This window comes from Lacerta agilis, chromosome 11 (assembly GCF_009819535.1).
Source record: "Lacerta agilis isolate rLacAgi1 chromosome 11, rLacAgi1.pri, whole genome shotgun sequence".
Taxonomy (NCBI): domain Eukaryota; kingdom Metazoa; phylum Chordata; class Lepidosauria; order Squamata; family Lacertidae; genus Lacerta; species Lacerta agilis.
The window spans coordinates 26,421,221-26,483,577 of NC_046322.1; the positions used below are offsets into that span (position 1 = coordinate 26,421,221).

Below are 62,357 nucleotides of genomic sequence, written 5' to 3' on the forward strand. Positions count from 1 at the left end.
CTCTATAGGGGATTTTGCCTGCTCGTCTATCCTTTCCTATCTCTGTGTTGAGAGGCTGTTGCCACGGCCGGCGGAAGCCTCGGGATGGTGCGGGGGGGGGAGCGTCATTTGCCCGCGTGCGTAGCGCATGCGTAGAACGCAGCGGGAAGGCCGGCGGTATACGGGAGAGGGGGAGGAGTCGGAGTCGCGCTGGTTTCCTGGAGGCGCGTAAACTTGACGGTTTTTAAATCGCGCTTGATCGGGATGGACGCCCGCGCGCGTGCGAAGCGCTACGAGAAGTTGGCCTTCCTGGGCGAAGGGCAGGTAAGCCGGGCTCGTCTGAGGGGAGGGCAGCAGCAGCTTCCGTAGGGCTCCGGTGGAGGCGAAGGAGAGGAACCACCTGAGGGAGTTTTTCAGGGTTAGCCGGGGCTGGAGCTGTGGGACGCCCCTCGTTGCTCCTCCGAATAACGGTGTCGCCTTCAATGCCACCCAGTTAAGCCGTCGCCTGCGCAGAGTTCACCTTTTTTGAGATCGATGACACGCCAAAACATTTGTTCTTTGATAATAATAAAACAATATTTCCGTTCGGCACTTCCATCCCAACCCCACTTGCCCTTCGCTATAAGGCCCCAGAGGACAGTGATGCAGTTAAAAATACTGTAAAGTGAAACCGGTGTCTAACCCCTCCCTGCTGTTTCCCAATGCTATAATAAGGGAAATTTTCCGCAAAAAAGGAAAAGGTTGACAGCTATGGCCCAAAATACAGTTTAAATAGGAAAATAAAGGTCTCGGCTATCAAAGGCCAGGTTTAAAAGGTGCAGTTTCAGCATAAAATGAAAGCTGCATTAAGCACCTCTGCAGAGGGGAGGAAATTCCACAGTTTGGAGGCAGTCACAGAGAATCCACTTTTCAGGGCTGCAAAAAAGCTCGAGAACAGAGAAACTATGAAAAAGCCACCCCTCTCCCTCCTAATACATAAAGTTGCAAGTCTAACCACTTACCTGGGAAGAAGCCCCATTTAATTTAAGAGGGGTTACTTGTGAGTATACATGGCTGGGGTAGTGCCATAGGTGTTTTTGTGTTATAGGTTGTGGAAAACATCTGGAGATGGGCAATAGGCATTTTTTTTTCAGAGACTTGAAGGTTGTTTGCTCATTTCCAGTTTCCCAGGTTTATATTTCAGAAACCTAAAGCACCTGCTTGACTGGAGACGGCACTCATTCAAAAGATAAATACCTGTCTCATGAGAAGCCTCTGTCAAAGCATTTTCAATGTGGGGCCAGTGGCTTAACACCTAGAAATTTTGGCTGTTCGCAAAAAATAAAGGAATGGGTTGACTTGCTGCTCACAAAATTGACTTTGATCTGTCCTTTGATGTCATGAAGGCTTAGGGCAGCAGCAAAATGATCCGTTTAAAAAGAACCTGCTAGATATGTTTGTGTAAGCAGTTTGTTGCTCTGATCAAATCTACTTACAGCCAGACCTTTTTCTCATCCAACTTTGGACAGAGAAAAGTGTTTTCCTAGCCACCCAATTGTTATCCAATAGTCCAAACCTGACTTACAATGGAGGATAAATTTTTGAAGGGCGAGGTTTGTACCTTTTCATACTTTAGCCAGAAAATAGCATATGTCTACTGTATCACTGATATCTGTGTTTAAGGCTATTGCTTGACCATCTGGTTAGTAAACTTTTCCAGAATGGAGTTTGAAGGTTGGTGACTAGAGAAACAGTGGACAGTTGCAAATAACCAACAAGGAAGTAGGTCTGCATTTTGCAGCTAGCTAGAGCAAGAAGGTAATGATGGGGAGAGAGACTCAAAGTAGTGTCTGATTTTTTGGGGGTGCTGATGTTACAGGCTGCTGGAGCTGGCTGTCTAGGTCCTGCCTGCTCCTCTATATACAAAATTATATTTAAAATTAATTGGGAAATCAAACCCTGTAGTGCAGCCACTGAACTTCCTTCTTAATAGGGATATAACAATGTAATACTTTCCTGCTTCGTAGAAAGCCTTCCAGTATAGGACACGTTCATTATGTGGGTAGATTGTCATATGTGGCATTCTTACACGTCGCATTCTCACATTTATGTACTTTGAGGTTTGTACTGATGTTTGAAACAGCTTTGCTGGGGGTTGGACCAGATGACTGTTGTGAGTGTTGTGGTCCTTCCAACTCTAGAATTCTAGGATTCTGTAATTATGCTGTATCTCTGGAAATTTATCAATTAATTTCCCTTAGTTGCTAGTACTGACCAGCTGAGAGTGACATTAGAGGGGAAGGCATAGCATTTTATGAGTTAAAGGTGTTCAACATTGTTTAACATTTTTACTGTTTTTATTGTGATCATTTGTATTTATTATAGCATGCCTCAATATATTTATAGAAAAGAAGACTAAACACTTTCTAAACAAAAGCAAGGGTGCTGCTATATAATTAGAAAACTGATTTTAAGATGTGCTCTTTTTCTCTTTAGTTGCTACAGTTTATAAAGCAAGAGACAAGAATACAAATCAAATTGTTGCTATTAAAAGGTGAGTTAGCTTTATTAACCTGACAGCATACCCAAACCATGATTTGTGCTGACCATAGCTTGGAATCCCAGCCACATTGACTAGATTTTATTTCTTTATTAAGCAACTCATAAATTGTTCATTGATATATTCAATTGCACTAACCAGGGCTGGTCTGCCCATGAGGCTGACTGAGGCAGTCACCACAGGCAGTGGAATCCTAAGCAGTAATGCCCCGTGGGTGCTTTGCTTACCCCTGCTGCTACTGGAGAAACAAGAAGGTACAGCAGCAGCTTCCAGTGAAATCTCACAAAATTATTGTGAGCTCCTGGCGCCACTGCTTCTCTTCACCACTCCAGGTGGTGGTGGGCAGCCTGCCTACTCCCACTGGAGAAGTAAGGAGAAACAGCTTCAGGTTCTGGGTTCTAACCATGCATTTTGTCTGACCATGTTTTATGTAATTGTGCAGAGCTGTTGTAACCTAGAGTAAGTAAAAGCTGCAGTCTAAGCACACTTAAATAAACTTCTCAGAAATTACTTCCAAGTTAAAATACATAGACTGAGCTGTCAGTCAGTTTAGATACTTAGAGAACTGCTGTAGCCTTTGATCTGCCTTTGGTAATGAGAAATATTGTCTTAATTAAACCATTTTCTTATTTTAGATCAAACTTGGGCATAGATCAGAAGCTAAAGATGGTAAGTTCTTGAAATACACATATATAAATGAACTACTTTGCATATACTAGAATATTGCTGCCATGCTGGTAAATGACTTGGTGTTCTTTTCAATTTTGAGTGGAAGAGATAACAAATGAGATCCATGTAATTCTTTGTTTTGAAGTAGACCAGTGGCATAATAGCCATACTCCACCGGTCCTTGGTGATTTAGATAGAAAACATTCACATTTTTCCCCTTTAGTGTTCTTGTTTTATATCCTGGACATAATTTTAAGCAGTGACACAACTTTTCTAGAAAATTTTGAATTGAAAAAATTCTGATATCCTAGTGAGTGATCTAATATAATATGCTTATTTTACCTGTAGTTAGTCAACAGATCTAAAGAAAAAAGAAGAAAAACTGCCAAGCTTGCCTAATACTACATTTGTAATTGGCATCTGTTCGTTGTTTCTAATAAACTTATGAAATGGAATTTTTTCAACATAAAATTAAAGCCTGTTCTGTATCACTGATTTTAAGTAGAATGTACTTCTTTATTTGAATTGTACATTCCATCAGTTAAGCAAGCTTATATTATTTATATTCTGTACCTTTATTAAAATAACAACTAAAGTAGTTTACAATTAAAATATTTATGTATTTGTTTAATTTATAGTTTATCCTTCCTCCCAAAAGAGCCCAGTATAGTAAAACAGTACATCATTACAAGAACAGAGCAACCTCCTTCCTTTCCAGACAGTCCCAGTAATGGTTAAAGATGATTGTCTCAAAAATGGCAAAAGGATATTTCCAAGTTTGTCTGGGAGGGCAAACAGCCGAGGATACTTACTTACAGATACAAAAGAAAGAGGAGACTTTGCCCTCCCAGACTTTAAATTGTATTATGAGGCAGCAAGTTTGGTGTGGATTAGGGACTGGATAAAACTGGAAAAGGAGGAAGCGTTAGATTTGGAAGGCTATGATAACAGATTTGGATGGCAACGCGTACCTGTGGTATGGGAAAGAAAAAGGGGGAAATGTTTGGGATTGTATTTTTTGACAATTTTGTGGAATTTAAAAGCCTTATAATAAAAATATATATTTTTAAAAAAATAAGAACAGAGCAACCTCAATATAAAATATCATTTGTAAAACTTTTAGATACCAGTGCTAAGATTTCATGTAGGGCATCTTGGAAACATGTCACTGTTTAAAAGCTAGCCTATTTTTAAGTGCTTATAATCATTTAATAAACAAGAAGAGAATGGCAATGCCAGGAGATAGTTCCACAGTCACAGCACTACTGCTGAAAAGGTCCTTTCTCTTGTTCACATCCACCTGATTTCATGTATGGATGGAGCAGAAAGTGTGGCTTCCAGGACTTATCTCAGAGGCTGGAAAGTTTCACATGTGAGCAAGCGGCTTCTGAAATAACCTGGTACCAAGCTGTTTAGAACTTCGATGGTGACTACCAGCACTTTAAATTGAGCCTGTAAGTAAATGTTGAAATGAAATAAGATTGGAACATGACTACAATCTTCACATGGCAGACAGTAGTATAGCAGCAGCATTCTACACTAGTCCAAGTGTCTAGACATTGTTTAAAGGCAGCCCCATGTAGAGAACATTGAAGTAGTCCTGCCTAGTAGTAAGTAGGGCATCGATAACAGAAGCTTAGTTCCATCTTTTCAGGAAGAGTTGCAGCTGGCAAATCAGCTGCTTCTAGCAAGGCAGTCCTCTTCACTCCTACCACCTGCATATCCAAGGAAATCAAGGGACCAAGGCATACCCCAACCCACACATTGGAAAACAATCTGTTTAGACATACTAAACTGTTAGAGTATATTAAGTTGTTTGGGTGATGCTGGGCGACATAGTGAAGAACAATGACTAAAATACCTTGAACCTAATCCAAAGTAAGTTCTTGCTTATCTATTGTTGAATCAAGAAAGATGTGAATTAGCCTCTCCTTTTGCCCATGCCATTGCTTTCCTCCCTTTATAGAAACACTGACATTTGAGAGAAAGTTTTATGACATCTGAAAAAGTACCTCGATCTTGTTTTAACTACAACAAACTGAACATCTTCTTCATTCAGGATGTGAGGGAATGGGAATTACATTGACCTGAAATACTTTCATTGCCTAGAATATTTGAAGCTGTGTTCTGGAGATTGAATCTTATCAGAAATATTCACCAATTTGAAATAAAACAGTAGCAGTCTTTTGTCCACAAAATGTTATGCTTAGTCTTCATGAACCTGAGCTAGGTGACTTCAGGATTTGAATCTCTAACCTCATAGGCATAAAACTAGCAGGTATGTGGCATGAATAATTGTGGCAAAAGTACCAATCCCTGCTCCCTCTCACCCAGGATTACTTTGAGCCACAAGTACCACCAAATTCATACACTGCTGAGGGTGTACAGTTTTATTATCGTCATGATTCTTATTTCAATGCAGGTATAAACAGAACAGCCCTTAGAGAAATAAAGCTACTGCAGGAGCTTAGCCATCCAAATATTATAGGGGTAAGTACAAAGTGCTGTTTGAAGGGAATATTTCTGTATTAACAATATTTAAATACTATCCAATAACAAAGTCCTCTGGTTGGTTTATAATAGCAGTGAAACAAAACAATAACCAATAAAAGTGAAGCAGAGAATAAAATCAGTATAACAAACTCTCAGCAACACCCAGATATGAAAGATACATAGATGAGAGTTTAAAGGGCCTTGGAAAATAAGTGTTTAAATTTGAGGCCCTCTTTATACCTGAGACCCAGATCAAATTCCCCTTGCCCTTCGAACTTCCCTCTGATTGGCCATGTCTAAAAGTGAAGGCTCATAAACTATCCTTTTCCAGGCATTGGGAGGTTCTGTTGCTATACAAGGCAACACAAAAATGTGCCAGATTCAAGAAGTACTGAAAACTGGCTGCAAGGGAAGAATCAGGAGTACACTTCTGATTTTTCTTGCTTTTCAGGATTGGGTTGAAGTTTCAAGACATGGCTTGAACTTTCCTGAGCATGGTATCATAGGACTTCAGGCCTGGGAAAGATGGGTGTGGTTCGCCCCAAAACAGCCTGGCAGGCGTAGTTAAGGAAATTAAAAGGGTGGTGAGACTCAGTCACTCTGCATTGCCTGGATTGCTGTAAGCCTGCCAGGGCACATTAGAGGAAACTTTGGCCAGTGTGTGCACACACATTGGATTAAGGACATACTATCACATCAATAATTGGAGTGTATTTCTCTTCCAGCTTCTTGATGCATTTGGACACAAATCTAACATTAGTCTAGTATTTGATTTTATGGAAACTGATCTAGAGGTAAGATTGCCATTAACTAGCTACTTACTTAATTTTGTGGTCGATGATCAAGCGTTTGCTTTGTTTATACAGGTGAAACTCGAAAAATTAGAATATCGTGGAAAAGTCCATTTATGTAAGCAATTGCTTTCATTAGCTGCTGGAGTTTAATATATGAGATGGACTCATGACATGCAAAGCGAGATATGTCAAGCCTTTGTTTGTTATAATTGTGATGATTATGGCATACAGATGATGAAAACCTCAAAGTTGAAATTGTTAATTTGGTGTTCTCATCAGCTGTACGCCATAATCATCACAATTATAACAAATAAGGCTTGACATATCTCGCTTTGCATGTCATGAGTCTATCTCATATATTAGTTTCACCTTTTAAGTTGAATTACTGAAAGAAATGAACCTTTCCATGATATTCTAATTTTTCAAGTTTCACCTGTATATTGAAACCAAAAGTCCTGGGGGAAAGTTATAAGAGTTGGAGAAGAGACATGGAGGAAGTGGGTGGTATAAGAGAACAACAGAGAAGGCAGAACAGTATGCCTCTTCTTAAAAATCTGGGGTCATGGGCTCCCATATAAAATACTTGGGAACAGTGTTACGTCTGTAAATGCCTGTCAGAATGTCTCCATGAAGCCATCTCTCTTTGCATCCTAATTCCACCCTCTTCTGTGAAGACTTTAGAACAACCCCTAATTCTGGTAGGAATCTATTATAATAGGCCCAAGCATATGCAACTGGAATAATTGCACACCCTGCCTCCATTTGCCTCCCCTTCCTATATTGCCTCCTTTGCATCTACCTTATTTTTAGACTGTAAGCCCCTTGGGGTTGGGATCATCTCTCATACTTTCCAAAGTGTCGTGCAGATAGGTGGCGCTGTATCAATACTTTTTAACATAAGCAGAGTAACAGGTTTTATGCATAAAGAATAACTCATATGGTAGGTTTTGTGTATCTGCTAGAGAAAGCAGGCATACACACATTTTCAGCAGCTAAAGAGTAATACAGACTTCATTTGAAGGGAAATCATTGTAATTGCTTAGGATGCCACCCACTTAAAGGAATTCTCATTACTAGTGAGAAAACATAAGAATATTAGATTCAAAGTTCACAGAGAATTTGGACAATTTGGTCAGAGTTCAGAACAGGAAGTTGCTATAATCAATACTTTTTTATATATGACGGTCTAACAATGTAGATAGTGAAAATACTGAGAGAGTGATTTATCTAAGGCTTGCTAATTGATGTTTTGTTATTGGGGACATTGTGTACCCCAACAGATACATCTGTGTAATTTTTCTGGTGTTTTTTAAAAGCATTAAGCTTCTGCAATTTGTAAAATGCAATATATATTTTACAGGTTATAATAAAGGATACTAGTCTTGTATTGACACCTTCTCACATCAAAGCGTACATGCTGATGACACTTCAAGGTTTAGAATATTTACACGAACACTGGATCCTTCATAGGGTAAGGAACTCTAGGAACGAAAAGAACAGCCTTTAATACAATGAGAAATGGCTCCCATTAAGGTGTTTGAGATGGAAATGTCATTCTCCATGTAAATTATCTTAACAACAACAACAACAACAAAATGTTTCTTGGTCCCTTTTGATGATTTTTTTTTTTAATGGCCCAAAATCTGAGGTTTCAAACTGGTATATAAAAAAGACAGAATAAGTAGTTGGGATATTTTAGCTTTTAATAGTTATTGGCAATTTGCGTGCAACATTTTTTTTAAAAAAATGAATCCAACTTCCAAAGCCCTGCTGATTCTCGGAGTCACAAATGGATATAAATGGCACAATCTAATTTACCATAGTCTGATCAGCCGTTGTAGTTTCTATCTAGTGCCTCAATTCTATGCAATCCTGTTGTCACTGCTTTCAGAAGCATATTTCTGGTTAAGGTCAACCTTTGATCACAAAGCAAAATATTTAAATATTAATTCTCAGCGATGGCATATTCATGTGTTTCCCCTTTAAGGATCTTAAACCAAATAACCTGTTGCTAGATGAAAATGGAGTTTTGAAACTGGCTGACTTTGGTTTGGCAAAATCTTTTGGAAGTCCTAACAGAGTTTACACCCACCAAGTAGTAACAAGGTAAGAGAAAGATCCCTCAAGGAGCACATCTGGCCTATTGGTATGACAACTTCATCTGCTTGCCCAATCACTATGTGTACATGAAGATAGGAATTAGAATAAGACAGCCAGTGTGTTGCAGTGTTTGTAGTATCAGATGAGGACTGGAAGACCCTGGTTAAAAAACCACACTGTGTCATGAATCTCATTTATTCTAGGCCAGGGGTCAACAAACTTTTTCAGCAGGGGGCCAGTCCACTGTCCCTCAGACCTTGTGGGGAGCTGGACTATATTCTGGAAAGAGAAAAAAAATGAACGAATTCCTATGCCCCACAAATAACCCAGAGATGCATTTCTACAAATTCTACTCATGAAAAAAACGCTGATTCCTGGACTGTCCGTGGTCCGGATTTAGAAGGCGATTGGGCCAGATTCGTCCCCCAGGCCTTAGTTTGCCTACCCATGCTCTAGGCCAGTAAAATAGGTTAGGTAATCCTACCTAACCTATCTCACAGGTTTGTTGTGAAGATAAAGTGGGGAGGGCCATGTACACCCCCTTCAAATAATAATTGCATCCACTTTTCAATGCCAGTAAATGGTGCAGTACTAACTTAAACAGCTATTTTGTCACCTTATTTTGGAGAAAAAACAGATCAGATTTGCACCATTTTCTTACAGAAAGAACAAGATAAGATGTAAATCTTTAGGCACAAAATAGGATAGTGTTTGTACTGAAGGTACTGTGCACACCTCATAAATGGAGGAGGGAAATGCAGCATGTCTTAATTTGTTTTTCAGGTGGTATCGAGCTCCTGAGCTACTGTTTGGTGCTAGAATGTATGGTGTAGGCGTGGATATGTGGGCAGTGGGCTGCATATTGGCTGAATTGCTTCTAAGGGTAAGCTCTTGGTACAGCTGTCAAATGAAATTTTATTCTGCTCTTGCGCAAATGGTTTATCTTCTGGCACTTTTACATGTGGGAGGAGTGCTGGAAATGCAATCTTTGTTCTGGGAATCCTCATTTGCTTTAAACTGAGCCAATGCCATTTGCTTACCAGAAAAGTTCAAAGATTTTAGGGCTGAATTTCTTTTTTGTAGGAGTTCAGAACAAACCAATCTTGAAAGCCACTATTCATCTTTCTATAGGTTCCGTTTTTGCCAGGAGACTCTGACCTGGATCAACTCACAAAGATATTTGAAACCTTGGGTACTCCAACAGAGGAGCAGTGGCCTGTAAGTTTTTGAGTTAACAACCTTGTAACAAAAGCTGGCAGGGAGAATTGATGGAAACTTGATTGTTTTGACTTGCTTGCTTGTTTGACTAAATTTAAACTTAATGTGTGTTTGCAGGTGAGAAGACCATTGATGACTTTTAACTATTCATTATTTGGGTGCTGACTTCTCTGTGCTATATTTCTTTCTCCCCCCCTCCCCCCCACCTCAATAGGGTATGACCAATCTTCCAGATTATGTGACTTTTAAAAGTTTCCCTGGAATGCCACTTCATCACATCTTCAGTGCTGCTGGTGATGATTTGCTAGAACTGCTGCAAGGCTTATTTACATTTAATCCTTCTACTAGGGTCACAGCTACTCAGGTATTTAAATTTAAATTTCCACCCATTAGCTTAAAACTGTTACAGTCAGTATTTAGCAAAAATAAGTTCTGCACAAGTCTCAAGCAGATTTGCTTTATTTAATGGAATTTATAGTTCCTCCAGGGGCCCCTCCACAGATTTTTATTGTGATATTTTAGCAGTGAGTTCCTAAACAGGTTTGTATCTAGACAACCATTTCAGCTCTGTTTCTGATGTCAACTGATCTTTCAGTTTGTGTTCTGATACCTGCTACATAAAGTAGAGAAATGGATTACATAATTTGAGATGAAAAATACACCTGTCAGAGGACTGCTCTGAAAGCCTGAATTCAGACTGGGATGCTCACCAAATAGCTTTACCCAGTTTCGGGGGGGGGAGAAGAGCCACCCTTGGCATTTGACCAGTGTCACCAATCCCATTGCTCCTGTAACAGACTAACCAAAGCAACTGAGCAGTAAAAAGGGGAAGAGAGAGTGAGCAGGGCCTGAATATTTTAGTTGGGGGCAAGAGGCAACAGCATGTTTGACCTGTCAATATTTAGTTGCCAAGAAGTATTTCCTTTTTTAAAAAAAACTTGTTTTTATTGAAGATTTTCTTGGGTTACAAAAGTATATACAGCGTTTCTGCTTTCAGTTCATAAAGTTTTTCTACAGGTCATTTCTATTCAATGTGAGACACTAATGTTATAGTATAAAGTTGGGGGAGAAGAGAGGTGGAGGAAAGTTGTTCCCTATGGCTCAGACAGCAAGCAAAAAAGGAGGAACAGGGTGCCAAGCCAGCAACTTCACCACTTGTGAACCTGAGGCCCACAATGAGAACCAATATGTCAATTTGCCCAATGTGCCTGTGGCAGAATGCACATCTTCCACAGCAGTCTTATCATTCTAGTTGTCCGAACCTATTCAAGTTTACTTCATAGTAAGTTAAGCGGGATTTAATCCCAAGTATATAGTATTGCAATTTGGGGCATGTATTTTTAGCTCTTCGTTGCTTTTTAAAAACTCTTACTGAAACAAAGGGCTGAAGCAGCCCTCTTTCCTGAGCCACTGATTGAGGGCTGCATATGAGAAATGTGTTTCTAATTGCTTGCACCTTTTTATTATTTGAACCTGTAATTATTCATTGTGGATGTTCCTTCTGGTCTTAATTTCCCTGGTTACTTAATTGCAAATGTTTCTTGGTACAGACCAGTGATGTGGAAACTTGTTCAGGCCACATCAAAAAGCAAAGTAAGACTTGGTGGGAAGCTTGCCTGTTAGTTGTGCATAATTACCATAACTTGGCTATAATTTGAAGGAGAAGCACAGCAAAGCAAGAGATGGTGATCCTATTACATTTATGTTACAGTCTACTGCATATCCCATAAAGTTAATCCTTGAATTTTTTTTGCTGCAGTTCAAAAGCTATTTGCAAACAAAAATATTAATTGGGAAACAATGGGAAGAGAGGGAAGTAGCTGGATGAGATGTTAGGACTGCAGAATTTTTATTTAGAATGTACATGCAATCCATATGTTCTAGTGCTATACAATTTGCTTTGTCCAAAAGGAGTTTATTTAAGCATTAACTGCACTATAAAAATGTGTTTTGCCTAGATGCAATACACAGAATTATTTGAGGACAAATGTAGGTGACCAGAAAACTTGTTCCAGTCAGATACAAACCATGCAAATATTGATTATATAGGAGAAAGTTCACAACTGAAAAACATTAAGCCCAGGGCTATGTGTACTCGACTCTGGGGTAGGGAAATTGAGAAATTGCATATGCAATCTAAATTATGTGCCAAAAAACTAAATTATACAACTTGAGCCATTTTGCATTTGCTATTTTGCATAATTCTAGTTTGAGAGAGAGGTCAGTGAATTTCTGCTTTCAGCCACTGTATATCTTATTCAGCAGCCCTCTGACTTTCAGCATGTATTCCTTTCAAAAATAATCAGAATGATAGTATATGCACAGTCCTGGCTGTGCCCGCATATAAGAAAAAGTGTCCTTTGTAAGAACACAACACACACATGCACACAGAATCTTGCAGGGAGAAACCTGCACAGAACTGAAATTGTGAGGAACCATAGACTGCCTCAGTAGACGCTATCCATCACCACCACCACTGCCACCCATCATGCTCCCCCCCCACCACACAAAATATTACTAATTATCCAAGAAAGCTACATATTATAAACATAAGTACAGATTTTATAGAAATAGTGTCATTTCTAAATAGTGTCATTTTTTATTGTTATCTCATTCTGTTGTCTCTAAGGCACTAAAACAGAAGTATTTTAGCAATCGGCCAGCACCAACACCTGGAAGCCAGTTGCCAAGACCCAATTGCCCTGCAGAAGCCTTGAAAGAGCAACAAAACCCAGCTCCAAATTTGAAAAGGAAAAGACTGGATGGACTAGATCAAGGTAGCAACATTTTTAAAATAGTCTCTGTTAAGTGTAGAATTTAAACACTTATCATATATCCAGATATGATTTCTGACTATAACCTTTCCTTTGCCTGCTAAAAACATTTTTAGTCAAGCCTACCCAGAAAAGCTGGTGTGAATTTTAATATTTTTAAGTATTTTAATTTCTTGTATGTTTTAAAGAACTGGTTCCCTCCCACCCGATTTTATGCTTTTATCTTTTGTTTTTTACAGTCAAGTGATATATAAAATTTATATCTATATTTTCACAATGTAACATTTAATTTGCTAGCCTGGACCTATAACATCAATGTGCATACCCTAGCTGACTTAAGCCATTCTAACCAAAGGGTTGCACCATTGTAGGGTTGCTCACACCAACTTTTGCACTTAATAATGCCATAATATTTACCTCTCTCTTCCCAGGGTTACCAAAAAAATTGGTGTTTTGACTACTGTGGAAATGGATGTTGAATATTTCTGCTGCTATGAATTCTGAAAAGATCAAATAATGTGAAAACTCAAAAGTCACAATATGGATTAAAGCGTAATTTGTAAATGTAAACATGTAAAATGTGTGTAGTGTTAAACTCTAAAAACCATGTATTTTTATTGCTTTGCTTTTTTAAAAAATAAAAAAGTTAAAGACTCATTGGTTAATAATATATAATAGTTGGGATATGGGCTTATGGTACTGATGAATGAGGCCTTGTGCTAGAAATGCCCCGGAGGCTGGAATCCCAGATGCAGAGATTGGGAGTCTCGGTATGGAGGAATCTTTGTTTCCCCCGTATCTGCTCTAGAAAGAAAAAACAACCACCACCAAAATGTGTAGTAATCTCATTCCAATTATATATGTCAGTGCAGTTGTGGAAAATAAGGTGATTTAGTAGAAGGGCTTCATTGAGTGTCAGTATGTATTACCAGATATGGCTGTATATAATTGTGCAGTGGAGAAAGTTAGGTGTATCTGTACCTTGGTTCAGCCTAGACTGGTATGGTGGATTTAGGGCAAGGCACACCTCTCAGCCCTAATTCCACATTTATAAAATGAGAGTAGGTTCTACCTAACGGGTATTACTGCCAAGTGTGTATCTGAAGAAGTGTGCATGCACACGAAAGCTCATACCAAGAACAAACTTAGTTGGTCTCTAAGGTGCTAGTGGAAGGAATTTTTTTTATTTTTATTTTGTTTCTACCAAGCACCCTGGTAAGCTATGAGTAAAAATAAGCCATGAATTCCTGCTTGTTGGCTTTCTTGAAACATCTGGTTGGCCACTGTGAGACAGGATGCTGGATTAGATGAATTTGTAACAAAGCTGCTATTGTAAGAGTAAATCCTAAAACATTTATTTTATAATATGGGGTGCCTGAATGATTTTTTCACTGAACCCCCCCCCCCCCCCCGCCAAGCAGACCAAGGCCTCTTTAACCCTGTTATCTTTTTGACTGCCATAAAGATTTAGCATGTTGTTGTTCAGTCGTTCAGTCGTGTCCGACTCTTCGTGACCCCATGGACCAGAGTACGCCAGGCACGCCTATCCTTCACTGCCTCTCGCAGTTTGGCCAAACTCATGTTAGTAGCTTCAAGAACACTGTCCAACCATCTCATCCTCTGTCGTCCCCTTCTCCTTGTGCCCTCCATCTTTCCCAACATCAGGGTCTTTTCTAGGGATTCTTCTCTTCTCATGAGGTGGCCAAAGTACTGGAGCCTCAACTTCAGGATCTGTCCTTCTAGTGAGTACTCAGGGCTGATTTCTTTGAGAATGGATAGGTTTGATCTTCTTGCAGTCCACGGGACTCTCAAGAGTCTCCTCCAGCACCATAATTCAAAAGCATCAATTCTACGGCGATCAGCCTTCTTTATGGTCCAGCTCTCACTTCCATACATTACTACTGGGAAAACCATAGCTTTAACTATACGGACTTTTGTCGGCAAGGTGATGTCTTTGCTTTTTAGATTTAGCATGCGAGTGACTATATCTAGAGATTCCAATGCAGGAGCAATTCCCTTAATTGTGGTGACCAAAGTCGCTGCTTCCAACATCAGTGCCCCTCTGGTTCTCTCAGTACTGTATAAGAATAATTGCGACAAGCTGTGAGGATGGGACAAATTAGTGTGTAAGGGCGGTAGCTCTTCCACCTCATCTCCAGAGCAATCTGCCTCAGACCAGAGGCTGTGGGAGACTATTCCTTTCACGCCCACGTTTGTGGGCTTCCCAGGGGAATCTGGTCGCTCCCTGTGGGAAAGAGGACAATAGACTAGAATAAAAGACTTCTGGTCCAGTAGAGAACTGCTCTGATGACTTGGAAGCAAACGTATCGTGTGAAGCAGCTCGCGTGAGAAGCAAATCGGAAGCGACTTTCATGCAAACGGCTGAAGGATGGATGCAGGTAATGCAACACCTGCAGAAGCAGCCGAAGCTCTTCCCGGGAGAGGCGCCCCTCCTTCACAGACGGCACCAGCCTCGGAGGAGGCGTCTGGCGCGCGGGCGCCTCGCCAACCGGCCGATAGCTCCGCCCTCTCCTCCGGGAACCTCAATCCCAAGTGCCCTCGCGCTGCGTTTCACTTCGGAGCGTGAGAACGAGGACAGGTGGTCTCCGCCGCGCGCCTGCTTCATTCCAGGCTGCTTCCTCTTTTCTCCTGTCTCAGTGGGGCGGGCCGTTCCTAACCTCCCGCACCGGAAAGCCATTTATCTCCTTCCAAGCAAAAAACTGACGACAGCGGAAGCTTCCAGCGCGCTTCGAGCTGGGCTCGGGCAACTTACCCAACAGCGCAGAAGCCGAGCTCGCCAGCGCCGAGCGCGCCAGTCTCCCGTGTTTGTGTCATGAGTCGGGGCGAGCGCGCCGCGCGCCTCAGGCCCGGCCAGCAGCTCTAGGGGGCGCGTGTGCGCTCTCTGCGCGTCTCGGCAACCGAGAGCTCGGCGGCTGAGGAAACCTTCGGCTGCTGCCAGGACGCGAGGCCGCTTGCCTGAGCCAGCGAGCGAGCGGGCAGGTGCGGACGGAGAGGGGATTTGCTCGCGGCCAGCCCGGGGCTCGCAGTCTTAGGGGACGACCATGTCCGCGCGCTGTTGTGCGGGTCAGGTAAGGAGGTTTGTTTTTGAGGAGGGGCGCGGGGGGGGGGGAGCGCGGAAAAAGCCATTCCCTTCTGTGTGGAGGAGGAGAAGGAGCAAGACAAGAGGAAGCCCCTCAGTTTGGAGTCCACCCTTCTCTTCCCAGGCGGATACGGTCGGTGGGAAGCCCCACCCTGGCTGCGTGGCAGGGTCCTTTGGGACTGCGCCAGCGCCTGCTATGCGGCCGCGCTCGCTTTCCTCTTCCCCGGTCAGGATTGCGATTCCTGAGACTCCTCAGCCCGCCGCGCTCGAGGGCTTGTGCCCAGGGCGGATCTGCCCGTGCCAAGTGCTCGGCTTCTGAATTTAGCTGCTGGGGAGCTGGGTCTGGAGAAAGGACTTTCCCTTGTCGATCGAACAGGCAACGCATAGGGTTTGCGGTGCTGCTCATAGGTGCCAACTCGGGGCCAAACGGATGGTGGTGGCAGACCCGTTGGCCTACATTCAGACGCTGCATAAACAGTCAGTCTTGTGGCACATTGAAGATGGACAAATGCATAATGACAGAAGTTCCCCTGCTCTGGAGCCCAGTTGGTCAGATGTCTAGAGTGAAATCTTGGCAGGAGTAGGCTATATGCAGCGTTTAGTTTCTGATGGATTGGTTAGTTCATGTGCCGCTTCGATTTAAGATCAGAAACGATTAAAAGGAGCTTACCAATAAACGCTAATCCACTCCTTTGATGGTGTGCAGATTGCTGTCCTTTTTCTCTTACAATGGCTTACAGTATATGTTTGGTTCAAAGGTATACCCACCATTGAAAGCTTGGGATTTCTCAAGAGGAACTGTTTTTATTACTGCATTAGATTTTATGCACAAAGTGTTATGTAGCACTTTTAAAGTCTAAGAAGTACTGTATATAGCAGATCAAGACAGACCATATCATCACACCTCCTCATTCTTTCTGAGCAGTGCCAGTTTACAAAATAGGCAGAGTAGGTACTGGGTTATGGGGTCCCACACCTTTTGGGGGCCCTGCAACAATAGATCGCAATTAATTTATTAAAATTGTTGGTTTGTAAAATAAAAGATGTACTAGGAGATAATTTGTGAGCCCCCCCCCCCACCAAGATTTCAACTGCCATGGGGCCTCCACAGGGTTTAATCCAACATTGTTTCTGAGTACTGTTGAGAAACTTTAGTTCCTGAAATCTGGATAGTTCATTTAGTTTATGGGTTGATGCTACAGGGACATTTGGAAAAGGGAGGCTAGCATTCAATTGCCACTGTATCCTAGAGTGGAAGAATAAATCAGAATTTCTCTGAGGAAAGAGATACTGCTGCTAATGAATTGTATGCTTTGGTAACAGAAACCATTCGTCAGTTGTGTTCTCACTCATTACTAATATCATACAGCCCCACCCTAAATGTATTTGTTTGGGAGCAATTCCTATTAAGTTCAAAGGAATCCTATTCCTAATTAGATTATGATAGCCATTCCCAATACATTTGCCAATACTTTGTTTAATTATGAAACAACTTTTCAAACATTGGGCTGTGGTTGTAAAATATTGACAAAAGAGCTACAGCTGCTAATTAGTGGGGGAGAAAACATTGTTTCATTCCAGAGTGGCAATGTTTTTGTTCCTTGAACTTGCCCTGCCAAGTAAGTCTAACATATACTTTAAGCATACCGGTAATTCCAAAAGGGCCTTTGAATCCCCCCTTTTGCTTTTTGTATGTGAATGTCACTAATGCAGGGCAGAAGCACACTGAATGTGTCTCCTCTAGCTACTCTAGCTAGATACTTGGTATCTGAAGAAGTGTGCATGCACACGAAAGCTCATACCAAGAACAAACTTAGTTGGTCTCTAAGGTGCTACTGGAAGGAATTTTTTTATTTTTATTTTCCTCTAGCTAGTGTAGAGGTTACAGCAGATGACAGAATGCAAATGCAAAAAGCATATTGCCATATGCAAAGCACATAAGAAAACATAGCTTTATTTAATGGGAGTAAACTCTGCTTAGATCCAGTAAAACATTGCATACAAAGCTTCTGATTACATTCCACCACAAATGTAAAAACATGTGTAGGCAGATGGATGCAGAGATGACTACTTCAGAATGTAGGTAAACTATATCTTGTGCCAGGATACAGTAGTGGTGGCATGTTTTGTGAAGCAGAAGGGTTTCTCCTTTCTTTTCTGTAAAAAACAATACCTTTCCTAACCTGTGAGTATGGGATGGGTGGGCAGGAAAATGGTGGAAGGTGCTGATAACAAGCAGAAAATAAGAGGCTGAGTATCTGAGGAGCAAAATAATAAAACTGGATAAGCACGTTCCCCTGCAGATACCGTTGGATTACATCTCTCATTTGCCAATGCTGGCTTGGGTTGATATGGAGGAGTCAACATATTGGGGGCTTTATGTTGGCATATCAATGCAGCAAAGGTTTAGCAGGCCAGCCCACTTCATAAATGCCTTCCTCAGGGGCACTTACCGGTAAATGTCCTCCTCACTCATCTGTAACCAAATGGCCCTACAAAAGTCATGCATGCATGCATGTACTTGGCTGCTTTGGAAGGGGGAGTGAGACATCTCTGCTTCACTTGCTACTAGAGAGAGGGGGGAAAAACATGGCTGTCATGTTTTTATTAACCAAACATGGTGGACCTCTCCTCAGTTTATCCACACTGGTACAAAAGCTACAAGGTATATAAACTAGAATATTGACATTTTATTCAAGGAAAACTGCTGGAGATTGATAGAACCGAAACAATTTTTTAAAAACCCCTCAAAAGCGTTCTAGTTCCTACACATTCTTAAAAACACCAAAAAAAGAATTAAAGTTTGGACAGTGTGTTTTGGAAATGTTTGGGCAAAACAGGATTTTAGGTGTTCCATTATGACTTAATTAGTTTTAGGTCATTCCAGTTCTTCCTATCCCTAAGAGTGTATAATTTCCCAATAAATTTTTTGGGGGACGAGTCATTGTCATGCACATCTTTTGTTCCTCAAATAACAAATCTTTGCTTTCACTATGCTGCAAGCTCACACAGCGAATCTTAATAGCATGAACAGGGTCGGCTCTGAGTTTTAGAAACCAGTCATCCTTAAATTTCATAAAAGTACTGTGGTTAATCCTGGAGTGTTTTTTATATTAGTCATGGAAATGTTACTTTGGGGGTGGTGCATAGGAAACAGCTGCTTGAATTACATTGAGTAGCTGTCTATATGCAGCATGCTATACATGTTCCATAACTCATCATGTGGATTAAAGAAACATCTTTGCACTATTTATTTCATCAAAAAAATATTTCATTCCATAACATTTATATACTACTTGATTATAACCCCCCTAAAAAAACCAGTTTACTATTTGTTTTCATGATAGTTCAGTTGGTAGAGCGTAAGAGTTGTGTCTTCAATTGAGCCCCACATTGGGTGAAGGATTCTTGCAAGGGGTTGAACTAGATGACCCTCATGGTCCCTTCCAACTCTACAATTCTATATGATTCTATGACTCTAGACATTGTTTACAGCCACTACATATCTAAGTTTGCTGTACAGCAGTTGTGGCTAAATTGTGGTGTCTAGATGTTGCTGTACTACAAATCCCATCACCCCTGATCCTTGGCTGTGCTGCGTGGGCTGACAGGAGTTCGAGTCCACCAATGTCTGGAGGACCATAGGTAGGCTGCTCCTCCTGTACAATATATTGATTCCTTGCTAGGCAGCCAGAACCCTGTAGTTGTGATATGCACAGCAATACAAACTGGAACTATCCTTGCACAAAGCAAAATTAGTTACTGCAAGTTATCTAATGTTAATGAACTTGGCTATATCCTTGGCCATTGGTACCTAACCTCAAAATAGTTGCCTGTCTAGTTTTAGACTCTGCAGCTGCTTCAAAGCACAGGCCTCCCCAGCTGTCTTCTGAAGACACAAAGCAACTTACCGGTAGTCCTAATTGCACTGATTTCTAACTTCTCTTTTTGTGGATACTCAGCCATCATATACCATATTTTTCGCTCCATAAGACACACTTTTTCCCTCCTAAAAAGTAAGGGGAAATGTCTGTGAGTCTTATGGAGCAAATGCATGGTCCCTGGAGCCGAATTACCTAGGGGCCAAAAGCAGATCGTGCTCTTTCTTTTACAAAGAGAGAAGGGGGTGTTGAAAGGAAGCCGCTGAACAGCTGTTCAGCAAGTGATCAGGAGAGAGATAAGGCTCCCTTTCCAGCCCCGCCCCCTTGCCCAGGCCTCCATTGTTGAATGCAGAGGGAGGCTGTTTGTTTCCCCAGCGACATGTGACTGGCTGATTAGATTATCTGTCTGGAAACTGTAGAAATGGCTGTAGGACTAGAAGCTGCAGAACTGTGAGTTGAGCCCCATAACAACGGGGCTTTTCCTCTTTGAAAAAGAAGCTGCACCACTTTCAGCTGATCCTCAAAAAATCAGGGCTTTTCCCTTTGCAAAAAAAGGTGCACCACTTTCAGCTGATCCTCAAAAAAACAGGGCTTTTCCCTTTGCAAAAAAAAGCTGCACCACTTTCAGCTGATCCTCAAAAAACCAGGGCTTTCCCCCTTTCCTCCTCTAAAACCTAGGTGCGTCCTATGTTCGGGTGTGTCTTATGGGGCGAAAAATACAGTAGGTTATATCTTGGTCCGTTGCTAGTCCTGCACAGTTATGATTTGCTTTTGCTTACATAAAAACATCTGCCCTGTTTCACAGGAAACAGGATTTTACATGTGGCTTTTCTGTAGCATTCTCTTGAGACTGAAAAGTTGACCTCTGTTTTAAATAAAGCTGCTGCAGTGGAAAACGTTAGTTATAATTGTTTCTTTTCAGAACACATTGTATATAAATGAAATGCTGACAGCCTTTCACTGTGATGCTAAGACAAGGTTGTTGGTGAGACTGTGCTTCATCTTGTCAGATCTCCTAATATTACGTTTAGCAATGTTTACATTTCATTCTGATTTATATAGCTTTAAAGAGTAAACTTTAAAAGGCCTGTTAGATTTCCTGGGTCCTCTTATTCTGTCATACCTACTCTGTTTATAGAAACAATGCTTTATGATAAAATGTAGCAAGGAAAGTTAAACATCAAAATATTGCAGTAAGTTCTGTGAGGTTTGGGGATGATGACTTGTGAATGCAACTTGAAAATGTTTCCAGAAGGGTAGACATATTGGTCTCTTGCAGCAAACCCAACAGTCTTGTGGCACCTTAAAGACCAACACATATGGCACAAGCATTTGATGAAGTAGATTCTAGTCCAGGCTTCCTCAAACTCGGCCCTCCAGATATTTTTGGCCTACAACTCCCATGATCCCTAGCTAGCAGGACCAGTGGTCAGGGATGGTGGGAATTGTAGTCTTAAAACATCTGGAGGGCCGAGTTTGAGGAAGCCTGAAAGCTATGTGATAATCAATGTGTTGCTGTTGTAAGAGGGTCCCAGAGTGGGTCATAACAATATAAAATACAGCATTAAAAACAGTTCAAAACAAATTATAGTCATGCCTAAAGCGAGTCCTAAACTTACATATATCACAAGTGTCAAAGACCAGGATAAAAATGTGTGTCTTCAGCAAACAACAAAACTGTAGAATGAAGGTGCCAGGTGCACAAATAATCTTCAAGGTGCTAAAAGACACTCTGCAGGGGTTCTTTAAAAAAAAAAACTATGTTGGTTCTGTGTTTATACTACACAAAGACACACAGTCTAGTACTTAAATTTTGAAGACGCATTAGTGTGTAATAGATGTCCTGTGGTTTTAAAGGCCATCTATGCTATCAGCGGGTGGTGCTGTGGGTTAAACCACAGAGCCTAGGGCTTGCCGATCAGAAGGTCAGCGGTTCGAATCCCCATGACGGGGTGAGCTCCCGTTGTTTGGTCCCTGCTCTTGCCAACCTAGCAGTTCGAAAGCATGTCAAAGTGCAAATAGATAAATAGGTACCGCTCCGGCGGGAAGGTAAACGGCGTTTCCGGGCGCTGCTCTGGTTCGCCAGAAGTGGCTTAGTCATGCTGGCCACATGACCCAGAAGCTGTACGCCGGCTCCCTCGGCGAATAAAGCAAGAAGAGCGCTGCAACCCCAGAGTCGTCCGCGACTGGACTTAATGGTCAGGGGTCCCTTTACCTTTACCTTTACCTTTTATGCTGACCCCTTTCCTTGCAAGCAGTTTTTCAGGGGTTCCCTGAATCTGGTAATTCTTCTCATTGTTTACACTCCATAAAATTACTGCATCTTCCTCTGAAGCCCGAGGATGAGCATTTTAAAGTGTGGATAAGGGAACCTTTTGGACTCCATAGGCCAGATCCTTATCTGGATCTGCCTTGTGGGCCAGATGTGAGAGGTGGGCAGAGCCTCCCATTGTTAGTTGCCCAGCATCCATAGCTGTCAACTTCCCCCGTTTTTAAAGGGAAATTCCCTTATTCCGAATAGGATTCCTCACAAGAAAAGGGAAAAGTTGACAGCTATGCCAGGATCACCATTATGTCAGTTGCAAAGTGTTGCTAAAACAGGGTTTCTTTCCCCCCTTCATTTTAACAGGCATGTAAATCCCTTCCTGAATCAGGAAGAGGTTTGCATAGAATCTTGCCAAAATGAGCAGGATTGATTCACCAGTCATATGCATTGAGTGCAGACTTTAACTCCCACCCTCCTACCCCTCAGATGATGTCATTAGTGGCCATGGTTTGAGGGGAAATGGTTTTGCAGGCCAATTTGGATCCCTTGGTGGGGCAAGACTGACCTGCAGGTTAAAGGTTCCCCACTTCTGTTTTAAAAGATTAGTACAGAAAAGCCTGCAGCATAACCTAAACTATTAATAAAAATAATCTAGAAGATGTAGTTATCTTATCTGTGTGCATTATAGTTTAAAAGTTTAGGGCTTGCTGCTCTGTGAAGAGCGAAATGGGTTCTTAAATGGTGCATCTTTTATGTCTCTCATAAAAGGTTAGTATTTGAAATACCTTTGCTTATCTTTACACTCAGTAAACCTTAGGAAAGGGTAAACTTCACCCAGGAAAAATAGTATCAAATAAATTAGAATATCAAACACAAGCAACAGGAACAGAACTTAATAAACACAATTAATTGAAATTACATTACATGCCTCTCCCTAGTGTGCAGGGAACAGGGTTTCAACCAATTCCACGTTAAATGTTGACTGTACTTTTATAGGAACTTGGCTGTAAAATCGATTCAGGAACATAATCTATTTTAGGAATGGTTTTCTGAGTTGTGATATAAGACAGGGAATGGGCTGGGCTTGTCCTAGTTGGTCTCTAAGGTGCTACTGGAAGGAAATTTTTATTTTTTATTTTGTTTTAAAGATCAGTGAGTGAGAACTACAAAAGACTTCATCACTTCAAATTGACAGCAGGTCAGTCCATTCAAATATGGACAAACAATATTAACTTTAGTCTAAAGTTACATTACTAAATCTAGTTGGCAATTGATACATTCCAACTACTTGTGTTAAGGATATTATTTCATAAAAATAAACCCCTTCAGAGATTAAGCTACATCTCTGAAATACAACAGTTTCTAAGGGGAGGTATTGCATGGATAAATGTTTGAATTGTATGCAAATGTAGTCTTAGTATTTAAAAAAAATACTTCATATGCTGTAGGGACAGGATTTAGCCAGCTACAGTTATAACTAGAATTCCTATGATCTCCTAAAACTATCGACCCAAAGGCCACAAAAATCCCCTCTAAATCTTATTTTGAAATCTGGCATTGTCGGGATAAAGAAGATAAATGCTCAGCTGTTGTTCCCCTGGGAACACTTCACAGCTGTGACTGGACCAGCCAATCAATATTACCCCAGCAAGCACTCCAGTAAAAAGCATTGTCTGATGCTGTGGAGTGTTAGCCTTTGCTTACAGAATTGTACTGAGGGGTTAAGGCAGCAAATGCAAGCATGCCTGAAGTCAGTGGGACTTGGAAGCAAATCTGTTTAGGATCAGTGTGCCAGTTTTTACTGTTACTGTTTAGTTGTCTGCTTTTCTTCAACTTTTATGAAACAAATACTAAAAAGAAACTGAGAGAGCAAAGAGTGGGAGAAAAATCTTAATCCTTCAATTGAGATGTTTTTACATTTAAATCCTTATGTGAACATAAAACAGCTATTTTAACTACAGTATGCTTAAAAAGTGCACGCCAGTAACTTACTTGAAGTTCTTTCATGTTTCTGTATTTAATACAGTAAGCCTGCAATTTACACACATTAAACTTGTGCACATTCCACTTTATATGCTTGGCAAAAATAAAAATAAAAAGGGTGGAAGGGGGAGCAGGCATCTGGGGTGGGGGATGGGGAGAGGCTTTGGCAATCCCACCCGCTGTAGCACCCAGTGTGTTTTGACTATACACAATTTTGGCTTTAGGTACTATCCCCAGAAACATAACCCCTACATACGTTGTGGACTTACTGTACATTTCTTAGGGAATATTTGCTGCTATTGCATTTGTATCCACCCTTTCTCCATGGTGTTCAGATAGATTTTTTTCAGATGTGAGCAGAAAGCCGGTAAGTTATATAGTGGTACAGTATCAGAGTAGGACCTGGGAGCTGGGAGACTAGAGTTCAAATCCCCACTCAGCCATGTAGCTCACTAGGTAACTATGGGCCAGTCACCAACTCTCAACCTAACCTACCTCGCAGGGTTGCTGTGAGAATAATATGGAGACCCATGTAAGCCGCCTTGAGCATCTGGGAGGAAAATGGGATATAAATGCAACAACACTCTCTTTTTCTCCTGGAATACTTGGGTTAGTAGGCCTGACTTTAAGCTACAATGCATTGCTTTCCTCTTTAATGGCTTCCAGTTGTAATCAAATAGTTATCTTGCCACTCCTTTTGTCTTTGCATAAATATTCTATATAGTATTCTCTTTCCTTACAGTTTCCCTCTTACTCCTGCAGTCTTCATATGATGAAAAGCAAGCCAGAAGGTTCATTGTGGGTAGAACAGAGTTTAAAAAAAAGCTTATTGGAAGATACTAGCAGAGCATCTTATATTTTGCTCTTGCCTAATAAACTTAGGGAAGTTGGTTCTCATCAGAAAAATAATGGATGCAGTACATAAATAAAACCTGAAAGTATCTGGGCAAATGTAACTGGTTCAACTAGTTATTAAGTGCTTGGAAGTAGTAGGGCAACTTCCTTTGCACCTTAAGGAAGGGACAGCCTTCTCTCACTCTAGATTGCCAGATGTGAGAAATGTTGTTTGCTTTATAGCTTTCCCTGCTTGTATGCCTATTATTATTATTATTATTATTATTATTATTTGCAACCTTGTGGACCTGATAGCACCTCCTGAAAAATGAAGGGCTCATAGACTTTGTTAATAGCTTGCTGCCACATTTGTATATTCTTTCGGTATTTGATTGGTGGAAATATTTCTTTTTTATCTTTCCATATATTTATAACATGTAACCAACTTTTTTTTTGTAAGGACAATAGTGTGAAATGTGTTGCAGCTTTAGTCAACTTTTATTTTTATTACTTAAAAAAAGCAGGTTGGGTTAATGCACCTACCTGCAAGATTACAATTTAATAAACCAAGGAATGAAGGGAATTGCAGTGCCATTTACTAGAAAGCCCTTTTTGGTCTATTAGCATATACGGTTATTCTGAGATGATGGTCAGTTCTTAAGTAGGTGAGAGATGAATTCAACTTCAGCAAACGCAGAAATACCCACCCTGTTGAAATTGTTGATAAGAAGGCTTAAGGCAAAATTCCAGTTGCTGTGTTCACCGAGAAAAAAAATGAAACCACTGGGTGTGACTTCTTCTACTGCAAAGTTTCTTTTTTTCGTAATGTGTTTCTTTATATTCCTCAGAAGAGAGCTCAACACAAAAAAGCCGAATAGAATAAATCTGTTTCTTGCTTAAAAAAAAACACAAAAAAACGTAGCTAAGCCAAATCAGAATACAGTGGTACCTCTAGTTACGAACTTAATTCGTTCCGGAGGTATGTTCTTAACCTGAAACTGTTCTTAACTAGAGGCGTGCTTTCACTAATGGGGCCTCTTGCTGCTACTGCGCAGCCGGCACACAATTTCCGTTCTCATCCTGGGGCAAAGTTCTCAACTCAAGCTAACTCTTCCAGGTTAGCAGAGTTTGTAACCTGAAACGTTTGTAACCTGAGGCGTTTGTAACTCAAGGTACTACTGTATATTTTCCCTTTGATACTGTTCTTCTGAGAATGTTATTTGCTTCTATTGGTCTATAAGAGGGAAAGAGGGGGGGGGACCTTCCCAAGTCCACTGCTTGGTAATATTTTTATTAGGATTAACCAAAAAGTCACAACAATGTGGCAAGCTGTTCAGTTCTCCAAAATTCTTCAACAGGACAGATGGTATACAAAGCAGGGGATGTCAGACCACCAATAGCAGTTTGAAGAACCTCCATAGTGCAGGATTATGGTTTGACTGTAATCTGCCCCACAGGCCCAAATGTGGATCTGGGCAGATGGTTTACGGAGGCCCAAAGGACCCAGCTGCAGGGATTCCAAAGGAGAATGAATGAAGTGCCAGTGATCAGTTGTAAAGCTTCACCATAGAGGGACTTATAATGCAATGCAGAGACCCTCTTTGTTATGACTTGGGACAGACTCCAAAAACAGCAAGCTCAGAGCCAACCCCTTCCTATGAGGCTGGATGAGGTGGCTGCTTCAGGCGGCAATCTCCAAGGAGTGTCACCCCAGTTCTGCGAACCAGCTTTGCTGCTGGTCTCCCTAGCTTCTAGGGGCAGAGAGGCACCAGCAGCAAAGCTCTGTGGAGCTTCTCCCCTCCTGCCAAGTTGGTGAGAGGGGGGAGCATTCCGCCATCCAGCTTTGCCACCAGGCAAGGAGATGATTCCCCCCTCCTGGCAGTTTGGCATGGTTTTGCACTGGCTTCTCTTAAAGGGGGTAGCCAATGAAAGGCCCTGCTGCCAAGTGAGAGCGGTTGGGGATTCAGAAAGGATCTACCTACCTGATTGGGGAGACTCCTTGTGGAGTTTGCACTCCCATCACAGGGGGGGGGGGCAGAGGGGTGTTTCACTCAGGCCACCCCTGACCAAGTGCATCATGACTGTCCATACCCGGGCAAGCATTACATGCTTTACTTACACAGAAACATCATACGTAGTCTGCCAGCTATAGTCTAGTAGTTAACCACACCTGCCTTTGTGGTCTGTTCCCAACTCCCTCCCATCCAACTATCAGATGTGGGAATAGGTGGCAGGCATCCATGTTGCATGGGTAGCTCACAGCTCCCTAGGCCAAGCTCTAAAAGCAAGCAAATCTTGCCACATGGACCAATTAGCACCAGGTTATCTTGACTACCGAATGCTGTTTACAGGCCTTCTGGGACCGTTTCACTGCCTGGCTTTGCACAGACTGATAAGCTGTTATTGCATGTTGAACTCAACAGGAGCATGATATGTAAGGTCTGGGACGGTGTAGTAAAGCTTTCCCAAACTAATGTGGTGGAACATCTTTACATGAGAGCCATCAAGTTGAACATGGATGGGAAGAATGTGGCTCTCGAGATCTTGCCGAACTCACAATTTTTATCAGCCTCAACCAGCATGGCCAAAGCGCAACAGAATCTGGTGGACCATGGGTTTCCTACCCCTGATGCAGAACAATTTAAAGTGACAGTCATGATATCTAAACCAGTCCTCTTCTGGCATACCGGTAGTTCATTTACCAGGCCAACAAAGTCTTTGTGTGGTAATGGCGAAGGCACACTCTTTATCCTTTGAGGATATACCGGTAGATAGTGCCACATGTGACATAGGTCCTCTGTGTGAGTGCCCAGTTTACAATGTCTCCTACCTTTTTTGATGACACCCATTTGCGACCCACATATGGAGAGCCAATGAACATATGACAAAGGGGACATGCCCCCAGGACACAGCTCTGTAGTGAAATATGCTAAAGAGATAATTATATATAGAAAGTGCAAGGGATAGTATATTATTATATTCGCTTTTAATGTTTGGGTGTGTTTGTCTAGAATGAAGACTGAGTGACATCCCTCATATTTTGTATTTCCCTATCATACCTTATTCAGTGCCAGAATTTATACAGTATGCCAACTAGCACTGAATTTTCTTATGCCATGCCATGCCTTGTTTGGTTTGGTGTGTTCCCCCCCCCCATTAAGTGAAACAGAGCTCTTTTGTTAAGATGATCTAACTCTTCACCATTCATTCAGTCTGTCACAAAAGCTTCACAGTGTGTAGTAAATTAATAATGGTTCAGTAAGGCTATTCAGCCGATTCTTGCGTGTTTTTGGATGACATGAAGTAAGGGCAAGCCTCTAGGTTCCTGTTTACTCAGTGGAAACAAATGGAATTGGTGGGAGTTTTGTATGAGTAAAAAAATAGGGGGGAGGAAGCTTTACACTTAAGCCTGGAAGGGTCTGAGTTGTAAGGCTTGGCTTTACAACATTGTCAGAAGTACAGTAATTGGTATTAAATACATGGATTGTGTTTTGCTTGTGATATGCCTTTCTACAACATAATCCATTTTTCTTATACAAATAATTCTATCTGGAATGTATTTGATAAGGTGCCCCTGTCAAAATTTTGCTGCCACCCCCACACATGGACCAAGCATCATTTTCCTACAGAACTTTTCTTTCTGACTCTTGTCATTCTGGCTCTGCCAGACCCTAAGGACTACTATGACCAGTGAACACCAGGGTCAGCCATGATGGACCACGGCTAATTTTGGCTCTGAGCAACTTTAGTTTGGTATGGAGAGGCTGAGAAGATGCATGTGTGAGATCTTGGCTGACAAGGAGATTTAAGCTTTAACAAAAGATAGGGGCAGATGTAACCTACATGTTACATTAATTGTATGATTAGCAATCTCGTCGTAGGTTTTACAAAATTAAATTCCTTGCATATGTAGGCAGCATTTGACATCAGCATAGTATGAATGGGAAAGGGGAGATTTAATATTTACCTACACATTTGCAATCCTACCCCACAATGTGGCCATTAACACTGGGGAAAACACACTTGATTTTTACTAAGATTGTAAAGAATTTAACATTTACTTCTTGAGCACTGCAATGCAAATGAGTCTCTCTTCACACACACACACACACACACACCCCAAAAAGAAAACCTCACTTATTTTGAGACATCCACAACACGGTTGGTAATCATTACATTAATGTAGCAGTTGTCAACTTTTTAAGGCCAGTGGTGCATTTTGAATTTTTAAGCCGGTGACGTGAATAACACCCCATTTGGTCACTTAGAATTATAGAATCGTTGAGTTGGAACCAAGATGGTCATCTAGTCCCTCCCCCTGCAATGCAGAAATCTTTTGCTCAAGGTGGGGCTCGAACCCACAATCCTGAGATTAAGAGTCTCATGCTCTGCTGACTGAGCTGTCTACTTCTTGCTCCCTTTTCTTGGGTTTTTCACACACATAGAGACAGAAAGAGAAAGTGCCTGCATGGACACACTTTGCTTTTTTGATGTATGTGGTTCAAAGCTGGATCAAGTAGAACTAAACAGAGCCCTGAAAAGCACATAAAGCTGAAAGAGGAAGTGAGAAAGAGTGTCACTCTTTCAGCTTCCTTCAGTTCAGTTGCATTATAGCCCAAGGGGGCTATAATGGACCTCACGACCAAGCAGGGCAATAATAATACTATGATTGGAAGGTTTATTCATTTATTTAGCTAAACTTTCATAAAATATATCAAGGCGGCTTTCAGTATTATTTTTTAAAAAATACAACAGTAGTATATAAACACCCATAAAACTTCAGTAGATACTGGTTGGTTAAAAAGCAACATATCGTGGAGGCCTGTGTAAACAGTACAGTTCTCAGAAGACATCTGAAAGAAGGCAGATAGGGAGTTCCACAGGGCAGGACCTGCCACGCTAAAGGCTCCATCCCTAGTGAAAATTAAGGCTAACCAAACCACCAGAAGTGCCCCACCAGAGAAGCTCTATGCGACCAAGGTGGAGTATAAGGGATCAAATGGTCCTTCAGATACTTTGAACCCAAGTTGTGTGTGGGACCTCAAGGCCACCCTTGCTGCTATTGGCACCAAATCGGTGACATCGTAATGCATAGTTTGGCCTATGTGTTTAGAACTTGGAGATGCCAGTTACACCTTTCCCTGTGAAAAAAGTGGATAAACAAAGAGGATAGGAAAACCTTGTTTCCATCTCTGATCAAGTGGGGTGGAGGGGGAGAGTTTCAAAGTCTAGTTGCACTAGCAAAGCATGTTCTCCTTCATGGAGAGCACGTGTTGCAGTGGGGTCTAGGAAGACATCCCTCTGTTGCTGGGCAGATATGTTTGGAAGGCCACGAATGCGATTGGGCTCCTCTGTCTTGGGGAGATTTTGATGTTGCCAATTTTGATTGACAGCCTAGAGGCTATACATTCCCTGTGTGCAGCGTTGAGCTTCCTCTTTTCGCTGCGCACATCGGATCACCCGCCCACCCTCCCTAATTTTAGGGTTTTGTGTGTTTGACCTTGCCATGCCTGTCATGGAGTCGTCTGCTTTTGGGGCAGGGGCCTGGTAGGATTTTTTTCCATTTGGCTGATTGGCTGGTGCCATTTGGTTTTTGTCTATTGCGTAGCAAATCGTCACAACTTGTAAGGTTGCGGTTAGGCATTGGTTTAAAAGAATTGGTTGGTGGAGGGGTATGGATTGGCTGTGCCTGCCCCTCAAATGCTGCTGCTGCAAGGGTATTCCATTAAAGGAATCCAGGGGCTCACCATGCTCTTGTCCGAACCCCTGTCAAGGGGCTAGGGCCACGCAAGAGCCCCTGAGGTCATTTGGGGAGAGGTGTAGGCCTGGCACCCAGCTCTATTCTCTCCCCAAAATGTTTTCCCTTTCTGACTTTCGCAGGCTTGCAGATGTCAGTTCTGTCCCTGGGCGGGGACAGATAGTCGCAACCAACGCCTAAGCAACCACTCACATTTTTGTATTTTAATAAAGTTGTGGCCAAAATTATGCCAAAAATCTTAAACAAAAATTCTTTGTGAATTGTGATTTATTTGAGGGTGGCTTGGGAACCTCGACATGCAATTAGGCCTGTTCTCCCATTCCAGTACAGTAGTGGAATCTTTCATAGCTCTTGGTGCACCTATTAAAAACATCTCTCTGGATTATAGTAAATGGTCGATGAGCTGTGTTCGCCGATGTAAAAATTATAATGCTAACCTTTTTTTAATTACTGATTTCCTATAGCTGGCCTGCTGTTGTGGCACTGCTCCGTGTTCACTCTGCTGCAAATGCTGCCCAAAGATAAAGCAATCCACCAGCACCCGCTTCATGTATGCACTGTACTTCATCTTGGTGACTCTCATCTGTTGCATCATGATGTCAGAGACGGTAGCAAAAGAAATGAAAGCACATGTAAGTAACTGGGTTTCTTAAGGAAGGAGAGGGCAGGTGCTGATATTGGTTGTTAAATGGAATGAAGATGACGGTGTCATTTCCAGTAATAAGCACGACAGAGGTTTGGGTGGAGAAACTATAATTATTAAATTGCTGGACCCTATCATTTGCATGATCTATGTTCCAAATTACCGGTAGTATTAAAATGTTTAGTGTTGTTGTTGTTGTTGTTGTTGTTGTTGTTGTTTTAAAAAAAAATCCCACTACTGTCCTAAGAATGTTAAAGACTTACTGTGTGTTGATTTCATCCTGTGTTTTGCTTTGAAAACTGAGAAGTAGGAAGAGCCAGGAGGAGTAGGAAGGGACAGCACAAAGGGTAATTGTTTGTATGAAGGCAAAAGATTACGGCTCTCTGAAACTTGAGTGTTTGGCAGATTTAAAAGAGAGAACACAAGTGACTCAAGCAGGTCCTTTGTTGGAACTCTTAGCCTCTTTCTCGTGCTCTAATGTTCTGTAGCAACGTGTAGAAAACTCAAGGGCCATTGTGTAGCAACAGATCCAGAAGCAATAATTGCTCTTCTGCAGAGAGGGATACTGAATTCTGGTTTTCTCACTCCTTTTTCCATCTCCATCCTGATTTTAATGCAACTGCTGTTCCCATTCATTCAGTTGGAAAATGATTGCATTATTAGATCGCCTGCCAGTTACAGACAGCTCTTGACACATGCACCATGCATATGAAGGATCGACATAACCATGGAGGTGACTCTCTAGTCTGCAGACAATACAGTTCATACAAATACCAGCACTGCAGTCTTCCTCATGCTTGTCTGGAAGGAAGGCTCACAGATAAACAGTTGATTACAATTCAGGCATCATTGTAAAAAGCATGGCAGATGTCAGTGAGGTAGGGATGGGAAGAGAAAAGCCTGAAAACTCTGCAGAGGTATTTTCTTTTGATGTTTGTTGCCTGTAGAAGAAACAAATACTGCTGCCATTGTTCTGTACAGAGCAGGGACAAAAGTGACCTGATTGCATAAGCAACCCTATTTGCAGGTGTGTTTGCGAAGCAAAGACAACAAGAATTACACCACAGAATCTGCCTTTCAGTTTCAGTGGTATTGCCACTTGATCAGAATTTGGGGGGCTGGCCTTCAGTAGGGAGTTATGAGTAGTTGTGACAGCTCCCTTTTGACTCTTCATGCCTCCTTCTGACTTGATTTTGTTTGCTTAGTTTTCTGCAGTCTCCAAACTTGGCTAACCTCTAGTTTGGGGTCTTGGTCTAGCCACCATAAGCAATTTTTTTCTGCCCCATTCCCACAAAAGATCCCACCATTCATGCCAAAAAGTTATTGAGAAAAATAAAGGCAGACACAGCACTGAAGTCAGTGGAGCTCAGCATCCTGATGGGGATATAAGTTGCTCCCTCCTCAGTCATATTGATCATATGATCAGAGAGAAGGCAATAATTACCCCTCACAGATTAGCTAGCTAAGGAGAGTCTCTCTTCCCCCCCCTCCTGTTCTCTGATGTGGGAAGAGAGGGGGGGGGTAGCCAAACCCGTTGCTGGCATTTAGTCCCAGGAGGGTTGGCCCAGGATTTGTGCAGTCCTTGGATCAAAAAAAGTTGGCCACCCCTGGCATAAGCAGTTCTTCTTTTGGAAAATCTTAAGTAGTAGTGTTCATCACTGCATATTGGTACGGAAAACACCAGGCTAGGGCAGCTACGGTATTCTAGTCTGATTTTTATAAATGAAAGTGTTTGCTGTTTGAAGACTGATGTTCTGGAAAATGTTTATTAAATGTTTCCAGACGTTAACAAAACAATGTGGAGTAACATGCTTCCTCAGCAATTTAGCAAAGTATTGATAATGCTGGCCAAATTCGTAGAGTCTTCATTCTTTAGTTGCCAAACTGCCTTCTTTTTATAGACTTCCATCCTCAGTTTTGTAATTGCTTTAATTAACCCCTTAGTGGAAGTGGCCTTAGACTGTCATCAGTCAAAAGTAGTCATTTGATGGTGATACATGATTTCTAGGTTTTGTGCCCTTTAAGTTTTTTATACAAAGGCCAGAGTCCAAATTATGTGGTTTTGCTAGCCCTACAACTGAGTGGAGATTTGAACCTGGCACTGTCTAGTCCTGGTCAGACTCTCAAAAGTCTCATCCACACTTACCTTTTGTCCTTTGCTTTATAGGCAGAGGTCCATGCTTTACTGGTCTGTGTCCAATAGCTCTGCCCCTCCCTACTCCGGCCGCCGTTTCCTCCAGAAAACTCTGAATCAGAACAAATGGCAATTTGGATTTTCTGTGGATTTCCATTTGCTCTGATTCAGCAGTAAAGAGTGGGTTTTCATAGGGAAAGTGTTGGGGCATAAAGAAAGTGCGCTCAGACAGGGAATCATAAAGTGTGGACCTGTGCCTAGAAATGTGGCACAAAAGCAAGTCTGGATGAGCCTACATATTACACCACCATGGCTCTGAATTCAGAGCTTATTTTATGGCTCTTTGGAACATGGCCAAGGTTTGGAGCTGTTGGCATAAGCAAATGGAAGTATTTCCTATATATCTCAGAATAATTATATTATGTTTTTACCAGGCATAGTCTACATCTTGCATATTTCCCCTTATCCAGAGGCCGTTTAAGTGAAAATATTTTTCTCTACGTTTTTTTCTTCCAACTCTGCAAGCTGGGTTTAGCCTTGGAAGAGGTTCTTGGAGAGCTGGCTCTGTTCATAAGAGGGAAAAAGGAGTGTTAATGGTGTTCTGTTCAGCTGTGATAAAAAGTTCAGTTAGTCCACACACATGAAGATATAGAGAGGCCTTTATTTTATTGTAAATGCTTGTATTTGTATATCAATGCTTCTATTTTCAGGCTGCCTTGGTTGTGAAAGGGTGGGAGCCAGACTTCATAGGGGACACAGCTGAAGTATAGAGCTTCAGATCAGAAGCTTGCTTTGTAAGATGTGTTTTCTGAGCACAACTCCACATTCGTGTGGTGAGCTTGAGACCAGAATGCGTAGCTGGCTGTTCTTTTTCCATGAGCGAAAGCACGGCCACAAAAGCAAATATTGAGTAAATGAGAGCTGGAATTTTCCCCACCTTTCTGGTATTTTATTTCTGTAACAATTTTGTAACTACTTTAATAAGCATTTCATGCTGTCGGGGGGGGGGATACTTTTTCTGTTGTAAAATAATTTTTTAAAATATTTTATTCTTACTACTGTATATTGTTGTGAGCTCTCTTGGTATTATCAATGAAAGGTGATACAGAAATGTTTCAAACAAATTAACTAAACAACACTAAATTACGAGTGATCAGCCTCTAACCCTCCAAATGCCACTGAATTCCATCGGGCCAAACCAGCATGAAAAATGTTCAGAGATGACAGGAGCTGAATCTAGCAATATCTGAAAGGTCACAGGTTTCCTACCTGGATTTGTTCAGGATCATCCATGTAGCACTAAAATATGGTTTAGTGTTACAAGTGATCATGGCCAATCTTTCTGGCATGCTGTTAATGAATCCCCACCCCCTTTTTTTGGAAAATACAATTATTCCACAAAAGAACATGTAACTTAATTTCTAAATAAAGAATTGGCATATCTCAATATTTCTCTCCCAAAACATCTTATAGAACCGCTATAATGCACAGATTGGAGTTTTGTTTGAAATTCTGATCCTTTGGCAAATGTCTGAAGGTAAATTTAAGCAGAACCCTGGGTTGGCATCACTGGTCGCTTCGCCTGTTGAACTGAAACTCTCTTGAGCTGGGTGTCGTTGTTTTCATACCACGTGTGCCTAAATTTGTTTTACTGCCTGTTTCAGATTCCCTTTTATGGCACACTATGCCAACATATTCAGGCAGGTGACTCATGTGAGAAGCTAGTGGGGTACTCTGCAGTTTATCGAGTGAGCTTCGGAATGGCCTGCTTCTTCTTCATCTTCTTCTTACTCACCATCAAAATCAACAGTAGCAAAAGTTGCCGTGCATACATGCACAATGGGTAAGCCAAATGATTGTCTTTGTTTTGCACTAATTTAAACATTCACTATTCTAAGCTGCTGGATTTCTTCACAATCTAAATATGTAGTGCTTAGTGCTTTTTTTTTTTTTTTGATTGGAACAAAATAATAAGTGTTTATTTTAAACATCAACAAACTTAAGATATTAGTTACAACAAACTTAAGATATTAGTATTATATATTGCATGTAACTTGCAAGGTCTCCAAGCAAGTTACATGCAATATATAATACCATATGGAGAAAGGGGGGGGTGGGAATAATATAATACTTCAATATTTCATATAACATAACATCCATGGGGAAATAAATATACCAGCAATATGCTACTATTTATATGGCTTAATAATATGCAATTAATTAAGCAAAGCTATAATCTTACCCACTAATTTAGATGATGATGATGATGATGATGATGATGATGATTATTATTATTATTTAATACCTCGCCCATCTGGCCACTCTGGGCGACTCCTAACAGAATATTAAAAACACGATCAAACATCAAACTTCCCTAAACAGGGCCGCCTTCAGATGTCTTCTAAAAGTCAGATAGTTGTTTCTTTCCTTGACATCTGATGGGAGGGCATTCCACAAGGCGGGCGCCACTACTGAGAAGGCCCTCTGCCTGGTTCCCTGCAGCCTCAATTCTGGCAGTGAGGGAACCGCCAGAAGGCCCTCGGAGCTGGACTTCAGTGTCTGGGCTGAATGGGCTAATCTCAACCTCCCCCTAGTCCAAAAACCATTCACATTGAGCCAACATTGCCCCCCCCCCATTTAACCTCCCCATCCAGAAGTCTGGTGCCAAGGCCAGCTATTACAAGTCAGGGGTGGGTGGGTCCAGTATCCTCCCTGGATGGCCCAGTGTCTCCTCTTCCTTCAGGGGGAGCAGAGCAAAGCAGGAAGACAGTAACAAATGTTTTACGTGCTTTGCACTTGACCCAGCTACTGCTCCTCTCCTGCTGAAAGCTCTTTGCGGCTTTGCCATTTCTTAAAGAAACACTGAGCATATTCATAGCACTGAATAAACAATACTAGCAGAAGTTCCTTTTCCAGTGCTATATATACCCACCTCTCCTCCTCCTATGTTTGCATGGATTTCTTTGCTGACTTCCTGTCATTTTCATTAGATCACACACAAACACCATTTTTAAAGCAAAAACAAAAAACCTAAACATATTTAAAGTGCACACAAGGTGAATTTTAAGTGTGTCTCATTCAGGATGGATTGTCAAGTCTGAATGACAGTGTTCATAGTGATGAGGACTCATTCCTTATTTTATTTTGCTTTCCTGTGCAATTGTGTGCCACCTTTTACAGTGCAATGGCTGTGGTGTCTTTTGGTTTGTTTGTGCTTATTTCAGATCCTATGGTACATTGCAAAAAAATAGCAGTCACACAGTTAATAGGGAATACACTGTTTGCACTGTCTCTTTCTAAACCCCATCTTGATGGAGCTCATATATGTTCTCTCTTCAGACAGACACAATGGCTATGTTCTACCTTCCATTGTCAGACTAGTATGGCCCTGAATACCAGTTTCTCGGAAGCACAAGTTGGTAGAGTGTTCTTGCACTCAAGTCCTGCTATGGGGCTTCCAATAGTTGGCTGGCCACTGTGATAACAGGATGCTGGACCAGTGAGCCATTGGCCTGATCCAGTAGGGCTCTTCTTAAATCCTTTGAACTGGGGCGCGTAGCAGAAGAAACACAAGAACAAGGGAGAAACCAGCCGATTTCTTTTTCATTTCCTTGTATTCATAAGGAGAGGTGATATTGCTTAAGTTACCTCTGCCCATCTTCATACAGGTTAATAAACAATTAACCTAGAATGGGTGATATGATTTTCACAGCTTAAGTAAATTAAATTCTCTGTGTTTGTTTTTTCCTCTTCAGATTTTGGTTCATTAAACTTCTAGTCTTGGCCGCCATGTGCTCAGGAGCCTTTTTCATTCCCGACCAGGATACCTTTCTTAAAGGTACAAACTTTACAAGAATGGCATGTGTTTTCATCTATTAAACCTGTGGCCTTCTTGATGTTACTGGACTCCAGCTCCCATGACTGCCAGCAAGCATGGCCAGTGTTTCGGGGTGGTGATGGTTGGAGTCTAGGGGGCTTCTTCTATGTGGCACTGGTCCTGTATCTCTGATCTACTGAGTATCAATTGATAGCAGATAACCAGAGATGCTAAATTGGTTATGGATGACATCTTTCACAGCCCCTTTGAGGGAGAGTGAGAAACAGCTGAAGCATGGTGCTGTGTTTTCTCATCAGCTCGACTTTTGGAAGAGATAAGCAGGAGCAGAGTGACAGGAGTAGGGGCTGGATGTCCACGCTGCAGATTCAAGACAGACAAAGAGAGTGTTTGTGTGAAATGTAAGAGTTTGGACAAGAGCAGATGAAGTTAGGCTCATGCACTATTACCAATGAAAGTTGAAGCCACAGACAACATAACTTGGAAAGCCTGCAGGGTATTTCTAGCCTCACTTATTGCCACTGTCACTTCTTGCCAGAGTAAATTAAGGATTCATAGGCAAATGTTTTAGCAGTGATTCATGTGTAAATTTATATAACAACAACAATTACAAATGCATTTTGGATTATTCTGCCTCCCTCAAACGATCAGAAGACAAACACTACAGGACACTGGTATTCTTGGTGAAATCTTTTTGCTATCAGTACAAATAGTCTGGACAATTTTGAAGGTCAACATTTATTAGGAGGACAGCAGTCTCTTACAAATTCCCAGTTGCCAAAACAACTGGACCAAAGATGGAAAATCCTATGCCAGTTTCACAGAACGTGCAAATTCAAAAAAGGCAAAATTTTTATAGTACTAGTGCTTTAAACCTGTTAAATTAACGGGCGCTAGAACATATGTGGTGAAACATTTTTGAAAACAGACTGCTTGCCCGCCGCCACTTGTAACGGCCGCTGCCGCTTAGAAGTACGTCCATGCGAGCGCGTGCCCGCACACACCCGCCGCTTCAACAGTTTCGCCCGGGCGCCCGAAGTCTCTGCGCTCCAAGTCCCAACGGCTGTCCGTGGGGCACATGCACAATCCCACGGACACAGGGACTGGACGCAGAGACACTTGCACTTTATTAGTATAGATGCCCATTTGATTTCATAACATTATCTTACTTTGAAACTAGCTGTTCAGGATTTGAAATAGTTCTCCTGCAAGAGGATGGTCACGTCCACTTCATACAGTTAAAGGACATTTATACCACTTTTAACAGTCATGGCTCCTCCTGTCCTAGGATTCTTTGGGGGAAAGCAATGACTGTTAAAGTGGTACAAGAGTCCATTAAATGTATAATGTGGCTGCGACCAGAATCCCTTTCAAGGTTGTACCTGAGAAACCTACCAGCAACTTGTGCAAAAAAAAAGAAAGCAAAAAGGGCCTAACTATATAATAATTCATTAAAGACATCTGCATCTTTAAAAATGGCAGAAGGAGTGGGGAGAAGAACTGATTCACGCTAGAACCCAGTGGAGGAGAATTTGACTAATCTATTTTAATGTATTTTTAATAGTTTGTTGAAAGCTGCTCAGAGTGGTTAGGGAAACCCAGCCACATGGGCAGGGTATAAATTATTATTATTATTATTATTATTATTATTATTATTATTATTATTATTATTATTAATTGACTCTCCTGCACCAAAATAAAGCTGCAGTTTGTCACAGTAGGGAAGCTGCAATTGATGCCGATTGAGTTGAGTTGGAGCTTTGAATTGTGAATGCAGCAAAGAGGGATAAGGTTATCTAACCCCAGCCATGCTTCCCATAGCTCCCTAGAAACAGCAAGTGCAAACTGCATGTTTAACATAGCAAATAAGTTTTGCTTATCCCTCCCCCCTTCAGAAAAATACCCTGTTGAACACTTGCAGCTGCAAGATGCTCCTTAACTTAAAGTGCAATAAATCAGGGCTACACGAATACAGCATTTATCCACTTCTTCCCTCATTCATAATATGTGGGTGATTGTTTATTATATGAGGCAGAAAACCTTTCATCACTTTATTGCTGTTTGAAAATATGGTTGATCCCCCACCCCCCATGTTAGGTGCATATTTTCAAGCAGCAAAACTCCCACTAAATGCAGGAGAAATGACTCACTATGGAATGTGAAAGACCTTGTTGGTATGTCAGGCCTGATATGATTAGCTCAGTCTAAGCATATTAGTACAGCTGGACTACATTGCTTGCAGTAGTCAGTGATTTGTTCTGTTCTTCATGTGGAAAAATTAAACCAAACTGCATTTGATCTAGAGCTGCTAAAAGTCAGCAGCAATTTCAGTTAAAGTCTCCCACAATTTCATTAGTTTCCAAATTGACAATGTCTAGCAATGCAAAATTAGATTTCTTGCAGAGCTTTCATTTCATTATTGTAAGATCCTGTGTCTGAACAGCAGTTCTTAACAATTAAGATTATTTGTTGTTTGTCAGAAATGCTGGCAGATGGCAATCTCCAAATCCTCTAGGAGGAGAAAAATACATGATAGTTTAGGCTACATGTAGAATAGCCCAAAGCTTTAGACAAGAAGGTGCTTTTATTAACTAGCTTAGGCTGTAAGCATTCACACATGCAATTGCAGGATATCAAATTAATTGTCCATTAAAAAAAAAAAATCAAGACATGAAGAAGGACAACTTCAAAGTCTGCAGCTCCATTCCCATTCACTTCCTTGCTTTTTTTCAGTCCACTAACTGGAAAGAGACCAATCATGTTGGCGGAGCACATGTTACCAGGCCTTGTAATGAAGCTTAGCTGCAGTGAGCATTCCCAGTGGAGTAACACACAGCCAGTCTTGCAGCCACTCCGTGCTTTTGTATGTGCCTATAATTTAATTGGCTCTTTGATCTGAATACTTTTTAAAATGTGAGGACCTAAGCTGCTTTGCTGAGATTTTTGTGCGTGGTTTGCACAGAAAACCATTGCTGATTAGATTGTCCCCACGTATAATTTATATATTGAACAAAATGTTAATGTTGGTTTGCACTTCTCTTTCATTAAAAATATGCTGTGTGTGTTTTTGGAGTGCTAAGGAACAGTGTGAATACAATTATGAATCTGCCCTTTTGGTGGGAATGCAGTAAACGCATCTAAATTTGAATCTGGGGATAAACATCTGGTTTCAGCCACAAACTGCTGTTTGGGGTTGTCTTACAAAGGCCCTTTGGGGCTCTTATGCTTCACTTTCTTTCGGTTCTAAGTATAGAAAGTCTAAATAAAGGTTCTTAAGTATACAGTTTAGTATGTGCTACCCAATATAGTTTTAATTCTGAGTAGCTCTGCAAGAGAAATATTTTCCTGTTGAGTTGCCTTATTTTGAGTAATATTTATATCCTCCTTTGTGCTTATATGTCTTTTAATAAAACTTTTAAAATGTAATATTTATTTATTTAAAAAGCATTTCCAAATGACTTAATGTTAAAAAAATCTCTAAACGGTATACAAAAATCCAACATAAAAACAAATCATAAAAACAGTTGTGACATAAAAAAATAAAAATAAAAACAGTACTTGTTTCCTCCTTTGTTACATTGTTTTTAAATGCAAACTTTGTAATCTCAGTTTTGAGGATTAGTTGCAAAATGTTTTAAAATCCTCCAAATTTTAGATCTGATACCGCTTTATCCAACCAAACAATGTACATGCTTCTCTTCATGAAGTAGTGATTGCAGTCATATTGCAGTGTTGAAAATGTAAAATGGGCTGGAACATGGATCGGGGAGCCTGGGACTGTATGGTGCTGCTGGACTCCAACTCCCATAATCCCTTGCAGTTGGCCATGCTGTCTGAAACTGGTAGGAGTTGGAGTCCAGCAACATCAGACCACAGTTTTCCCATTCTTAGGCCAGTTGACAGAATCTTGGACCATCAGAAATCTGCCAGATACAATTTTGGAGTGCACTTTTTGTGAACCAGTTTCTTTTGGATTTTTGCCATGAATTCATTGCTTTAAAAAAAAGAACCTGTATAGTGAATAAAATAATTCATTTATTTGAGTCAAAACTCACAATGCAACTCTTTACTGTCCTACAGCATGGCGTTATGTAGGCGCTGCAGGAGGGTTCCTCTTTATCCTCATTCAACTCATCCTGCTTGTAGAATTTGCCCACAAATGGAATAAGAACTGGTATGTATCTTGAACGTCCATGCATTTGTGTGAGTTTTAATGTTGCCTTGAATAGCAACTGTGATAAATTTAGCATTTGTATCAGGCATTCTCGTATTATATCTTTTAGAGTGCTTTCTTATCCATGCTGCTTCCTTTATTCCTGACTTTGGGGGTTGGGTTTTTCATTTTTTGTCTTTCACTTACTATTTATTACAAGCTGCTTCTCTCAGTGACTATCACAGTTTTTATCACTGCAGAAAGCTTTCACATGCATGGTGCAACAGTGCCTTCATTAGTCTTTTTCATTCCACAAACGTTAGAAATGAATGAACTTTGGAAGAGAAAGAAATGTAAACCTCTTGAGATTTCTGCGTGATACTCAAATGTTGGGGTGGTAGTGCTTGTCTCTCTGAGGAGTCCTCAGCCCTTGTTGTGCTTTTCGTGAGCGTGCTGATGATTGGTCGCTTCATCAATGTGTGTGTGATTGAGTGTGTTGGTCCTGTGGGTGAGCAAATTTCGGCACCCCCCCCCAAAAAAAGTTCAACAATTCTGGGCAAGTTCCCCCCATTTCCTCAATTTGGAGTCCCAAAAAAGAGGGGGTGTCTAATACATGGGGGCGTCTTATACACAGAAAAATATGGTGCTTCCTGATAGATCCTGTTCTGTTCCATTCTGCTGGACCCAAATTCATTTTCATGGAACCAAGCACTGACCTTTTCTAGCCTTGAAGGTTCATCCTATAGCTGGTCACAATTTACTGTATTATAATCCCTCCAGACATCCATAGACCATATCAGTTTGTGAATCCTGTATGCAGCAGGCCATGCTCACTTCAAATAATTAAGGCATGACTTGTTCTTCGTTAGAAATGTCCATTGTATCCAACAATATAAATACAGCAAATTTTCCCCATAATGAACTATCCTCATGAGGATACCTCTTGACAATGAATCCATAGAATTCATTTGCTTTCCCTTCAGCTAAATACATACTGCCCTTTTCTTTCCCTAACAGGACATCTGGCACAAGGCACAATAAGCTCTGGTATGGCTCCTTAGCTCTTGTGACTCTCATTTTGTACTCCGTCGCTGTTGGAGCTCTGATTGTGATGGCTGTCTTTTACACACGTGCCGATGGCTGCAATTTTAACAAGATCCTGCTTGGTGTCAATGGCGGCTTGTGCTTGCTTATTTCAATGATAGCCATCTCACCCTGTGTCCAAAACCGTAAGCAAGCTCTTTTGGTCTGGTATTACTTTAGCTGGAACTACTGTTGATTTCCTTGGCCGTAACTGAACCTCAATATATTTAGAAGTAGCATTATGCCTGCGTTTTGGGACTTGTCTGTTTGTCACAGTCTCTGACCCAGCAGCTGAATTTCTGTTGTGTAAAATAATCTGCCAGCACCCACTGTCAATTCTGACAACCCATCTGTATAAGCCTTCTGTATAGCCCCATCAGGTCACAGCATTGCTGTGGTTTATCTGCATGCATCAATTTGCCATATGCATTGAGAGGAAGGACTGTAGCTTAGTTGCAGAGCACATCCTTGGCGTGCAGAGGGTCCCTAGATCAATTCCTGGCATCTCCAGTTAAAAAAGGATCAGATAGCAGATGCTGTTAAATGCATATTTCTGAGAACCACTGCCATGCTGGACTAGAGGAATGAATAGGCAGCCTTCTAGAGGAATCTTTGCATTATTATTACTACTTATGGGTTGGAGCCAGACTAACAGCACAATCCAAACCCAATATCTACCAGGATGTGCAAGCTTAGAGTAGGCAGATGTTGGGGTGATGGTGTAACTCTCTCAACCCAGCTGAACTGAAGCTAATCTGACTCAGCTGGCAGAATCTATGCTGGTGTAAAATCCCCAGAAGAGTTCATTCTTGGGGTGAGGCAAGGAGAGACTTAAGCCAACCTCTGTCAGCAAAACTTAGAGCACCAAAAATGTTGGTATAAATCAAACTCAATTTTAAAGGTTTGTTTACCTTTTACCAGACTTAGGCTGCCTCAGTTGACAGTAGCTCTGCTTCAGAACAAAATTTGGGATAGGGATAATTTATGACATCTTAATTTAAGCCAGGATAAAATTTGCCAGCTTCCTGTGCTTAGAATTACTTTGTTAGTCATGCTTATAATAGACGCATCAAAATCAGTGAGACTTAAGTTAGTGATAGTTTCACAGAGGTTTTAAATTCAGTGCTCTTGGCCATTTATGTCTTCTAAGACTTGTTTATCCACTTGAATCTTTAATATCAAGCTTTGGTGACAGAAAACATTCAGAGATGTAAATGAGTCAGGGTAACTCTGAATCCCCCTTCCCTTTTCACAAACCAGCTATGAGAGCAAATTGTAATGTGTCTTTTACTTGCCACTTTTTGGGAAAAATCTAATTTAAAAAAAATCACAGTAGGAATTAGTGGGTTAGATCCAGAGCTTTTGTTAAAGAAGAAAAGATACATTTTCATTCTCTAAAAGCTTTTCAAAAATGTATTAAAACAATGATTATTAACAATATTCCTTTTTTTAACTTTAGGTCAGCCACATTCTGGCTTGCTGCAGTCAGGCATTATCAGCTGCTATGTCATGTATCTCACCTTTTCATCTCTTTCAAGCAAACCACCAGAAACTAGTAAGTTTAATTTGGATCAGGAATTATATGTGCATTTACACCAATGGCAATATAAAGGTCTCTGCTTCAGTTGTTTGTATACTGTTGTAGTATTCATATCAGGACATTAATCCTATATAGTTTAGGCTATGCCAGCCTTGCCTAGCCTGGTCCCCTATAACTCTCCTCATCTCTGATAATTGGCCCTGTTGGTTGAGGCTGAAGAACTGTAGGCTTAATTATCTGGAAGGCACCAGGCTGGGGAAGGTTAATATATATATTTTAGCTTCAGCTGATACATAGAATGTGGAGTTTTCTTCTGTTTTATTTCTAGCAGTTACAAAAATATATATAAAATACTTTAATGTTTTGTTTGGAAGATGTTGTATGTTTACTATTAGGGTTTTTATTTTTAGAATATGATGTGTCACTAACTGAAAAAAAGAGAAAGTATGTTTTGGGGGTGTAGAGCAGGGATGGGAAACCTATGACCTTCCAGGTGTTGTTGGACTCCAACTCCCATCAGCCCCAATCAGCATGGCCAATGGTCAGGGATGATGAGAATTGTAGTCCAGCAACATCTGGAACGCTGCAGTTTCCCACCCTTGGTGCAGAGTCTAATAGCTGGTTATTGGGGTGAGTGGGGGAAAGTGATGCTTGCCATTTAGTCATAAATTAGTCATAATGGCATGAATAAAAGTGAAGAATGAATGAATGAATGCAGCAAACCGTAAAATAGAAAGAACAACAGCAAGATTAGCCTTTTCAGTAGTACACTGTGTTTCATTATGGATCATATAGATTTTATTAATTTAAAAATACAGTATTAGGATGTATCAAATCATATAACTGAAACATAAAATGAGCCATGCTAATTGTGAATTATTATTTTTTTAAGTCCTAGATGAGAATCAGAAGAACATAACAATCTGTGTACCTGAATTTAGCCAGGGGCTACAGACAGATGAAAACTTGGTGACTGGACTGGGTACTGCCATCCTGTTCTGTTGCATTTTATATTCTTGGTATGTCTTGAGTTGCAGTTGTAATGAAGTATTCAAGTAATTGAATAGAATTAGGAAAAATTGCATCATACTGTATTTGGCCCTATAATCGGCAGGAGAAGTCTTATTGGTGGTGCTGTCACTGGGGGCTGCCCAGTTTGTGCTGACCCATAGCAGAGCCTTCCTGATGATGGTTCCCCATTTGTTGAATATCCCCCCTCCACGCTGTGAAATGCATCTTTCCATTGTGGTAAACATTAAAACATTCCTGTTCACCCAGGCATCTGATAGTTGATTGTTCCTGCCAATCTTAGCTGTGAGGGCATATAGCTGGTTTTAAATGCTTTTAGATGTTCTTAATGGTTTTAGTTGTTTTTATCTATTTCTAATTGTCTTGTTTTGCTTTGTTGTTTCCTATTCCGAGCTACTCTGGGAGGATTGAGGGGGACAGAAATTTAACTAAGAAGTACTTCTGAGGGAAGTAGCAGTTATTATTTGGCACCATTTCGACATGCACTTTGATGTCTGCTAAATGTAAATTGGAGTGTGTAAATCATGAAGCTACTATATAAGTGAACAGTAGGACAGGGAGTCCCCATCAATATGCTTGGGTCAGTGCAGAGATGATGATACAATCTTGGTAGTTTAATTAGAGTCCAGCAAGAGGCCATATGGGACGCGGGTGGTGCTGTGGTCTAAACCACAGAGCCTAGGACTTGCCAATCAGAAGGTTGGCGGTTCGAATCCCCACGACAGTGTGAGCTCCCATTGTTCGGTCCCAGCACCTGCCCATCTAGCAGTTCGAAAGCATGTGAAGTGCAAGTAGATAAACAGGTACCGCTCCAGCGGGAAGGTAAATGGCGTTTCCGTGCGCTGCTCTGGTTTGGCAGAAGCAGCTTAATCATGCTGGCCACATGACCCGGAAGCTGTCTGCGGACAAACGCCAGCTCCCTCTGGGGTTGTGGCGAGATGAGCGTCACAACCCCAGAGTCGTCCGCGACTGGACCTAACTGTCAGGGGTACCTTTAAGAGGCCATATTATTGCTGGTACTCTAATAGAAATTACTAGAGTCGAAATTTTACACAGTGCATAGAGATCCATCATACCAGTATTATGTAATCTTCCTAACAGTGTTTCTCTAGTACAACATGCACATTTTTTCCTTGCCTTGGTGTAAGAGGGCATTTACATACTGTTTCTCTCAGAGAACATGAATGACTGAAATATGGCTCTAAAGTAGTACAAAACCTGTAAAACTGAAGTTTTCTCCCACTAGACTGGTATTTACAAAATCTGAATGGTATGGTTTTTGGGTGTGTAGTATGTTGATTTTGAAGAAACACTAAACTGGTTAAATATCTGCCCCCTTCATCTAGAAACCTCTAGTGGAAGATTGATTAAACCTAAGTTCCTGTGGGAAGAGTATGTCTGCCATGCACATTCATATACAGATACAGGTTTTTACTGGGGCTGTGCACCAGATTCAGCTGGTCCAAACCAAATTAGACCAATTTTTGGGTATCTGGTTTTGGGCTGAACCACCTGGAGCAATGCAGAGCTATCAGGAGGCAAAGCATTGGGTGCAAAGACTGCAGGGGTCTGTTTTGCCAGTGTGTTCCTTGTTTTCTCTAATGTCTGGCACACTATTAGGAAACACCATTTCTGCAGAGGTTTCTGGTTGCAGCAGGGGTCTTTCTTCCCCAAAGGGTCAACTTCTATTAAACAATCCTTTTGGAGCTATTGGGCCTCCTCTGTTCCACTGAATTCATTTGGGACTATTGCCTTCCAGAAATTATTCAACCTATTGTTGTTAGAAAAGATGTCTCTTCAGCAAGGCTGCTTCTAAGAACGACACATTCCCACTGATTAATTTCTGCTTTCCTGTTTGTGTCTAGTTTGACCTCAACAACGCGTGCAAGCTCTGAAGCCCTGAGAGGAATATATGGCACACCGGAAACTGAAGTGAGTCAATGTTTTTCTTTGTTCTGCAGTATGTCTCTTTCTGCCAAGTGCATGCACTCTCTTATGGAAAGTTCCATATGCTCCACACACACACACACATTTGCAGTTTCCTCATTAGCATTTACAAGATACTAGGTACAAAAGCATAACATATTCTTGTTCTTTGCAAAAACTCAGGGCTGTTTCAATATTATTGTAGAACACAATCGAATGTTGGCATTGTGGTGGTTCAGTTCTCTGTAGCAGTCACACTGAAGAAACTGCAGACTATACCTGTCTTTGTACTGCAAGATGTTTTCAAGCTTTGGTACTTGAGCTTTCTCCTCATAAGTCACTGATATCAAGCTCCTATTATCTTTTAAGAACTGTAGTCCCCATGAAGCAGTTACAACCTGCTCCCCAAGTTCTCTGGTGTGGCTAAAAGCTCCCAGGTTTACTTTGCCTGGATCTCACTGGAAAAGTCTCACTTGCTCAAACTTACTGTTCTTACCTTTAGAGCTGCTACCTTGGTGGTGTGATATCCCTCCCACTAAAGAAAAACCTTCTGCATAGCCAAACTTCCACATTACAGTGGTAACACATGTATACAAATGTCAGTCATGTTGTTTGACTGGATTTTGTGCTTAGTTCTTATGCCAGTGTATAACCAGTTGTGTAAGTTTCTAGGAGTTTCTGGTGCTTAGCTGAAAATATGTTCAGACAGTGCTGATCTCCAGTTGGAGACAGGAACCTGAATTCAAGTGGTTACGCACAGGCTTAAGGAGAGTCATCTACACACAAAATTGCATATTTGCATTGTTGTAATTGCACCTTCTTTTTAAAAGGTTTGTTGTGCAATTCAAACAACTGAGGCTCATCCGGCAAATAAACATACCATCGGAAAGTATAAACAATGAGAGGGGAAATCCTGTGTGCAAGGTGCCTAGTCCTTGCTCCCCCATACAAACACTCAGTAGTGTGGTAGGGGGAGTGAGTGAAAGTTGTTTTATAGCAGGATCTGTCTACAGAAACTTGGTGCTTTACGTGGTTCATATGATTTATGCACTAGTGCATTTTTAATGTGTGGCATGTTGCACTGGAACCACCTGTGGAGAAGCAATTAATGTATTTTTAAAAATGGAATAATATGAAGTGACAAAACTGGTCCAGAGTTCATTGCGGCAATGTCAAGTCTATACAGTAGCTGGTCCACACATCACATTATACCATAGTTTTTAACACAAGTAGTGTGCTGGTACACATTGCTCAAATGTTCCCAAGTTACTCCTCCCCTACTAACCCTTTCCTGCACTGGGGAGGCTGGTTACATGTGAACTAGCACTTGGGGTTTGTTTCCCTCAAACAAGCCATGATTGGAAAGCCGAGGTTTGCTTTAAAATAAACTGTGGTTTAATGTGACTTGTGAACCACTTCAGCATGTCAGATGTTCCCAGTGTAGAACAAATATGTTTGGAGTTACCAACCCCCTCTGATCCATATTAAACATTTAGTGCAAAAATCTCAGGTTTGTTGTGCTAATAGAAGTTCTGAAAGCAAAGCATTTAAAGTTAGAATAGTTTCAGATAGCAGCCAAAGTACAGTACTTCAAAGAAATGACAGCTCCTAGTGTGGGGCTTTGGCAGAAGTGTAGCTGGCTTAGTTCTTGCCATTGCTATGCTGCCAGTTTTGTTCTAGCTAGTTCGTTTGGACTAGCAGCAGCCTGAAATGTTGGCCATGTGATTTAGCACGCCTGTCACTTGCAAGCAGCACTGTCAGGGAACACTCTTAAGTGTGTTGATTCTCCTTTTGCTGAGTGAGAGACAACACAGATGGATTCTGTCTGGGACGAGAGTCCAAGCTGCATGAGAGAACTCTGAACTGCTGTACTAAAGTGGAGCATAATAGAATTACTTTTAGATCATTTGCTCTTAAAGAATGCTACAAGAACCATTGCATAGTAACATAAAGAAAAGGGTAGCAGCAGGCAGCTTATTGTGCGCTTCATTCTTCCCCATGACAGAAGAGCTTTTGTCTCCTGATTAGAAATGTAAACATAATTCTTCAGCTGCATCTGTTAAATAGGAAGCCTTTCTTGCATGTAAACTATAGACTGTTACCCACATTATGGAGAGCTCTTGGCATGCATGGCAACATTGCTAATTGGATCTCTCAAGAATTTGCAAGGCTTGAATGTCTGATAAATGTAACCATGTATGTTGCCGTCTTAGACAACTGGAAGGCAAAAACTAGAGCAATTATCAAAAGTTTTTTAAATTTAAAACTCAAACAGTTATGGAAGCAATGTACAGAATTGAATTCCTAACTCCATAGCATTAGTTGAAAGTATTTTGCCTGTGTCAGACTTAAGCATTCAACCATGTGGTCAAAGGGAAATATTTTTTAATGTAGGTTAATAGCAAATAAAGCAACATTCCTGTGCTGCCTGGAAAAATAAAAATTTGTTTAGAATATCGCAACGTGGTGCTTTTGCAATTTTAAATAATTGTGTTTCTCAGTGTACTTCTTTTACCCAATCTCAGGAGAAATCCAAAATACTCTCTCACTTTTTAACTATTTCATTATACTGTGTTGCATTTAAAAATCTGTGCATATATCATAACATTTGTATGTGTATGAATTCTTTCTTTCCTGCCATCCTCAATACTGAAGTCTTGCTAAATATCAAATAGTCTAAATTTATTTTTTGCTGTTTTGATTGAAAGCCCCTCATATTTCTGCATGTTTAATTGTTTCTGTCCTGGTAAATGTAGCCTTCTATTGTTTTCTGTATTTATGGTATAGGTGGCTCGCTGCTGTTTCTGCTGTACTCCTGATGAAGATGGTAGGAATTCATTCTTTCATGCAACTCTACTTCCATAGTGATACTTGCTACCTTGAAAAAGGGAGTGGGCTGCTTGTGTTTGTAGACCACTTCTTACCTTTTCATGTACTTTTTTTTTTACATTGGAATGGACATTTCTCCCTAACTAGCGCATGCTTTCTCTTGTGAGGTGAGGGATGCAATAATAGATAGGAAAGCTGTGGGGGCAGGGCATCCATTTCTCCGCCCCTCTTTGATGCATAGAGACAGTTTCCCTGATGCATTCTGAGAACTTTCTGCACTTAGTAAATGGCAACAGCCAAATGATCCTTGGAATAGGAAGAAAGAGGTTGTGTGCGATTTGCCCAGTAAACCCAAGAATGCCGGCGATAGAAATAGCTGTGTGACATGTTCTGCTCATTGCTAGAGGCTGTATACTCCAAATGTTGGCATAGGGCAACACTGTAAGAAACCTTAAATGCATGTAAAACACTTGTAAAGCCAAAGACGCATAGATATTATGAACACTTTCTATTCCATCTTCTCAAAGTGTGAGTTATATTTATTTTACTTTTTAGGTTTCACTGTGGTGTGTGGGGAAAGTAGATATGCATAACTACAGGGAAGAGAGTCGTGCAACTTAAAATAACAGTTGCAACCACAGGGATGTTAATTACAGGCGCTGCTTTTCAAAGAGAGAGAACATCTGTGGATGGAAAATGGCATAGTTCTTTTCTTGCTTATGTGTTGGTGTGGTGCATTCCCCCTTAGAAGCAATAGTAAGAGATTCAACTCCTGTTTTGACTTGTTCTGTTCAAAGCATACACATTCTAATGTCGCTCGCTCTACTCCCAAATAGTTCTATCTCCCAGTGATTCATGCCAGAGAGTGGGAAGAGGATGAGCACATTACAGCTGCCCCATCCAGTTTTGTTGCAAGCTTCGCCTTTTGTGTTCTGCAATACTCATAGTGCGCAAGCTCTCCTGAATGAGGAACTATATATAGCATGTGATTGCATAAAGCTTCATGACAGCTGCAGTAATTTAATTGTTTGGGAAATTCCCAACCTTGCATTTCTAAGGAGCATGTAAGTTTGTAAGAAAAGGTTGCTTTTGTGGGCTGTGACTCATAGCTTTTGAGATTCCCCGATAGGCAACAAGCCCCTCTTCCTACAGCTCCAGCAATGGTTTCCAGAAGTCCAGATACTAGAGTACAAAATGTGTGAAGAGCATCATTTTCCAAGGGGACTGCACTTGAATAAGTTGCAGGTTTTGCTGGCAGGGTAGGGCCTTACTCATATTGGGCCACAGATCAGAAATACTTTTTCTGGCAAAAACTGTATTTCATACATGTTCTATTCATTAACTGTGCTGTTTGCATGCATTCTCTTCTCTGAAATCTGTTCCCGAATACGAACAGTAACTTACGGTGCTGTGTTGAATCTGGGAGGATTAACTGAGTACCAGGCACTGGGAGCTCTTGTCACCATAAATTGAAAAATAAGCGCTTCAAGCAGAGAAAGGCAATAGCTCAGTGATAGAGCATAACATTTGCATGCAAAAGGTCACAGTTTCAGTTATTGTAGCCCCTCCCCCCCATCAGACTGGCAAAGGCTTCCCCATTCTAGTGGAAGCCACCCTTGGATCCTAGTTCCCACTGCAGATCTCCATTATTCTCAGAATATGACATTACCTCAAAATCATCTGATCTCCAGCCTGACAGCAATGTGCCTGCCTAGCCTTCACATCAAGCTATAGACTTGGTTCTCTTTTATTTTTGCTCCCCCACACCTTATGTCTCCTCCTCAGCCTGGGTTGTGCTTACTTCACCTGTCCAGAAGTTTGAAGTTCCTACATTCCACCTTCAGTAGGGAGCTTTTACCTCCATGAGAAGCGCATGTCACACAACTGCAAGTTGCTTTGGAAAATCCACTAATGAGAGTTTTACCATTAGCTGAATGACACTGTTGGATACAAGCCAATGTAATCTTCAGCTACATTGTACAACAATGAATATTGCAGAAGACAAAGCAGACAAAATACACCAATTACTCTCGGAGAGGAAAACTGAGTCAACAGTAATAAACTCACAGCTTTGAGTTCATTTGAACCCAAAGCCCTGCCATAATAGAAATATATTTAGTTTTATATATTTTCATATCAGGAAGGAGCCAAACAAACATCCTCAGTCAGAACATTTCTTAAATTAAAATGCAACTTTTTCCCGTTGGATACATTCAGTACCTTGATTCTTCTTGGCCCAGAGTAACAAGGCCAGTGTCTTCCCTGTTCCTTAGTAAAGTCCATTTTAAATATACTTAATTTCCTAGAGACTATAATTAGTGTTTATGGAAAGCTTGTGTAGCTTGTGTTTTTGTATGACCTGAAAGATGAGTGCTCTTCCTAAAATGGCATTCTGCTTGTTTTTCAAAGTAAATGAGTGGTGTTGAAGATTTAGGCCTGAACCAAATCTTAACATTTTTCTCATATGTGTTTGGTTTCACAGCAGATGTTGAAGAGCCTGTTGGCAGAAAGAGTGGTCAGAGAGTAATTTATGATGAAAAGAAAGGAACTGTATACAGCTATGCTTATTTCCACTTTGTGTTCTTCCTGGCTTCTCTCTATGTGATGATGACGGTCACCCACTGGTTTCAGTAAGTCACATACAGGGTTATAGCACTGAGTGGGTATGCTACCATAGTGGCTTGGTGTTAGACAGGATATTCCTGGTTAAATCTCAATTTATCCACAAAGCTACCGGTACTTTGTCTTAGTCTCGCCCCTCTGATTCCCTGCAATATGGGGCTAATAATACAGGCCTGACATACAGGGCTGTTGTGAGGATTAATATGTAATTGAGTAATATATATGCAGCACTTGAAATGTACTATATAAATTATAACCATTGTTTTGTGTTATGTGTATTTAATATCCTATCCTTGGTGAAGTTAGCTTGTCTTGATTTGGATGGTTATAAACTTAGTTCACATTTGAACATGTCAAAGCACTGCAACATGTGAATGAAACAGTTGAACTTCTAACAAAAATATGCAACTTATTAACATCAGTTTTATTTCCAGAAAACTGAAGATTAGCCAATGTGATACAGATTAAAAATTCATTAAGGGGCAGGAGATAAGTAAATTGCATGACCCACCAGTCTAATTTCTGGCCCTGTTAAATTGGTTAAATTATTAAGCATGAGTAACAGTGCAATCCAAGAACCTTTTCCTGAAGTAAGCCCCATTGAATTCAGAACATTTCTGAGTAAATATGCATAGGGTTGCACTGTAGCTAGAATGATTAAACAATAATGAAATGAACCTTGCTGAAGATGAAATTATTTATTGAAATTGCACCTCACTTTTCTCAGCATTGCTTCCACAAAATGAAGTCCTGCCTTATCAGCCTTTTAAAATATCAACAAATGTGTTAGCCAACCCATTTACATCCATCTCTTATTTTTATCTTTCTAGTTATGAAAGTGCTGCAATTGAAAAATTCTTCGCTGGAACCTGGTCAATATTCTGGATTAAGATGGCTTCCTGTTGGGTGTGTGTCCTCCTCTACGTTTGGACTCTTCTGGCTCCTTTCTGCTGCCCAACGAGAGAATTCTCAGTGTGAAGCTGTTTCTGGTACAAGTGCGTCAGCTTGGGGAATGGCAAAATAAATCTGTGTACTAGCTATCCTAATCTTGATGTTTAGGATATTACATTAACTCTTATGAAATCACACATTTAGAGTCTGGTTTTGAAAACTTATTTACATTACGTGAATTAAGAGAGCCTGGAGGAACAAGTTTAGTGAGAAGTGGCACCTCAGTCTGGAAGTCAAAAGTTATGGATTCTCTTAAACATAATTGGTGATAAGACTGATGCTGACATGTTACAGTCCTCGCAGACATTGATCCCCACTTTTTTTGTTGACAAAGAAACCAAACCCATAGATAAAATTACAAAATGGAACTTAAAACTTGACTGGGATGAAGATGTTGTCATGGGTGGGAACGACATCAGCTCGAGGGTTTCTTTTTCTGTATTAGGTGTTCATAGTAAATTATTGGAAATGTAGATTGTGGGTGAAAAGGATTTGTGGGTATAGAAATATTTATTTATGCTATTAATGAAAGGCACCTTTATGAATCACTGGGTGACATGATGTAGAATCTGAAAACCTGACTGGGATGCAAGACACTGTAAAGGTTGGTGCAATTGAAAGTTGTTATGAGTCACTCTGGGAGTGAATGCATGTAATAAAATATTCAGAACAGAAGCAGTGAGCAACAAAATACAAATCTGCCTATAGCTAGCCTAGTAAGTCTGGAGAGTTTCCCTTTTTTTGCAGGGGTTGTTAAGAGTCTACATGAAAACTTATTTAAAACTGTTATCTAATAGAGTTTAAGAAATCAGGTAAATACTTATATTGTAAAGTAGCCATACCCTGAAAAATAATTGGGAATGCTCAGAATTTATTTACAGCAGTTTCTTAAAAAATAATAATAATCCATCACTTTTTTGATCCCAGATTTCATCTCTAAATACATTTTGATGTGATTATTTTATATCAGTTATGGGTAGAGGATTACAAGGAGACAAAGCAAATTTAACTCATTGTAATATCAGCGATCTAACTTCTATTTCCCATGCATACCAAAGTCCGCTTAGTGAGTCTTTCATTACCTGCATCAGAACTAACTTTTTGGAAGCCCCCTATATTTGAGTGGAGTAATGTTGCAAGAGAAAACCATTGGACCATAACTATTTAGTACACAAAGCCTGCAATCCTATACACACTTGCCTGGAAGTAAGAGCCATATAATAAAACAGGACTAGTAACCATGCCTCAAATTGCACTGTGTACAGTGGTGCCCCGCTAGACGAATGCCTCGCTAGATGAAAAACTCGCTAGACGAAGGCATTCGTCTAGCGGAAGGCTGCCCCGCTAGACGAAAAAGTATATGGGGCTGCCTCGCAAGACGAAAAATTTTCGTCTTTTTTTTTCTCTTCGTTTTGCAGAGCGTGGCTGTCATTGCCGCTCTGCAAGACGAAAAACCCGCTAGACAAAAATTTTCGCAGAACGAATTATTGTCGTCTAGCGGGGCACCACTGTACTATTTTAATCATGAACGAAAGGGCATGCATGCTTCACATATTAGCATATTGCTTTTTAGATTCAATGTCTCCAATGAAAATTAATGGCAGTAATTTAAGTAGTAACATTCTGCTAATGTGAAGCTAGCTGTGGTATCTCAACTGCCATGTTCCAGTAAGTTGTTTTGTTTAAAAATCAATGTAGTTCAATTGTTAAAACGAAAGGTGTGTTAGTAGTGGTTGTGTGGAAATGCTCTAATGCTTTGGCTGTTATATTAACTGCAACAGCTGCTTTCATTTAATTTTTACTGATAATTGGATATGGCAGCCATCTGTCATTGACAGAGGAGTGCTGCTTTTCAGAGTAATGAAGACTCCTTAAACTTCAATTCCAAGGTTTGAACCAACAGATAGTCACTTTTCCTGTTTTATCTTGCTTAATTAGTTAGTTACTTATTTTTCCCCTACTAGTTTATGCAGGGGTTAGTGAGTTCTATAGGGCTGGTTGGCATGCATATATAGAGGAGCTGCACGTTACCAGGGCTTTGTTGATTGAGCATTCTGAAGCAGAAAGCATCAGCAAAATCCTAAAGCAGCTGAATATGAGAAATTGGCTCAATTGATCCAATCGGGGGAAGCTCAGTTTTCAACAGCCAGATCTTTGAGGCGCCTGGTTTTAGTGTAATGAATTCAGCTTCTGTGTTTAAAACTAGGGTGGCTAACCTGTTGGACTCTACCCCCCCCAATGAGGACCAGCTGGCCTGGACCACAGGCAGGGATGACTGAAGCTGTGGTCTTGCCAAATCTGGAGGGCCAAAGGGTAGCAACCCTTGGTTTAAAGAGAGTGATAGCCTGCTTTGGAACACCAGTCTCCATGTTTCCTCAGGTTACTTGAGAATTTGTTTTTCTCTAATCAAACAGAACAGCATATGCTGTATCAAGCAAGCCTTTTCTAGTTGATGCTACTTTAATTAAGTTCTGGATATTGGACCACTGTGAACCCCTAGATGTCATCAGTCTCTTTATATTAAATGTTCTTGAAAATTTATGGGGCTTTCATTCTCTCAAACCTTTGAGAGTGGTACACACAATGGAGGAGTTTTAAGGCTTATTAGACAGGATAGTGTCTTGCCTTTTGAGTGTGCTTAAAAAGGCAGCTGGGATAAGCTCAGGAAGAGGAAATGGTGCTACTGTTTAAAAGTGACCTTTACCATCTCCAGGACTCGCTAGAATAATTCCTTGGAGACTTCACTAGCCTCTATATTCTGATGTTTGGAGAGAGAGAGAGAGAGAAATGAACCCTTTAATGAAACGATAGCAAAGACAGGTGTAAACTGCAAATCGCAAAGAGATGTAAAATGCTGGTGCTCAAATATGACCCTGCGAAAGGGAACCCCAGGGACCATTAAAAATGTACTGAATTTCTTACACTACTGACTCCTTTCCTTACTTAATGTGTCTTTGTACTTTATAATCTGAAGAACAGCACTCAAAATAAGAATGCTTCATGCATAAAGATGAGTCTAAAGGGGACATAATTATGTCCAATTGTTTACAACCCTTTTATTGTGCGATAACAAGAGTTGGCATGTTGGGTTATTTGTTTTTCCACGTGGCTTTTAAAGGCCTTAAATCCACTGACCTTACTAATAACAGTGGCTAACAGTGCAGCTCACCCTATCCAGCATCTATTTGTGCTACTAAGTGCTTTATCACAAAATTATAACTTGAGAAAAAAATGTTATATATTTCTCCTGAATTCTCTTAAATCCTATCCAGTTGACTTTTCCATTAAAATCAGTGTGATAACTGTCATAATTCACAAGTCATTTAAACAAGATTTGCAAAAACTGTACATTGTCAAATTTGAAATCTTTCTAGCATTGAAATGCCCACTTTAAAGAACTGTTTAGTTTGGGCTGTGGCAGCATTCAGACCACCTGCTTTTGCCAAAGAATTCTCCTACAGAAATTAGGAATATTGTGAAAAGGTAGAGGAAAATCCATTAAATGTCCACAATAAACTTTATATTATACTTTGTGTGAAATAAACTATTAAATATTTCTTGGCAGCATTTCAAAGCAAAGAAAGTGTGGGGCACAATCTGTTAGGAAGATCTCTTGTGCAAGTTGTTGACATGAATGGCAGCTGTGCAGGAGCTCAGATTCCAGACTGTACCCATTCATTTCAGTGAGGCTTGCACAAAACTTCCTGGTGGAGTCGTAACCAATAAAGCAGCCCATGCTGTCTCCAAATGTACCACCAACTTTTAATATCCTAACTCTCTTAAGTGTTCCTTTTATATATTTTTATCTGCAATGTTTTTTCATGTCAGATTTAAGGAATGAATTAAGAATAGAACATAATTCATAATGAGTTTTTTAAATGTTTTCAATTTTTAAAGTTTTTTTATACAATCTTGTTCTTTTTTTCAATTTCGGGGAGGAGGGAGTTCAGAATTATAGCTTAAAGAGGTTACCGTTTGAGTCATGTAACTTGTAGCAGTTTTAAGACTATATGGATTTGTGGTTTTTTTTAGTTGTTTGAGATAAGTCTTAAGTGTAAAACAAGCATTGCATATGGTTTTTAAAGCATTTTGTTGGGTTTTCTAGGAATATTGAAAAAGTATTATAGATGTAATTGTTTAACTGACCAATAAAGTATCCTTTGTTTAAAATTGCAATGGGTTTTTCCCCCTTTAACATCTCCTCCAGACTCTATGTATTTTATGGGACTCATGCTGGAAATTTAAGTTTGAGCAAATGAAGTAGGTGAAAATGCTCTTACCCTGGCATAACAAATCCACTTTTTAAAAAAACTGACTTTTTGCAGGTTGGAATGTCCTGATCCACTTTGGAACATTTTTATCAGTTAGTTTAAAGCTGCTATACCATTTCAACTTCCATTAAGTGGTCAGTGAATTTATTCATTACATTTCTATACTGCCCTTCATCTGAAGTTCACAAAGCATTTCATGACATAAGCGCAGAAAAACATAATAACAGAACCAATAAGTTGCCCCAAATGGTGCTGATGGTGCCCAGAAGCCGACCCTGGCTCACTGAGAATCTCCCTCGCTCATTAAACATTGTTCCTTGTTCAGTCCAATCTCTAGGTGCTGTGTTTCATCAGATATTTATTCCAGGTGTGTATCAGCACGTTGATGCTGTGTCTTAGGAGACTTACAGGGTGAGTGGATGGGGAACAAGATTCCAAAGCCTGCTCTTGGGTACGTTCAAAATTAAATAGCAATGGTTGTGCTAGCAGGATAAGCTAGTACAACAAGGCTGTTCCCTGCTACCCCCTCCCCCATCTGCCTCAATTGGCTCTAGAAGACCCCCAGAACAGCATTGGGTGGGTGGGAAGAGAAATGACAGCTGCCTAAATGATTACATTCGTGTGCTGTTGAATTCCATTCCAAATACATAACACTGCATTCCCAGAGCAACCAGTCAGCCTCACATTGGCAAAAAAATGATGCTGAAACCCAGGTTGCAACAATATGTTGATTCTATACTGTGCAAAAAGAAAAAAAACCCAAGATTAGATGCCTGGTTTTTCAAAAGCATATTATACATTTATTTTTCCCTGTGTTCCTTTGATAGCATTGCACACAGCTATATGCCCTTGAATTAGATACTTAGCTTTCTGACTCTTTATAGTAGTAAACGAGGGATGACCTATAATTTATGCAAATTAATAAAATATATATGAATGAGTTGTCATTGATGTACAATTTGTTGTTGTTGTTCAGTCGTTCAGTCGTGTCCGACTCTTCGTGACCCCATGGACCAGAGCACGCCAGGCACGCCTATCCTTCACTACCTCCCGCAGTTTGGCCAAACTCATGTTAGTAGCTTCGAGAATACTGTCCAACCATCTCATCCTTTGTCGTCCCCTTCTCCTTGTGCCCTCCATCTTTCCCAACATCAGGGTCTTTTCCAGGGAGTCTTCTCTTCTCATGAGGTGGCCAAAGTACTGGAGCCTCAACTTCAGGATCTGTCCTTCTAGTGAGCACTCAGGGCCGATTTCCTTGAGAATGGATAGGTTTGATCTTCTTGCAGAGTCTCCTCCAGCAGATGTACAATTTAGGATGGATTAAATGTTGTACTTACACACCTGTACCTCTGCTCACAAGGATGGGGGGATCTTGTGGCCTTCCAGGTGTAGCATGACTGGTAGATGAAGTTGTCCTTCAGAGATTGTTAATTACAGGTTCCCCATCCCTGTTTCAGCTGCTGTGGAGGATACTATGGGTGGGAAAACACTGCCACCCTGCATTCCTTAGGGAAGTGTAATAATACACACCCACCCGCCAAAAGGCAATATTCTTTTAAGAGTAAAGGTAAAGGGACCCCTGACCATTAGGTCCAGTCGCAGACGACTCTCGGGTTGCGGTGCTCATCTCGCTTTACTGGCCAAGGGAGCCGGCGTACAGCTTCCGGGTCATGTGGCCAGCATGACTAAGCCACTTCTGGCGAACCCGAGCAGCGCACGAAAACGCTGTTTACCTTCCCACTGGAGCGGTACCTATTTATCTACTTGCACTTTGACATGCTTTTGAACTGCTAGGTGGGCAGGAGCAGGGACTAAGTAATGGGAGCTCACCCTGTCGCAGGGATTCAAACCGCCAACCTGTTTAGACCACAGCGTAGACCCGTTGAAAATAATGGACATATCTAAGCTAGCTCCATTGATTTCAGTAGGTCTACAGCTATTCCACCAGGCTGCAGAGCAGAGGGAGAGAAGGGAAACAGGGTACTGGCTCTGCTCAAGAGGTCTGTTGCATTTGGCCCTCCTGCAGCCCAGCCACAGCCATTCCCCCAGGCTACCCAAGCAGCTGCCACCCCATCTGGTTGCTATCAGAGATGTAACTTTAAGGTGGGACTTCCACGCATCCAGGATTTCAAATGCGGAAGTGACCAGAAGGCGGTGGTTCGGCCTGGATCTTCAGCAAGTAAACCATCATTTTGGCACAACAACTTTTGGGTTCTCCTTTAAAAAAAGCTCAACAATTTCAGAGGTTTCCTCAACAAGCGCAACTCTACTTTAAACACAGGAGCCTTTTGGCAGGCTGAAAAGGATGGGGAGCAAAAGTGCTTTCTTCACATAATTATTTATTTAAAGTCGTGTAGTAAAACTTAAGGAAAGCAGAATCTTTTTAAAAAAAATTAATAAAGCATTTTAAAAAAATCTTCAGAAACATACTGAATTTATGAAAATAATTTATGTATTCAGCTATACATGCTGAATCTCAAAGCAGAGATTGCCACCTAGTGGACAACTAAACCCCATATGCTCAGAAATCCATCCCCTTCAAATCGTTGGAGAGTCGAAGAGATATTACAATAAATTAATGAAAAGGCCTAATTTTCATTAACAGCAGATGAGGTGGTTAATTAACCATAGCCCAACAGTATAGGTTTGCATGAAAAAAGTTTCTTAAGAAATACTGCTCTTTGAAGCACTTCCCTGCCCCCAGCCAGCTTCATTCAAAACTGAGGGAAAAGAATGACCGCATTGTTTAAGCTAGTGATGTGTACACTGCCTTAAAACTACAAGCCTTTAGGGCAGGGGAGGAATTAACAAAGGCAGTTTTAACTGCCTCATCTCAACATCCTGCTGGCCTCTCACAGGCAGGGTGAAAAAATGGAGGGCTCTGCTTTCCTCCATCTGTTTCCGGCCTAAAATAATAACACTATTTCCTACCCACTTCCCCACTCATTGAAGAGGATCGGAGGCACTCAAAAGCATGTGTATGTTTTATTCTAGTTTGGGGCAGAGGTAAGGTAGGCTTGGGATCCTTGGGATCCCGACTGCTTCCTGGAACACTCCCCAGTATGGATGTCGTATATAGGTTGGCCAGTGCTTCAGAGGAGCTGGTGTTGTAGTGGAGGTTGGCTCCAGCATTGGGTAGTTCTCTTTGACATCGGAGCTCTGTCTCCGATGCGAGAGGTCAGTTAATATATCCTAGCAGTGCAAAAGCACAAAGTGCAATTAGATAAATAGGTACTGCTCCGACGGGAAGGTAAACAGCGTTTCTGTCCGCTGCTCTGGTTTGCCAGAAGCGGCTTAGTCATGCTGGCCACATGACCCAGAAGCTGTATGCTGGCTCCCTCGGCTAAAAGAGCGAGATGAGCGCCAAAACCCCCGAGTTGTCTGCGACTGGACCTAATGGTCAGGGGTCCCTTTACCTTTACCTTTATGGCCACTGCTATTTTTCTAGAAAAAGAGGTGGAGGAACTCATAAGAGTACAAGGGAGGCACTCGTGATAATCAGACTTTTAAACATGTGCTACTTATGCTACATGGTCATTATAAGTAAATTGTTATACGTAGCAAGCAAAATAACTATAATAGATATTTGCTCTATATATTATTGTGCTCTCTTCTGTTCTATTTATTGGACATTCTTAAATGATGTATTAATTATTATTATTATTTTTAAAAAACTAGTTTCTCGTTATTTTAGTCAGGTTTGTTTTTAAGCTAATGGGTAATATTCAACTAAGTTCTACCCAGAGTAGAATCATTGAAATTAGTATACCTACCTGAATCATGTTTGTTCATTTCAATTGATCTACTCTCTTAATGGATCTACTCATAACGCTGCCGGGCTGACTTCTGGGTAGACATGCGTAGGATAGCACTAAGTTTCACAAGTCAATTTCCCCCCTGCAATCAGACACTTCCACAGCCAAATGGGAGCATCTGCCCATGGCTATTTGAGCAGTAAAAGACTCCACTACGCTGCATGTTGAGAAGTGGAAGTCGAACAAGTAAATATCTTTTCAAGCTGCTATGCAAAGCTTGTAGCTGTCCAGGGCATATGTAAAACATCCTGCACAGATACCCTTGTGGGTCTTAGACCTTTCCTCCCGCAGTACATGGTTATCAAAAGTCTGCACTTAGCAGCTGTTTCAGCACTCAGCAAGCTGGCTGACTTCATGTGAAAATAATGTTGGCTATACAGTTCATGCCTTTGAAGCCAATGGGGGCCAGATGACTCTCAGCATGGAAGCAAGGTCTAGGTAAAAGGTAATGGGGTTTAGGCAGCAGCCACAAGACAAACCCAATTACTAGCAGAATTGCTTGCCTGATACGTTGCTCACCCAATAGGGCAAAAACCTCAAGTACGTTAAGTGGCACATCGGAACTGCATCAGCCAACAATTTTGCTCCAACTTGCTCCTCCTCCCAAACAGCTGACGCAGGTGGGATTCTGGTTTCTTTAAAGGTCTGCAGCCCTAGCTGTTGAATCTGGCTGGGGAATTGTGATCAGAGCAGCAGTTTGTATGTACAGCTACTTTATCCAGTATCCGGGGCAAACCTAAGACAATTTGCTGTGAGACAGAGCAGCACATGGTGCTTCTCACCCGCCACCTCCAAGATAAGGAACACAGTAAAGGTAAAAGTAAAGGGACCCCTGACCAATAGGTCCAGTCGCAGACGACTCTGGGGTTGCAGCGCTTATCTCGCTTTACTGGCCAAGGGAGCTGGCATACAGCTTCTGGGTCGTGTGGCCAGCATGACTAAGCCGCTTCTGGTGAACCAGAGCAGCACACAGAAACGCTCTTTACCTTCCCGCCGGAGCGGTACCTATTTATCTACTTGCACTGTGTGCTTTCGAACGGCTAGGTTGGCAGGAGCAGGGATCGAACAACGGGAGCTCACCCCATCGCGGGGATTTGACCTTCTGATCGGCAAGCCCTAGGCTCTGTGGTTTAACCCA

At 41.1% G+C, this 62,357-nt stretch overlaps 2 protein-coding genes across 3 annotated transcripts; both read left to right on the plus strand.

Annotated features, from left to right (window-relative positions):
- Positions 1 to 227: 227 nt before the first annotated feature.
- CDK7 (cyclin dependent kinase 7) lies at positions 228 to 13,223 on the plus strand. Its single transcript, XM_033164232.1, has 12 exons — positions 228 to 303; positions 2,455 to 2,511; positions 3,152 to 3,187; positions 5,610 to 5,677; positions 6,406 to 6,474; positions 7,835 to 7,945; positions 8,462 to 8,580; positions 9,358 to 9,457; positions 9,706 to 9,792; positions 10,007 to 10,156; positions 12,422 to 12,569; positions 12,998 to 13,223. The coding sequence occupies exons 5-12, from the start codon at positions 6,457 to 6,459 to the stop codon at positions 13,021 to 13,023; spliced, it is 759 nt and encodes a 252-aa protein (XP_033020123.1). The 5' UTR covers positions 228 to 303; positions 2,455 to 2,511; positions 3,152 to 3,187; positions 5,610 to 5,677; positions 6,406 to 6,456; the 3' UTR covers positions 13,024 to 13,223.
- A 2,311-nt stretch (positions 13,224 to 15,534) lies between these two features.
- SERINC5 (serine incorporator 5) lies at positions 15,535 to 53,988 on the plus strand. Of its 2 annotated transcripts, none has more exons than XM_033163825.1 (12): positions 15,535 to 15,655; positions 30,853 to 31,020; positions 34,830 to 35,008; positions 36,921 to 37,003; positions 41,081 to 41,174; positions 42,171 to 42,382; positions 43,696 to 43,791; positions 44,669 to 44,795; positions 46,671 to 46,737; positions 49,519 to 49,558; positions 52,043 to 52,190; positions 53,013 to 53,988. In XM_033163825.1, exons 1-12 carry the CDS (start codon positions 15,629 to 15,631, stop codon positions 53,158 to 53,160), a joined length of 1,389 nt encoding a protein of 462 aa, XP_033019716.1. In that variant the 5' UTR covers positions 15,535 to 15,628; the 3' UTR covers positions 53,161 to 53,988. The 2 variants fall into 2 exon arrangements, with proteins under 2 accessions (XP_033019716.1, XP_033019717.1); XM_033163826.1 differs by having other exon boundaries at positions 52,046 to 52,190.
- Positions 53,989 to 62,357: the final 8,369 nt, after the last annotated feature.

Bases quoted from the DNA above. Each gene is read 5' to 3' on its own strand.
- SERINC5 (XM_033163825.1), top strand. From the start codon at position 15,629: ATGTCCGCGCGCTGTTGTGCGGGTCAG. The intron at 35,009-36,920 runs GTAAGCCAAATG...TTTCCTCTTCAG, and splicing joins CGTGCATACATGCACAATGG to ATTTTGGTTCATTAAACTTC. The intron at 52,191-53,012 runs GTAAGTCACATA...TTATCTTTCTAG, and splicing joins ACGGTCACCCACTGGTTTCA to TTATGAAAGTGCTGCAATTG.
- CDK7 (XM_033164232.1), top strand. The intron at 7,946-8,461 runs GTAAGGAACTCT...TTCCCCTTTAAG, and splicing joins AACACTGGATCCTTCATAGG to GATCTTAAACCAAATAACCT. The intron at 9,793-10,006 runs GTAAGTTTTTGA...CCACCTCAATAG, and splicing joins CAACAGAGGAGCAGTGGCCT to GGTATGACCAATCTTCCAGA.